The 70,221-nt window shown below is 55.8% G+C and overlaps 1 protein-coding gene across 2 annotated transcripts; it reads right to left on the bottom strand.

The window, feature by feature from the left end:
- Window positions 1-2,594: 2,594 nt before the first annotated feature.
- On the bottom strand, window positions 2,595-59,583 carry SLC6A14 (solute carrier family 6 member 14). 2 transcript variants are annotated; one of them, XM_025190867.2, is made up of 15 exons: window positions 59,448-59,583; window positions 42,331-42,444; window positions 37,390-37,558; window positions 26,888-27,019; window positions 21,845-22,006; window positions 19,299-19,437; window positions 17,450-17,582; window positions 15,758-15,898; window positions 13,252-13,480; window positions 10,780-10,905; window positions 10,128-10,246; window positions 8,690-8,789; window positions 7,649-7,758; window positions 6,045-6,212; window positions 2,595-4,391 (listed from the first exon to the last, which is right to left on the bottom strand). In XM_025190867.2, exons 1-15 carry the CDS (start codon window positions 59,559-59,561, stop codon window positions 4,242-4,244), a joined length of 2,106 nt encoding a protein of 701 aa, XP_025046652.2. In that variant the 5' UTR covers window positions 59,562-59,583; the 3' UTR covers window positions 2,595-4,241. The 2 variants fall into 2 exon arrangements, with proteins under 2 accessions (XP_025046652.2, XP_075797292.1); XM_075941177.1 differs by lacking the exons at window positions 42,331-42,444; window positions 59,448-59,583 and adding an exon at window positions 38,322-38,537.
- Window positions 59,584-70,221: the final 10,638 nt, after the last annotated feature.

Below are 70,221 nucleotides of genomic sequence, written 5' to 3' on the forward strand. Positions count from 1 at the left end.
TCTCTTAGGGCCGACAGGGCTTTAAGCTGAGACTCCTAGAATCCCAGGGCAGGCAAAGACCTCAGGAGCCATCAGTCCAGCCCCCTGCCCAAGGCAGGACCAACCCAGTGAAACCATCCCAGCCAGGGCCTTGTCCAGCCGAGACTTCAGTTGGCATCAAAAGCTAAGTACGGGCACTTCCAGCCGCTCCGTAGTTTCACTGAGCACGGGCACTGCAGTTGACAGGGTTTTACCCCCTCCCCCTTTCCTTTCCTTTTCTGCTTTCCATTTGCGGCCACATCCTGCTCTCCCCCTCCCCACCGCGGCCCCAAATGAATAGCAGAAAAAAAGGGGAAAGGGGAGGGGAAAATCCTGTCTAGTACAGTGCCCATGGCTGTTTTTAGGAGGCTGCCGCCCATAATTCCAGTCCCAACCTTCGGTGGGTGCATGGACAGCTGGCCCGGCCTGGCTACCTGCTATTTTAGCACACTTGCTGGCACGAGCATGCCCCTGGAGCTGGGACCCATGCCCCCCGCTGCTGGGCAGATGGCCCCTCCGTCTAGCACCGGCCTGGATCGCCTCTGAGGTCGGTCTGAGGTGGCTCCGGGAGCGTGAGCAGTGCGCCCACATCGCTACGGCAATAAGTGTAGGGGGGGCAGATTGCACAGGCGGTAAGACGGGCCTGGTTCATTTCCAGGCGTCACCCGCCTCTGAGGATGAGCAATCGGCCACAGGGGTCTGGTGCCAGTCTCCGTGAATGGCAACAAGAGGACGCGGCTGGAACACGGGTGCCAGAGCAGAATCGGCCCAGGAACGTCACCCCAAGCATCACTGCTCTGCGATGCAACCCTCTGGGAACCCTCCCATGAGCCTGTCGCGGAGGCAGGAGCAAGTGGGGGCCCACCCCGAAGATTGATGGTCTGCGTTATGCGGACTTACTGCCAGCAGTCCCACAGGGCGGGTGCCATGCGGCTGCCTCAGGCGTGCGAGTGAGCTAGAGGGGAGAGAGAGGCAGACGCAAGCCCACACTGTCCTCTCCTGGCCAAACACCGCCACGCAGTGCGACCAGAGAATCGGACACACAGCACCCCGGGTCTACCTTCGTCGGGGGGGGGGGGGTGGCTTAGCTAAAAGGGGTGAGGAGTTTGGCCAGAAATGGCTCTCCGTGTTCTTGTACCATTCCCCTCAGTCAGAACCGTCTCTTTCTACTGCTAAAACGAACCTTTCATTTGGCATCACACCACATGGACTCAAAAATGAGGGGGTTGTGTTTTCTGCCCTTTTCCTCCCCCATTCCCGTACCTCTCACCCCCAAAAAGGGGAGGGAATGAGGGGAAGGGAATAAAACCCGTGTGGCCCATTTGGGGTCCATGGCGAGGGGGTGTTATCTGCTGGGGTGGGTAAAAGTTAAATAAGGGGTCTGGGTAACCACTACCATGGTGATGGGGGTCCTTATTGATTTATAGCCACGTTTTAATGCCCCTTTTCCCTTCTTTCCTGCTCGCTTGGGATCGATCCGAACGTAGCTGCACCACGGAAGTAACTTCTAACGAAGGCTCTCTAGAACTGTATGGTCTCTTCCTCCCCTCTGTCCGTCCCAGCCACCCTGCAACAGTCGGCGCATGGCTCCTTCCCCCTTTGTGGTACTGTAAAACCGCCTGTCTCCGCTAGAAAGCTGTAACCCGTGCCCCGGGCGGGTAGGACTCGATTGGCCACGTGGCTGGCATTAGAGCGGTGTTCACCTTACTAACTCAGGGCTGGGGGTGAGGATGGAGAAGTGTAGTTACACCCTGACCCAGATAAAAGGTGTGCTAGTGGGCTGGTTGTTGCTCACCCGGAGCAGGGTTTGGGGGTCTGAGGCAGGACGAGGACTGGCAATAAAAACCCTTCTTCCCCCTCCGCCTGTTCCCCCCACCTGTTCTTTTCTACCGCTATCCACTTCTCCAAAGCCCCAGGCACCCTCGGCTGAGCCCATGGGTCCTGTTTGGGGTCAGTCGCAGTCCCCCAAAGTGGGGTGTAAAGTTCTAGCAATAGCTCCCCCCCCCCTGGATTCTGTCCCTGCTCCCCTTGGCCAGGCGCAGACCAGAGTCCTTCCTCGTGCCCTGCACCAAAGTGAGCCACACTCAGCCTCAACCCACCCCAGCCTGCCCTTGGGGAGCCGCTGCTGGACCATGGGGTTGTTTCCATGACAACCCCGGGCCTGGAGGAACTTAGCACAGCCTGGAGGCTGCTCTAGCATATCCCAGCTCATGGCCGCCCAGGGGTCTGTCTGCCCGCTGGAATGGGGCAGCCCAGGACCCTGATAGGCCCAGTGCCAGCCACCCATTTCTCCATGCTGTAGGAATTCCCAGCTAGGGAAACCAAACTGCTATCCGGGCCCTCTGTGCTGGGCCTGGATTGCAAGTCATGGCCAGGTCTGTGCTGTCGCTACAGACTTCTATTGCAAACGAACACCTCCAGGATGGGGCTGCCCCCTCCCCGCTTCAGCACCCCCCTCGGTCCCCCGGCCTCGCTGCATTACAAAGCTGCCCTGACAACGTGGCGAAAGAGCCAGCGGGTGCTTTCTTCGGCCGATTCCTACCCACAAGGAGACAAAAGGCCCATCCGGTTCCGAGAACTGTAAAAACTCTGCACTTTATTTGCTAAAAACAGCAACACGACAGTTAAGTTATCACAAAAAGGCCAGTATAAAATCTAGGTTGATGTATACAGCACTTGGCTCTCTGTCCCCTTCAGTATCCAGAATCGGTGACAGACCTCTGAGTGGGACTGCAACTTAACGACTTTGGCTCGTTGTTACAAAAAACAAAACACCCCACAATGAACACAAGAGAAAAATAAATCCCCCCCTAAATTTTTAAATAGTAAAACATCAGAAATCCTCTATTCTATGGGCACACGGTTTAATTATTCATTGAATATGCCTGGGAGGGCAGGGGACAGGACTCGATGACCTCTCAAGGCCCCTTCCAGTTCTAGTGTGCTAGGATCCCAGTATGGAGCTGGGCTCTCCTATCAGGAGCCGCACGGTCTGCACCCGTGGCCAGCCCGCCCGTTCCAGATCTGGCAGCAAACGAATGAACAAAGTCAGTGCTCCCAAACCTCACGAGATTCAGTTTTTGTTCTCAATGAGCCAGTTCCCGGAGTCATGTGATGATCCGCAAATCTCGATTTTCATTTAACAGTAAATAAGTTTCTAGTCCCGATGGACGGCTGGGAGCTGTGAACCGTAGCGGCTCAGCCACCAGGAGGCAAATAGAAAGAACTCAGTGCTCATGGCTTGGCAGCTGAGCCTGTGACCTGGGGGATCCCCACTCGTGAGTGTGGAGCGGTTGAGGCGGGTGGTGTGCCACGGCAGGATGGCAGTTATAACTTGGACTCGGGGGGAAATTCACCCCCCCCCCCCGTGCAGATCCCCAGCACAAGGCCCGGGGGCCCCGCCTCAGCTCTAGTCTGACGGCTTGAGGAGCAGGCAGGCCTGGCGCGGTGGCACTTTGCCTGGAGTTCGGGAGCCAGGGGAGGCAGACAGGTGAAGCTGTGCCTGGCGCGGGAAGAACAGCCTGCCCGCAAGCACCAGCTTGCACATTTCAGCTCCGGCGCCAGCGCCAAGGCAGCTGGAGCTGCGAGGAGCGGGTGAGCGAGTGCAGGCGGCCTTTACACCCAAGAGGAACCCCAGCGGGAGCAGGGATAACTCGCCTTGCCACATTCTGCCCACGTTAAACGGCCCGGCAGCCCGGCCTTGCTCAGCGTCGAGAGGCACCCGCAACACAGACGCGCACGTCTCTCCGCACCGAGCTCTGAGGGACTGGAGCCAGGCCCCGACAGCAGCAGGTATTCGCTTTCCCTGGGCCGCCAAGCCGGGGAGCAGCAGCCCCTCTGCCCTGTTGCCGACCATCAGCCCATGCGGTGCCCAGTGTGGGCGGGGAAGCGCGTGGGCTTGTGGCCTGTTGGCGCGTGCCCAGCACGGAGCCCCATGGCTCCAGCCCATACAGGTGCGCACCACAGCACACCCTCATCCCCCACAGCAGCATCTGCAGCCCAGGGCGCTGCGCATTCCTCCCCGGCCCTCCGCGCTGAGGGTGTATTTTCCGGCCCTCCTACCCTGGCGGCCTGGGCTTTCCTCTCCATGACTTGCCCCACCCTGTGCAGACACGCTAACAATAAATACTACAGCTTTCCCTGGGGTTATTGCTATTTTCCAACGTTAAACAAAAAAAAAAATCACATTTGTATTCAGTATAAGGCAGCCCATGGCAGGCGTCTCATTCTAGCTTGTGCACGATGCCGTCCACAGTGGGGATCTCCTGGTCTTGCTCCTTGTGGGGATCTGTCATGTGGCTGTACCTCTCCCCTCGGTGGCACTCCAGGTAGGGACCCCAGTTAGCAGCTGGGCGGCAGCAGCTCATGATACGCTGAGAAGCAAAACAGCACAGTCTCAGGCACCGATAGGCCTTGGGAGGTTTGTGTTCTCTTCACCACCTTTCCTTTGGTATTTTTCACTTGACTAGTGGGGGGCAATCTAAGCACCAACCTCCCCAGCCACCACTTTCCCGTGGATTGTCATCGGAAAAGGCTAAAAGGCAAGACCACGTGTGTGACGTAGTGGGGGTAATTGCTGGGCTGTGGTGACCCCTGCTGTCTGGAGCAAGACCCAGCAGGGAAAACCTCGCTAGGCAGAGGTAAGGCCAAACTTGTTGAACCAGCGGCCAGACACCCCCCAAGGAGAGGAACAAAGGAAGGTGGAATGCTGCCCTGACTGGGGGGGCAGGGCTGCAAGGGAATTTAGTTAGTTACTGTGGGAGAGCATGGAGGAGAGCCTAGGAGAAGGGGCTGGAGTTTAGGGGCCCAGTCTCCCCCATCTCAAGGGGGCCTGAGGCATCCTAGCCCAGCTCTGTGGCCAGACTACATCTGTGCTGTGCTGTATCCTGGAGAGGCAATAAACTTCCTCTATTCCGCCGGCTGGTGGAGTCTGTTTGTGCCATTTCGGGGTGCAGGAGACGGGGAACCCCCAACGCGCCGTCACAACGTGATCACAGGAGCGGAGAGTGGAATAGGCCAGGACAGGCTAAGCTGCCCCGGCACAGCTACTGCACATTGGACCTCCCTGGTCCGGCACCCTCAGGACCTGACTAGTCCTGGAGGAGGGATTTTGCTGGACCAGGGGAGGTCATTTCTGACCTCCATGCTGCTGGCCCCACCCCACCGGGCCTCCTGGCTCCCCTGGCAGCCCAGCTAGGTCACATGTCCCAGACTTCCCTCCCCCCCTTCACAGCTCAGCTGAACTGTGTGCTGACTCCTAGTCCCCCAGGCAGCTCAGCTGGGCCATGTCCTGGGCTCCTGCATCCCCCTGCCTCAGGCCAGGCTCCTGACCCCCATCACCCTGCAGTGCACCGGGACTCTCTGGTCTGAGAACATCCGTGGTCCAGTGTTGTGGGACCAGAAAGTCCCGGTTTATAGAGGTGCAGCCTGTACTGACCCAGCCACTGGGTGCCTGGTCCTGCTGGAAATGGGCTTCTGTGGGCTGGGGCTGTCGTGTTGTGGCCCCAACCCCAGCCCTGCCGGTGGCCACGGAGCCAGGCTGCGCCGCTGCAGCCCCAGCCTTCCCGGGCGGCTGGAGCACGTAGGCAGTTTTGGGAAGGCTGTGCAGTACTGGACACCCATGTCTCTCTCGGTGCCTCTCCCAGCCCAGACAAGCTCCGGGTGTCCTGAAAGCTGGTCTCTCACCCCATCGGGCCGCCCCCTGTGTCTTTCTAATGCAGACTATGGCAACTCTTCCTCAGCCAGCACGACCACGTGATGTCAGATTGGAAATGGCAGAGCTCAGCACTGGGATAACAACTGACGCGGGAAACGAGATCCTGGAGATCAGGGCATCTGGCGTGTGCTTTACCACGGAGAACCGCTGGCCTTTGCCAAATGACTAACTCTCTGGGGATTGCTGATTGACTTCAGAGTGCCCCTTCCAATCCAAACCTCTCCAACAAAAGAAGTCAGGCTCTGATCCGGCCCCCTGAGCATTCAACAGAGGAGTTGGCCCTCCGGCCGCTGTTCGCTTAGGCCCTTACCTGCCACAGGTTCCCTTGAGCTTTGGCTATTTTAATGATTGCAACAATGGGAATCCAGATGATGCAGAAGACAATCAGGCACCAGCCCACGGCAGATCCCCACGTGGGGTATTCGACGGAGCCGTACTTGGGAGTGGAAAATGTCACCAGCGACCAGAACAAAATCACCTGTGCAAAAACAAAGAGAGGGAGACCAGGCAGGTGAGGCTGAGTCTGCTTTGCACCGATTGCAGAGCGCACCGTGAACCACTTCATCGCCATGGGAGCCTCGGCAGCGTCGAAACGGATCTAAGCGGCTCCAGGTCTAAGCCTGCCTGCTGCTCAGGGGGTTGTTACCAAACGCCATCAGGCAATAAGACGGGTCATGCATCGCCCTCTGCTGAGCTGGAAGCATCCACTGACATGCGCGCAAGCACTTCCTGCATTGTTTAAAAATATTTCAACACCCATGTTGCTAGGAAATCAGCCTCGCTCGGCAGGCGTGTTTCTCCCACGTTCGGGTGGCATGCACAGGCATGCTCCGAGGATCTGGAAACATGGTTCACTGTACCTCTGTGCCCCAGCTGCACGGTTACGGGATATGGGGAAAGCAGGCCGAGGTAAGTTCTGGAGAACGTTCCTGCTCAGGTAAGATATTTGCAAGAAGCCTTCCCTCACGGGGATCCGCAAGAGAATAGAGGTACGTCGCGGCGAGAACGGGATGTGCGAGTTATGTAGGAGCAGTGGTTGGCTTGTTTCCCATCGTGCACGTGGTACAGTTATGAGGCACAGGGAAGCACCAGGTGGCGATGATCTGAGAGAACCCGAGGAGCGAGGGGTGTGGTGGTTGAACTGGTGTATCCCGGGTGTAACCCGTGTAGGGGAGTGAGTAGCTCAAATCCAGTTGGTCAGGACCGTGGAGGAAAGAGGGGGGTGGCTGCCGAGAGGAGATGTGTCAGAGGGATGAACGTGGGTTTCCACGTCAGGCCTGGGGCACCTGGAGCTTGGGGTGAGGAAGCGGAGGTGGCTGGTGGATTCGGAAATGGAGGATGCTGGGAAAAGCCGGTGCTGTTCTACTGGGCGCATGGAACCGCCAGCCCATAGGAAATCCCTCTCCCCTAAAATGGGGTAAGCCGGGTGACCAACATGGGGAAGGGGCTGGGCATGAGCCCTGAAACATCTGCCCTATGCACCAGTGGGGGATCTGGGGCCAGAACCTGCCCCATGCCAGTCAGCTTTTGGGGGTAGGGAGCCCAGGTCAGATGGCGCCCAGATCCTCCCCGTATTCAGATCCACACAGATCCTGAAACCCTTCCCCTCCTGCTCAGGCTGCCCACTAGCCCTGGTGTGGCAGCAAACTCCACCCTGCGCTGCAGGCCAGGAACGGCCCTATGGAGGCCCCGGTAGCTCTCACTTTCAACCAGTACTGAGTTGCTGTTGGTCTGATGGTCAGGAATGGCCCTTCGGCGCGCACGTGGAGAACCTCAGCAGAGCTGTTACGCCTGCTTTAAAGTGGGCTCCCAGGGGCCAAAGAGGCAGCCCCAAAGCTTTACTGGGAAACTGTTCAACGTGGAACCAATATGTCCCTGGCCAGACGTGCACAGGGATCTGCCCACGGTACTTACACATAAGAGCACCGGGGTAATGAAGAACCAGCATGCTCGCCACCACAGCCAGAACCACCAGCTCTTCTTCCCAATCATCATCTCGATGTCTTCGATAAATCTGTTCCCTCCTGTGGAGAGATGGCCAAAGAGCGCACTGTCAGACCGGGTCTGGAGCGTGGGCTCAGGGGGTAGAGAGCACACGTCTGGGGAGCTCCAGGCAGCACGGATACAAGGCTCCTTACAACTGCACGTTCCTGGAGGATAGACTCACAGAACACTAGGACTGGAAGGGACCTTGAGACATCAAGTCCACCCCCTGCCCTCACAGCAGGACCCAGCACCATCTAGACCATCCCTGACAGGTGTGTGTGCAACCTGCTCTTAAATATCTCCAGAGATAGGGATTCCACAACCTCCCTGGGCAATTTATTCCAGTGTTTCACCACCTAGACAGGTAGGAAGTTTTTCCTAATGTCCAACCTAAACCTCCCTTGCTGCACTTTAAGCCCATTGCTTCTTGTCCTGTCCTCAGAAGATAAGGAGAATAGTATTTCCCCTTCTCTTTGTGACAGCCTTTTAGGTACTTGAAAACTGCTACCATGTCCCCTCTCAGTCTTCTCCTTTCCAAACTAAACAAGCCCAGTTCTTTCAGTCTTCCCTCATCACTCATGTTCTCTCGACCTTTCAGCATTCTTGCTCTTCTCGGCCGTTATTCCGAAATAACTGTGCTGTGTAGACACACGCTGCGGGTCCCAATCCATGGACAGCCAGAAGCTGGGAATGGGCGACAGAAGAGGGATCACTTATTGATTCCCTGTTCTGTTCCCTCCCTGTGGGGCACCTGGCATTGGCCAATGTGGGAGACAGGACGCCGGGCTGGATGGACCTTTGGTCCGACCTAGTCTGGCCGCTCTGATGTTCTAATGATTTGGGACACGATCTTTTTAGCCATTGAGATATTATGCACGTTCATCTGTAGAATGTTTCGGTTCCAGGTCTGTGGGAGAACTGGGATGATTCACGTTGCCACAGCTGGATTTTCCAGTGACAGTAATTTACCATAAATCCAGCTAATGCCTACGATTTCCAGCACCGCTGCAAACAGGATCCCCCATCCAGCACAGAAATGGTCCAGTAGGTTAACCCAGTAGATTCCTGCCTGCAAAGCAAACAACAGAGAGGTAGCTTTTTACCCAGGCCTCGTCACCTTTTGCACGGCTGCATGGAGAGCTTATGTCCATTGAATTAAACCTCAGCCTGGGTTTTTATTTAAAAGCCCTGCTTGTAGAGGTGCATCTCTCACTTTATTTCATTTCCTATTTGCATTGAAAATGGACAAGTGCATTGCACGGCATACTCCTGCTCACTACTGTAATAGCAAAGCCCATAGAACACCACACGAGGAAGCAGCAGGGTTTGAACCTGGGGTGCTAGAACAGCATCTTTTGTGGCTCGCGCTAGAGAGAGTTAAAGGAGTAGCTAGCAACACGTGTGGAAGTTGTGAGTCTATAAAGTGCTCCCAGACCCGGTTTTGTTTTTTAATTTTTTCCTCTGTTAGGCACTAGCCACTAGAGGGGGGCAAAGACCCAGAAGCTCCTCGTGCCTTACACAAACACACACTCCTATAAAACAGCACAAGGGGAAATAAGTGGAGAACTCCTCGTGTGACTTTCACGCACAAATAAACACGCCTATAAGCCTGTATGACAGGAACGAAATGGAGGGGGAATTACTGAATATTCTATGGGTTTAATTTACTTCCAAGTTCTCTTTTTCTCGTATCATAGGTCAGCTGCAGAGCGACAGACAGGTGGCCACCGGTTCCTGAGGGCATACTGCTTTGGGGGTGGGGTAGTTACAAATGTCAGTCGCTCTTTTTCGATATGGCCCTTAAAATTCAATCTTGACATCTTAAAAAGCAAGGGTCCCAAGAAAGTACATTCAGTGAACTAAAAAATAATCATAATACTAATAATCGCTGTATGTCAGGGGCTAACCTGATTAGCCCTAAAAGCTTTGGACTGACTGATTTTTTGAGAGCTGACTATACCACTTCTATACAGCTGCCGTCTTAGGCAGTCAGTTCTGAATGAGACGACTGTCAATATCCACTCGCAGTCCCCACCTACCCTGCCGCAGACACGGTGGATAAATGTTCTAGATCATACCAACTAATCTCCTGAACCGAAGAAGCAAATTGAACGAAGGGCTCCTGGTCGTTAAAAGAACAGCTCACTAACGATCAGATACCGAAAGGCTCCTGTTTTAAAAAGTCATCGCGGAGGGCCGGATTCCGCAAATGCTGCCATTCGGGCTTGTTGGGCACATAGAGCGAGCCTGTGCTAAGGTGTCTGCAGAACATGGAGGTGACTTCTCTCCAAATGTTTTAACACAGGACTGCGATTCCTTGTCACATGGAGAAATGTTATATTGTCTCGTGCAAATCCTCTCCCCCTCTCCCCGCTGAACCATCCTTAAACCCATAACAATGTTGTACCTGAGTGACGCAGATGAGGCCAAGAAAAAACAGCAGCATGCATAACCCCAGGGTTACGGGAACCCTCAACTTTTTCATCATCGAGGGGAATATATCTTGTATGGTGGTTGTCACTGTTTCTGCAGGGGAAGAAAGAATTGTATTTGTTGGAACACAGGCAGTAAAATGAAGAAATGCAACTAACACTAACCGGAAACATTTTTTTGTTATTTTAAGCGTAACGGTGAGAATAACTGTTTTTTTTTATTATTATTTTGTCACTAGCTGTTCTGAAAATAAATAAATAAATGTCGTCAGCTTGAATTGACGACGTGAAATGAAGATTTTTCAAATGTTTCCACAAACTGAAGAGTTGAAATGAAATCATTCTGCACCGAATAAAACATAGGGTTCCAACTGAAATTTTCAATGCATTTTAAAAATGTCTCCCACGTACATGTGAAGGGAATTTCTACACAAAACGCCACTGGAAATTGAAAAAGTAAAAGGTTTGGTTTGGAAAACGTCAGAATTAAATGGTGGGTTTTCTGGAAGGGCCTGGAAATGGACATGAAGTTTTGAAATGTTTTGGTTAATCCAAATCTGAGTGTTTTGAAGAAAGAAAAAATCAGCTGACAAATGTGACCCTGCTCTAACGTCACGTCCTACTCACCTATGGAAGCGAACTGAGAGTCAAGCCCCAAGAGTAGAAGCATGAAGAAAAATAAAAATGACCAAAGAGGGGCGACGGGTAACTTGGAGAGAGCCGACGGATAGGCGACAAATACCAAATCAAAGCCTGAGAGAGAGGAGGAAGAGATTCGTTAGCATCACAACCCAGTCAATGAAAAATTGATTCATTTCTCTTCAGCTTAAATAACAGGAAATGACATCAGAACTTGGAGCTCAAAGCGAGCGGCTGGTCTGGCAATTGCAAAACTAAAATCCCCACTGACGTCAATGGAAGTTTTGCCATTCGCGATAGCCAGAGCAGGACGGGGCTGGAAATTGCTGAACCGAACTTTACCAAAGCTCAGGTGTGTTAGCTCTGGTTGAACAGCATCGCTGTAAGAGATGCCAGATTGAACCAACAGCCAAACTCCCACTGGGTTCAGCCCCCCAAATCCATCATTTATATCTATGGCACAGATCTAGAGTCTTGCTCTGTAATGTGGCAAGTTACTAGTCATCTCTGCGGAAAAACCCAAACCACATTTCATTACAGGTCGAACCTCTCTAGTCTGGCACCCTTGGACCCTGACTAGGACTGTACCAGAGAATTTGCCGGACCACAGGAGTCAATATTGTCTAGCAGAGTTACCAACACTACTTGCTGGGCTCTGAGAAGGGGTTGATTAGAGTTAACTAGCAGCACAGAACACCGAGAGCCTGTAAGCAAACTTTATGGGCCTGTGAGGAACTTAGCCAGCTGTCCGCTTTTCGCAGGTGTGGCCAACTCCAGTCATTCTGGATGACGAATGTTTCCAGACCAGAGAGTTCTGGACTAGAGAGGTTCAGCCTGCACTTCTGTTCCGATGTGAATCGGCTGATAGCTCAGGCAGATCCCAAATGACAAAGGATTCAAACAGCAATTCATAGTCAGAGGAGAGGTGACATCCCCCTGGTGAGACGGTCCGGCTTCCCAAAGGCCTGTGCGCTACTTTAGAACCACAAAAGCCCTGTTTGGAGCATTTCAATGGGACTTAAGCCATGCACAGGTCTTATGTATGGAGTACGTGTCACCTACAATTTGGGGGATGTACTAACCTGTTTAAGGCAATACAACAAATAGAATTATTATCAAGCCTGTATTTTTATGATTCAAAATGTCCCCTTCTATTATCTTATGTATTAATCTGTCATTGCTCCTGCCTGGCAGCTGAGCAGGCCCGGCCTTTGGGCAAGGCGAGTGAGGCAGTCATCTTGGGCCCCGCAGCTCCATGCATTATGGGCCCCACACTGCCCAGCTCCTGGCCCTGCCCACCAGGCCGGGAGCCATGCGGCTCAGCATGCTGCCTTGAGGCCCACACACTCCTTGGCCAAGCCTGCAGCTGAGACACATTTGATACATAGGGTGGGATTTTCAATAGCACCTTAGTGACTTGGGAGAAGTCCCATTGACTTATGGCCGAGAACAAAGTCAACCGGCGTTGGAAACCTGGATTGATGGTGGCACCTGTTCTAGACGGGGTTCTCTCCCTGTGAAAGAACAGGTACGCAGCTTGGGAGTCCTCCTGGACCCTCCTTTAAAACCAGATTTGAAAAACAGATTTCTTCGGTGGCCAGGAGTGCTTTAGGGCAGCTTCGTCTGATCCGCCAGCTACGACCCTTCCTGAGCAAGCATGACTTGGCCACAGTGATCCAGGCTCTTGTTACATCCCGACTGGATTACTGTCATGCACTTTATGCCTCTAAAGAGCCTTTGGAAACTTCAACTGGTCCAGAATGCGGCTGCTCAAGTCTTAACGAATACCCGTTATACGGAGCACATGATGCCAGGGCTTCAGCAGCTGCACTGGCTCCCGGTATGTTTCCGGGCAAAATTTAAGGTTTTGGTAATGGCCTATAAAGCCCTAAATGGGTTGGGTCCAGGGTATCTGAAGGACCGTCTTCTCCCGTATGAACCTGCCAGGGATTGAGGTCAGCTAGGGAGGCTCTGCTCAGGGTTACCCCACTTATTGAGGTGAGATTAACATCTATGCAGAACAGGGCCTTCTCAGCTTTTACTCCCAACCTCCTCTTCCTCGGCGCCAACGCTAGAATTGTTTCAGCATCAGGCTAAAGCTACCCTTTTAACTAGTGCTTTTATTAGTGTATGAGTATGTTCCTCTTCTTGATATGTTTTAGCAGGTTTTATGTCCCTCTGGGGTCTCGTATTTTAAATTTTTATATAAATTTGTATTGTGTTTAAAAATGTTGTAAGCCACCTCGAATATTTTAAATAGAGAGGCAGTGTAAAATATTTAAATAAATAACTAAATAACTAAATAAAATAAACCCAGGACAAAACGGCCTCTTCATTCCGAGCGTCACTGCGGTGGTAGCGCATGGCCCCAGTGGACTACAGTCAGAGCAGCTGAGCCGAAACCGGGTTAGAAAACGGAGAGGAAAGCTTTGGAATAAACAGCGAGACTCTTGCACTGACCTGAGTCCACCACTTCCGAGACGGGTTTGTCTGCCAGGAAAGCCATGTGTCCCAAAACGGAGAATATCGCAAAGCCGGCAAACACACTGGTGAGACAGTTTACTAAACAAACGGTAATGGCATCGGAATAGCAGTTGTTATGGAACTTATTGTAAGAGGAGAGCGCGACCAGCCCTCCCCAGGCCACCGACAGGGAGAAGAAGATCTGGGTAGCTGCGTCTTTCCAAACCTAAAAGGAAAATAATTGGAGGTAAGTTCTGGTATGCGTCCCAAGCTACGTGTTCCGACCCGGTCGGTGCACTCTGGCAGGGCTGCTGCCTTTCTTTAAGACGATAATTGCATGTGAATTTCAGTGAGAAGTGTCAATATCAATGAACCTGAGGAGTGAAGTTTCCTAACCAAAGGGCAGGAAGGCTGGTCTTGTGCTTATGGCATGGGACCACAATCCTGGAGATCTTTGGCCTTTGGCCACTGATCTCCTGTGAGGCCTTGGGCAAATGTCCACATGCACTCTGTGCCTCAGTTTCCTAAAATGTAAGACTAATGGGGATAGTATTTTCTTGCTGCACTGGGATGAGGAGACGTTATTCACTGATGTGCCTGGAAAGTGCTGGAGCTGCAGCGGCCATGGAGAGGTGCTTCTCACCTGACTCCGAGCTGCTGTGGTCAGAGAGGGCTGGGGCTGTTCTTTCTCCCCAGGACAGCCTGCAGACTGCACACCTCACCCCCAGCCCCATCCCAGAGCAACGACTGAGATGACACATCCACATTTTCATTTTATTTTCTAAAAAATCAAATTAATTGAGTTAATGACCCGAGCTAACTTCCAGGGGAAGGCCTAGGTTCAAGGTGGCCTGTCTCAGACTGGAAGCTGGGTACAGGGAGATTCAAATACCGCTCAGCTGATTAGCAGAGTGCCCACAGCTAGGTTTGAGTTGCTACGGGTGGTGCACATGCAGTGGTGCATGTAAACAATTATTCCACACATGGATGGAAAAAGCCCATGCATGGAGGGATAAGATTAGAGGGAACAGTGTTAAGGACCCAAGCAATGCTGGGTGAGCCTTTTAGTACATAAATAAAACAGACTGCACTGGCAATCTTTGGATGCTCCCACCCATTCTGTGCCATCGATTCACCTCAGACTGGGACTACTTCTGTGTCTGGGAAGGCAGCCCCGGGTTATGCCAATGTTTCAGGTCCTGTGCAGCAGACGCCCACCCACTGAGAGCCCAGGAGCTCAAACGATGCAGCAATAAAATGGCAGCCACCATCACCGGGACAGAGCTGAGGTGGGAACGGACAGCCCGTGTGGAAGGCCCAGGAGCTGTCCCCATCCCCCGGCCAGCCTTGAGAGCAGCGCGCTGGGAAGAACCACCTGAGCGTTGGCCTCAAAAGGGGAACTGAGGCTGGAGGAAACCCCAGAGAAGCGCCATTCCGGGAGCAAGTTTCCGCCCCTCACTCTGCCCTGAGCTAACGTCCAGGGCAAGGCCTAGGCTGGTCTCAAACTGAAGCTCACTCGAGAAGCCGGCTGATAAAACGCCCTGGAATTCATGCCGGCCCAAGCAGGCAGCCCTCAGAGTCACTCTCCCGGGGCGCAGCGCACCCCCGGGCCACCCGGCACGGTCCTGGCTCGCCAGCAGAGTTACACACGCCTGAGGAACGGAGGGTGGTAACACGGAAACCGGGGCTGGCGCTGTGTCGCCAGGCAGCCCTCCCCGGCCCCTTTCGTTCCAGTGCTGCAGGAGAGGGCCCCTTCCGGCTCCCTGGGCTCAGGAGGGGGACAGACGGTTGCCCTGTAAATGTGGGTTTCTGGCAGGCGTCACCGCGGGCAGCAGGTATCATAGGCCAGGGAAGGCATTGCCTCCCCAAACTGCCACGGCCGGGCCCGCCCATGCTCCACCGCAGCCCCTCTCCCCCTTTGCAGGGCCAGAGGCTGGGGCGTCCCGTGCAGCCTGTCCTGGCTCGGGGGCCGGTGGCTCAGCTGCGGAGGGGGATCCCTGGTCCGGCCGGCAGACATAGGCCAGGGAAGCTGGGTCTGCACCTCCCGGCTCTGCTCTCCGATGCTCCAGGACTGGTGCAGGCCACAGCTGGGCCACCCCCGGCTTGCTGCACTGCCCACCAACTCTCCAGAGCTCTAGGGCCAGGGCAGGCTGGGGGTGCCCTATCCCAGGCTGGGGGCACTACCCTGGGGCAAGGGGGGCTCTGGGCAGGGTCCAGCAGTGGCCCCAGTGTCTGTGGGGGGCAAGAAGGGAAGGGGCCTTGCTGGGAAGGAGCAGGGCTGGGGAAGCTCGCCTCCCCAAGCCACCAGGTCATCCAGCAAGATCCCACTGTAGATACTCACGGGGCGGGGGGGATACGAGTCTGGCTTGGGGGAGGCGACTGTATCCCAGAACCTGAGCCCCGTGCCGGCCGTTACGAAGGCTGAGGCTGCGTCACTACCCGCTGCGCCCGGGACGCTCGTGTCTTCTGCTTTCACACCTCCCTCCCCGCCCCTGTGCCTCACCTCGGCCTCCATCAGCTTGGTGAAGTTGGACTGCGTCCCGATGTAGTACTCGATGCCGTTCCGGGCGCCCTCCAGCGTGGCGCCTCGCACCAGCAGGATGACGAGGACGACGTAGGGGAAGAGCGCGGTGAAGTACACAACCTGCCGAGAGACACCGAGGGAGGGGCGTTGCGGTGGGGGGGAAAGAACCCGACACGGGCCTGAGCCAAACACGCCTGGCAGGGCGGGAAGAGCCTGGGTGTGAACGTTCCCTGGGGCCACGGGCCTTGCGCACCACAGAGCAACCGACCCACCCACCCACCCTGGACATGGCTCGTGCTGCCGGTTTCCTTGTCGTTACCTCGGTTATGGAGCTGGCCAGGCCGGTGGCGCCTCGCAGCGCAGTGCGTCATGCTGCAGAATTGCACACGGCCCCGCTGACTCTATGAACCCCTCTCTGATTGCCCCGGGACACCCCGTGCGCGTGCTGGAGAGAAGGGCCTACAGGCCTCATGCAGAGCCAGTGCCCAGCACCCCGAAGGGCGAGAAGGAACTAGAGGCTGAGGGCTGAAGAGCCCGTGGCCGGCCAAGCGCCTGCGCTCTACTCAGAGCGGCCGGGATGGAAGCCAGCATGGCCCAAAGCAGCAGTGCTGGACACTTGGAATGGGGGCCACTGAACCAAACTGCAAACCCCATACATAATGGGGGTGCTGCAGTCCCCCATCCTGCACCCTTCTTCTAGCACCTACGGCCCCAAGCGGCAGAAGGAGACAGAAATTGTGCTGCAGAGAAGAGCTGGAGGCAGAGAAAAGGGATGGGGAGCAAGGCAAGGAGACAGATATCATGGAGGAAAGGAAAGAAAACCAAGGTCACTGGGTGCAGGGAGTTGGAGATCTAGAGGGGAAAGACAGAAACAGACACAGAATCCTAGAATCCTAGCGCACTAGACCTGGGAGAGACCTCGAGAGTCATCGAGTCCAGTCCTCTGCCCTCACAACAGGACTAAGCACCATCTGGACCATCCCTGATTGATGTCTGACCAACCTGCTCTTAAATATCTCCAGTGATGGGGATTCCACAACCTCCCTGGGCAATTTATTCCAGTGTTTCACCACCCTGACAGGTAGGAAGTTTTTCCTAATGTCCGACCTAAACCTCCCTTGCACAGAAGGAAGAATGAGAGAAGGATGGGGAGTGGAGAAACCGGGCCTGCGGGCCAGGCCCCACACAGGAAAATGAGGAGCGCTCCTGCCCCACCTGAAAGGGGGAGAGGAGCCCTTGTTAGGCCCGGCAGGGCCCATGGCTGTCGCAGCTGGCAGAGGGGGGTTTTCACGTTGCCGTGGAGGCTGACTGGGGTTCTGAATGAACGGTCTGTGCGGCCCGGCAGAGGTGTGACTGCGGCCCATCCCCACACTAGCTGGCTCCCAAAATGCCGGCAGGCCAGGCTGGCCGCTTGAGCACAGCCCTGGGTGGTGGGAGGACTTGCAGAGCCAGGGGTTATCGTCACAGGGGCTAGGAGCTCAGAGCCGGCGTGGGAGCCTGCAGGGGCAGCCGTCACACCTCTGAGGGCCGCGCAGACGTCGCCTGAGGACAGAGAGGCTGGCCCAGCGGGCCGGAGTGTGCGGTGCAGGGGTGTCTCTCTGTCCAGGGAAGCTGGGATCGTCCCCGGGCAGGGCGAGGCCCGGAGAGCTAGCGTGGGCTCCCCCGGCTCACCTTTCCTGAAGACTTTATTCCTTTAAATAAGGCGGCTCCGACGATCAGCCAGGACAGGAGCAGGCAGAGGGCCAAGTACCAGACAATTTCACCCGTCTCGTCCAGCCCGCTGGAGCGCCGCAGGGCGACTTTGCTGAAAGCAGAGGAGAGCATGATGAGCGTCGCCCGGCTCACGGCACAGCCTGCCAGCGGCTGCGCGAGGAGTCCCGCGGAGCATCCGAAGCCAGCGCGGGAGAGGGGCGGGGCACGTCTCGCGGGTGCTGTCGCATGCATGCATCACCATCCCTTGGTGCACGCAGCCTGCCAGACCCTCCCCTCCGCCACCTAGCCGGGCTCGGCAGTGTGTCCTGTTAGGAGCCAGGTCAGAACGCTGAAGCCTCTGCTGATTTCAAGCCCTTAGCGTACATCCTCCGTCATAGGGCGAATACTGTCTGGTTAAAAGTGGCGCAGCAAAGAGCGGGGGTCGGCTTGTCAACGGGTCATTGCGCTTTTTAGATTTGTTTTAAACTGGGGCGGAGGTCGGCTAACTTCAGTTCCCAGCTCAGCAGGGCAAAACGCTGGCGCACCGGGACGTCTTATGTACCCGGAGTGTCTGCAGGCACGGATTCCCTTTCCTCCCATTGGTTGCTGTTCACTGTTGCCAGCCACTGGGAGCTGCAGGAAGTGACACGGGCAGAGGACGTCCTGGCTGCCTCTTCCTACTGCTCCCGTTGGCCAGAAACGGCGACTCGCAGACACTGGGAGCTCAGAGGCTCTGTGCCTGCAGACGCCCCAGGTAAACAAAACGCTGACGAGCTGTGACGGGAAGTTTGCAAACAGCTGATAGAGAGTTGGCTTACGTACAGGTCACTGCATAGTCACATTTTTTTAACTTGGGGGGGGTCAGCTTATGAACGAACGGGCTTATGATCGAGTATACACGGCACATTCCATTGACTTCCCCAGTAGCAGGGCAGGCTTGCGGGACGGGGGGACATCTGGTTTCTCCCTCTGCCTCGAGTCAATGCTCCATAGTGTATAGACCCGGCTGGGGACAGAGCCAGCTGGGGGCAGGAGCAGATGGACGAGCCCAGCAACAAGCCACTCTATGGGGAGCACGACTTCACTTCCTGTCCTCTTCCGGCGTGTCAGGAACCAGGGGCCTCCGGCCTCACCCCCCTGCAAGGTGTGAACCGATGGCTCTGTCCATCATCACACCCCAGAGGCTCACCCACCTGCACATGCCCATTCTAAACACATCCCTGTCCTGGGTGGTGGTCTACGATCACAGGGGTAGAAACGGCAAGAGGCTGGCTGAATATTTTTAACATCCCAGTTAGGGAGAAAGCCTGTACCTTCTGGCTGGGGGCGTAAGGGGGAAACTTCCCTAGTTGGATTATTTATTTCTTAGTAATTCATTCATTCTTGCGCTTCTCTGGGCTGGGCAGTACATTTGTCACCCCGATTAGTATTGAATGTTTTCCTGGACAGACCTCTCCGATTTAGTTTACAGACCCATGAGCTTGGCCCAAAACTGTCTCTGGGAAAGCAGGATGGGCTGCGCAGAGGGTCCCTGCCAGTGCCGGATTTATGCACAAGCTAAATTTAGGGTCTCAGAAGGTCCTCTAAATACAAAAAAGTGGCTAGTGTTTAGTTGCATCCTCATCTACATGCTGGTATCGATGCAAATTTAAAACGTTATTCTATTATTTCTATTATAGGATTGCATTGTCCTTTCTGTTAGAATAACGCACATTTTTGTAATGCTCTGGGGCCTTTTAAACTTAGGTCCTCAGCGTGTCTTAATCTGGCTCTGATTCCTCCAGCCCCCCATCCAGCACACGCCGATCTTAGAAGAGGGGTTACTTACTTCCAGTACTGCTCACTGGGGGGCTGCACCTGTTTATACGTCATGCTGCCGTTGAGACAGGTCAGATTGTTGCTGGTGACAAAGGAGTAGTTTGTGTGAATGACGGTCCCGTTCAGTAGGGTTGTATTGCAATCACTCACTGAAAGAGAAAGGATTGTTGGTGTCCGAGGGGGGATTAACATAAGAACACAAGAACGGTGATACTGGATCAGACCAAAGGTCCATCTAGCCCAGTAGCCTGTTTGCCGACAGTGGCCAACACCAGGTGCCCCAGAGAGGGTGGACCGAAGACAATGATCAACAGCTTTGTCTCGTGCCATCCATCTCCAGGGACACCATTTCTATCCCCTGGCTAATAGCCTTTTATGGACCTAACCTCCATGAAATTATCTAGCTTCTCTTTAAACTCTGTTATAGTCCTAGCCCTCACAGCCTCCTCTGGCAAGGAGTTCCACAGGGTGACTGTGCACTGTGTGAAGAAGAACTTTCGTTTATTAGTTTTAAACCTGGCTTGGATTATAGTAAGTGCCTCTTGCGGGCTGTTAGGGCAGCGTTTCCCAACCTATGGGTCAGGACCCAAATACGGGTCGCCATTACATTTCAAAAGGGTCGCCAAGTGTCTCCCTAGGTAGCTCTGCCTCCCTCCTCCTGCTGTTTTTGAGTTGCCTTAGGTCACCAGGTCTTCCTGAATTGTCAAAATGGGTCCCCACCTGGAAACGGTTGGGAACCGCTGCGTTAGGGCATCCATTTGTATCCTTGCCGCAACTGGAATAACTCCAAAGAGACCCCGCCCACCACATTCACATGAGAATTGGGCTCCACTTCCAAACACCACCGGGGGACGGGGGGTTCAGCTCTGGGAACCTGGTTGGCCTAACGTAAGGCTCAGAAGTTTCTGCAAAAATCAGAGCTAGGTGCAGGTAGGGTTTCAAATGTTTTGAGAGTCGAAGGACCAGATGCAGGATTTCAGCTCATACCTGTCCTATTTCACACTGACAGGGACAGCCGGGCATTATTTCTAGTTCTCTTTAAAATGGACCCCAAATCTCTTGGCTACCATTTCAGCCAACCAAGAGTTGGTCAATGCACTCCGTGCTATCAGCACGAGGATTTCTTTGACATGAAACCCTGGGGAAATTCTAGGCAGTATTTGGGGGCAATTAGTCTGACTTTAATCCAGCACATTTCATAGGCAGCAACCATTTTGGGATCAGTCCTTTCCAGGAGTAGCTCCTTGAAATGCATAAATGTAAAACTGAAAAAACACGTCAGACTGGAAGTCTACGATAAAATATTCAACTGAAGTGCAGGATGGGAAATTACATTTTCAAAATAAACTTTTCAATAATGCATGCATACGGCCAGTCGGTGGTGTAGCGAGGGAGTGGGGGGCAGTTGTCCCCCGGCGCCAAGGTAGGGGGGCACCACGCTAGGGGGGCCCTCTGCTCCCCCTGTCATCCCTGAGCTCCTCTGCTCCTCCTCTGCCTGCCGGCACTGGCTGGAGCCTCCTCCCCACCTCTCTGCCCCCAGCCCAACCCTCCTCCATCTCTGCCAGCAGGTTAGTGCATGCGGGGGCCTGACCCCAAACTGGAGGGGGGCAGGGGAAGATGCAGTACAAGCTCCGCCCCGTCCTCCCAGGGTCAGGCTCATCCGTGTTCCAGGTTCAGGGCCCCACCACATGGAGGCAGCTGGAGGGCCTTTTAGTACATAAATAAAACAGACTGCACTGGCAATCTTTGGATGCTCCCACCCATTCTGTGCCATCGATTCACCTCAGACTGGGACTACTTCTGTGTCTGGGAAGGCAGCCCCGGGTTATGCCAATGTTTCAGGTCCTGTGCAGCAGACGCCCACCCAGTGAGAGCCCAGGAGCTCAAACGATGCAGCAATAAAATGGCAGCCACCATCACCGGGACAGAGCTGAGGTGGGAACGGACAGCCCGTGTGGAAGGCCCAGGAGCTGTCCCCATGGTAAGGGCGCAGGGCCCGGGAGGGAGGGAGGGAGGGAAGAGTGTGGGAGGGGGCAGGGGACTGGGACGCTTCCCTGGCACAGCTGCCATTGGGCGGGGAAGAACAAGCGGTTCCGGGCCACCCTGTGCTTGCGGGCGCTGCCCCCTGCCACTCCCGTTGGCCGGGATTCCTGGCTAACATGAGCGGTGGGGGAAGCCTGCGGACGAGCACACGGGGAGCGAGCTGCCCTGTGCTCCCGGCGACGGGGAGGAGGAGAAATGGCAGCGCGTGCAGCACACGGAGCCCTACCCCCTACTCCCCCCCAGGCAGAGCCAGCCAGGAGCGCAGCACGTGGGGGCTTTAGGGGCTACGTCCTTGGGTCTCAGGCTAAGGAGCCCCCTTTAGCCCTGATCACATGGCCAGGGCTAGAGGCAGGTAGAAAGATCAGGCCGAGGGGCCTCTGATTGTCAAGGTCAGGTGTCCAGGCAGCACCCTGGCCGGTGCCCTAGCCCACTACCGCACTGTGCCGTGGGTCTGTCTGGGCCACAGAAGCCACGGAGCTCCCCGGAGCGCGCCGGCCCGGAGACGTACCGTACCTAGAGGGGTCTTGCTGCAGCTGGCGTCCGCCCAGGAGAAGCAGTCTGACCACGGCAGGACGCTCTGGAAGGAGGCAAATAAATAGTAGAGGGCGTAGGCGATGATGACGTTGTAGTAGATGGCAACCAAGGTGGTGATGATGACCGCCGTGAATCCCACGCCTGGAAAAGAGAGAAGAAGCTCCGGCATCCAACCCACACACCGTTGAAAGAAAACGTGCGCCCCCACATTCCTGAATGGTGCACTGCTCTGAGCCTCCGCCACACTGCCTTGAAATGACCGTATGGCCCGCCGGATTGCCTAGTGCCTGCCCCAATGGGTCTGTACCCCAAGCAGAGCAGACCCTGGGCATATATCAACTCTCTGCACGTGAACATGGAGCCTGGCTCATTTCAGCTCACTCTGCGTTCCCCGCCAGATGTGAGAGGCGCTCCGCACGTGTCCAGGGAGGAAGCGGAGAAGGCCGGTGTGACATCAGAAATCCACCCAACAAACATATGGCAGAACCAGAAGACTGAAGAGCAAAGCTCAGGGTGGATCAGACACTCTTGGTGCGAGCAAAGCTCTCGTGAGGAGAACCCAGGAGGGAGGGCGGAACGGGAGCATCAAAGGCAAAGTGGTACAACTCGGTAATGTTTAAAAATGATTTGTGGCAGCCTGGTCAATTGGCATCAGGCTAGAGAAGAGACAGAAATCGAGGACACCAATATATTCACGTTCCAGAATAGTATGTCCACACTGCAGGGAAGTCTCAAAATGAGTCTGAGGCCGGCTTCCCTAGTACAGACATGCTATCTCGATTTAAAGCCCCAGCAAGCACCGGGAGGAATAACTTAGAATGGCCCTTATTTCAAAATAGCTATTTCGGAAGAGGCGTTATTCCTCATAGGATGAGGTTTACAGATTTCGGAATAAGCCGGCTGTTATTTCAAAATAACGCTAGTTATCTCAAAGGAATGGTACAGTGTAGCTCAGTGGTCACCATCCAGTCGATCGGGATCGACTGGTCGATCTTGGAGCCTCTGACAGGGGATCCTGACTGGTTTGGCCAAGAGGCTACCAAGTGCCGGCACTTCAGCTGCCCCTTCCCCCACTGCTGTGCAGGTCCTGTCCTTTGCCTTAGAGCTGCCCCTGCCTTCCCCCACTTGCTGGGCAGGGCAGGGAAGAAAGAGGAGGGTGCTGATGTCAGGGTGCCCCCTCTCCCACCCTGTATGTTATCTCCACAGGATGGAGGGGGGCACAACAGGACTTGGGATGGAGTTTGCTGGCTGCTTTTGAGAGCGGTGCAGGGCCAGGCCAGGGGGGAGCCTGCCTTAGCCCCGCTGCACCACCTGTGGTAAATAGTATCCAGCTAGAGCCTATATCCTGAACCCCTACCCCAGTCATAAACCCCCTCCTGCACCCCACACCCCTGCCTACCCTGAGCCCCCCCAGACCCAAACTTCCCTACAGAACCTGTCCCCTGAACCCCTCCTACACCCCAACTCCCTGCCCCAGGCTCAGATCAGAACAACTCCAAATCCCTTAACTCAAGACCAGAGTCTGCACCCCAACCCTCTGCCCCTGCTTGATGAAAGGGAAGAAGGATGGGGGAGGACAGAGTGAGCAGGGGCGGAGCCTTGGAGAAGGAGCACAAAGGAGGCGGGGCCAGGGTATTTGGGTGTGAGGTAGATCCTGGATTGCACTTCACTTCAGAAAAGTGATCTTGTGCCTAAAAGGGTTGGAGATCCCTGGTGTAGCTGCACCCTCAGTGAGGGCATGAAATCGGATCCCAGCTAGCAGGATCCAGAGGTACCTCCTTGCTCCCAGTAGCCAGCAGAAGGAGCGATGAATTGCTAAGGGAAACCATGCCAGGAAGGACTGGTGAAAACCAGACAGGAGGAGGAAAGGGGGTCGCATCTCTAAAAGAGAAGTGTAGGCAAACCCAGGTGGGAAATAGCTGTGATAGGTAAGTGGAAAGGCATGCCCATGGGAAGAGAGATCTTCAGTCCTTTTACCCTGGACAGCAACAAACATAGAGATGGGCTGAAGTCACAACTTTAGGGACTGGATCCAGTTTTGGATCCAGGATTGGAGTAAGAAAACCAGAGCCATTTGTGAAGGGGGGAGGAGTTTCAGATTTTCTGCATCCCTGAAGGACAGAGGAATTTATCCATGTGTCTCTCGAAATAAAGGCAAGAAAAATTATACCAAACTGGGACTGAGCACCCGGGTGGCAGAGATCTCACTGGGATTGCGAGCCATGGCAGTGACGGACAGGCAGCCTTAAACCAGTGGCTTGCAAAGACGTTGCTGCTTTCCTTGGTCAAAAGGAACCTGGCGAGTTTGAGGTCAAGCTACCAAATCTTTTCCAGGGAGCTTGGGGAATATATGTGACGTACGTGCTTCCACACACTCAGTCCTGGCTTTCTCCATAGACCCAACTGTCTTCGGGGTGGATTTATCCTACTTTTCATCTTGTGCAGAATGTGGAAGCTTGTGCGCTGGGCCTTGTTATTCTGGGTAAGTTTTGAGGCAGAAACGAGTCAGGAAACCTAAATGCCTGGACACAATCCCCTTTTGTGGTTTACTGACACACCGGATCAGTAAAAGTCTCAGAGGGGTAGCCATGTTAGGGTACGTCTAGACTACCGCGTTTTGTCGACGGAAGTTTTGTCGACAGATACTGTCGACAAAACTTCCGTCGACAATTTGCATCCAGACACATTGAGTTCTGTCGACAAAGCAAGCCGCTTTGTCGACAGAACTCCGTAGTCTGGACGCAACGTTACAGGCAATAACACCTTCTGTCGACAGAACTCTGTCGACAGAAGGTGTTTTGCCTCATAAAATGAGGTTTACCAGCGTCGACAAAACCGCGGAGTTCTGTCGACGTTATGTCGACAGAACTCCGCGGTAGTGTAGACGCTGTTATTGTTTTGTCGACAAAAGTCCACTTTTGTCGACAAAACTAGGTACTCTAGACACACCCTTACTCTGTACCTGGAAAAACAATGAGCAATCCTGTGTCACTAACAAACATATCTCTAGTATCGTGAGCTTTTGTGGGCAAAATCCGCTTCTTCAGATGAGCTTGAGTGGAGAAAAAAGGGGGGAACCTCAGAATTTAAAACAGAATAAGAAGCGAGATGGGGGGGGGACTACCTGTCAATTATAGTGCCAGTGCTAATGAGGCCAATGGAGCGGGCTGAAAGCGTCCCATACTTCGCTTTTGATGTCCAAGGGGTATGGAATGTACAGGAAGTGGTTTTATAATGGGCCCTCCAGTTCAAGTGTTTGGGCCAACAGCATCAAATTTGCATATGAAAGATCAGTAAAGGCAAAGAAAGCATCACACACAATTAAACATGTTATTTCCTTATTCCTATCTGCATTCTGGAAGATAATAAGGTGATAGGGAACAGCCAGCATGGATTTGGAAAGAATAAATCATGTCAAACCAATCTGATCACTTTCTTTGATAGGATAACGAGTCTTGTGGATGAGGGAGATGCAGTGGACGTGGTACACCTAGACTTTAGTAAGGCATTTGATACGGTCTCGCATTATATTCTTATCAATAAACTAGGCAAATACAACTTAGATGGGACTACTATAAGGTGGGTGCATAACTGGCTGGATAACCGTACTCAGAGAGTAGCTATTAACAGTTCACAATCATGCTAGAAGGGCATAACAAGTGAGTCTGTTCTGGGACCGGTTCTATTCAATATCTTCATTAACGATTTAGATATCGGCATAGAGAGGACGCTTATTAAGTTTGCAGAGGATACCAAGCTGGGAGGTGTTGCAACTGCTTTGGAGGAAGGGTCAGAATTCAAAATGATCTGGACAAACTGGGGAAATGGTCTGAGGTAAACAGGATGAAGTTTAATAAGGACAAATGCAAATATCTTCCACTTAGGAAGGAACAATCAGTTTCACACAGACTGGGAAGCGACTGTCTAGGAAGGAGCATGGCAGAAAGGGATCTAGGGTTATAGTGGACCACAAGTTAAATATGAGTCAACAGTGTGACACTGGGCACCACATTTCAGGAAAAATGTGGAGACATTGGAGCGGGTCCAGAGAAGAGCAACAAGAATGATGAAAGGTCTAGAGAACGTGAGCTATGAAGGAAGAATGAAAGAATTGGGCTTGTTTATCTTAGAAAAGGGAAGACTGAGAGGGGAGATGATAGCAGTTTTCATGTATCTGAAAGGGTGTCATAAGGAGGAGGGAGAAAAATTGTTCTCCTGGGCCTCTGAGGATGGGACAAGAAGCAATGGGCTTAAACTGCAGCAAGGGAGGTTGTGGTTGGACATTAGGAAAAACTTCCTACCTGCCAGGGTGATGGAACACTGGAATAAATTGCTCAGGGGGGTTGTGGATTTTCCATCACTGGAGATATTTACGAGCAGGTTAGACAGGCACCTATCAGGGATAGTCTAGATGGTGCTGGGTCCTGCTGTGAGGGCAGGGGATTGGACTCGATGACCTCTCAAGGTCCCTTCCCTTTCTAGTGCTCTAGGATTCTATTATTCAGCTGGGTGGACGGGGAGCAGGCAGGCCGAAAGACGCCCTTCCATCCTTGTGGAAGCAGAATGGATGCGAATTAGGGCAGAATTTGCCCCCTAATCCTGATTCCCATGGGTGCCTTAGCATTACCTCCCAACCCTGCATCTAGATGCTCCGGCTGACCTGCCAAAGGGGAACAACATCTTTGATGCATGCGCCAATGTGAGCAACTAAAGGCAGGATCTGCACCTCCCAAGCAGACCCCGGTTTAGCAGATCACGTGAGGAGAGGAGCCAGTTACACTGATGTGCTGGAAACAGCTGCTCCTGATGGATTACATATAATGCCACGAATTCAGTGTCCTCCCCACGGTACATACTAGCCCCCTTAGTTTGGCCAGCCACGAAACGGCATGCCACTCTGTGGCCAGTGCCGTCTAATGTATGACATTAGCCAGAAGCATTATGGGGAAATCACTGATTTGCGTTTGACTATGAGCAGCAGCAAAGGAAGATCTAAACAAGGAAAACCCTGATGATACTGACCTTGTAAAATTGGCAACATTCTCCACACCGAAATTGGCCCCAGACTGGCAAACTGCCCCAGGGAACATTCCAAAAAAAATAAAGGCAACCCAGCCAAAGCCAACATCACCGTGTAAGGGATTAGAAAGGCACCTGTGGAAAACAGAAAAACCTATTATACCTGCACAATCCCACTCCTTTTTGTACAGCCGTCTAGGCAACTATCCCAGAATGTACAAATCGGTGTCTAAAGGGCTACGTTCTAGAAAACACAACAGTGTTTGCAGATAATAGGGGCTGTTACTTGTCTGAGGTCTGATCCAGGTCCCATTAAAGGTAACGTTAGTAACATATGCATGGGTCTTTCGTAAAATAAAGATCTCATGTTTTTACTCCTTTCACAGTGATAGCGTCTTCCAAATGCCTGGTTACCTTGTCCCTCCACAAATATTTGCTTGTGTCACATAGATTCCGGATATGTCTTCAGGCATGACTATGGATTGTGCCTATGGCTACAACTGGGAATAAGTTTAGTAGAAAAAGACCAGAAGGACGGACAGATGCCCTCTGTCAGTAACTTATGGAAAAGGCCAAGATTCACGGCCCAGTACTAAAGCCCCACCGCAGGGTTGAAAGTCTGGGACCGGAATATCTTGAAGAAAAGGGAATAGATCTATATGCATAATATTGATGAAAGTTGTTCAATCATCTCATTCCCCACCTGCTTTTTACTTTCAGACATTGCATACAGGAGCACCGCAATGTCGGTTAGCCCAAGATTTCGATTTTGTAATTTTAAAATTAAAATAACGCACAAAACCAAGTACGAATAAACGTTAATTTTCATTTAAAACATGGAAGCAAAGTAAAACGTGCACCCTACTGCACTCGCAAGTCAGGTACGTAGATTTCCACATTGCACGAGCTGCACCTGCTCATCAGCATAGTCACAAAAGTGCATCCGGGGATTTTCACGCCTCCCAAGATAAGGGCTGAATTATCAAAAATCGGCCTCATATTTCCTATGCAGGGAGGCCTCCCAATGCAGAGTTCTGTATCACCACAGGCACCAAGCACTCTGAGTCTGCCTGCTCGGCTCCAGAACCTCAAACCGGCCAATTTCTAGGGCACACCTTTCCTTTTGGGAAAAGAAGGGTAAAACCCCTCCCACCACATGAGGCTTCCAGGAAGTCGGAGACCAGGTTTGGCTGTGCACACGCTTGGCTTTGTTTGCATTCTATGGTAGCGTGTGCCCTTTAATATACTGCCGAAATGAACTCTTTCTTCTTTGTCCTTAATGGTGATTTGCAACTCCCTGTTAGAGTAGCCAGACCATGGAAACGTTGCTAATTTGTTTCGTATGGTTGGCTGACTCCTTTCTGATTCCCAGCTTCAGCTGTGCACCTGGGTGAATGTTTTCCTAATTTCTTCCTTCAACCAGCAACACAGAGGCTGAAATTCAGGGTACGGGGATGGGGGGAGGCTGCCGCATTCCCTGGCTTGAAGCATTTTTTATCATATTCAGGATTTAGACTTAGGGTCAGCACCCCAGGTAGTGAGTGCCTGGTAAGTGATCTGATATTTGTGCACATGCAATGGTTCATCCAGTTTTTCTTTTCATTCACAAAGAGGTTCCAAATAAACTAGTCCCCCTCCCCCCCCAGTTCAGCAAGATATTCAAGCACTGGCTTAACTGTAAGCCTGTAAGCAGCTCCACTGAATGTAAGCAAACTGCTCACATGTTGGAAGTCAAGCAGATACATCATGTGCCTTGCAGAAGGCACCTGGCCTTGCAGACAGAAAGATGCAAAAAATACTCCCAAGGAAAGATGTTTTACATATTCCTCTGGTGGCTCTTCTGTCGCATTTACTGAAATACACGGGAAGTGTGGTGCACAGATGTTATTAGCCTTCATTTTGGATTAGCAGTCATCTTTGGCACTTGTGAGTAAATCAACCAGGCCCAACACACGTCAATAAAATATGTATGCCCAGAAAGCCAGACATCTGTATCTTAAATGTGCATACAGGTTGAACCTCTGTAGTCTGGCACTCTCTGGTCTGGCAACATCTTTGCTCCGGCATGATTTTTAGTTCACGGGTGGTCAAGTTTCCCATGATCCCATAAGGTTTGTTTACAGCCACCAGGCCTGGCTCTCAATGTTCTGTGCTGTGATTTAGCTCTAATTCATCCCTCAGTGTCTTCTCAGAGCCCAGCAGGCAGTGAAAGCGTTGGTGATGCTGCTTGACAACATTGACCTCCCGTGGTCCGGCAAATTCAAGGGTGCCGGACTAGAGAGGTTCAGCCTACATGTAAAATTACATACTCTGGTTGTGTTGCATTTGCAACACTCATTGACTTTAAATGGGAGTTGGGCTGGAGCCTAAGGCGTTTAGCTTAAATACCCGCTTTCCCCCTGAAATGGAATTGATGACTGCCATCACTCACGGACCAGGACAGAATAGGAATAGAGAGGTAGCCGTGTTAGTTTTTCCTTTTGTTTTAGCAAGATCAGCCTATGTAGCACTTTAAAGACTAACAAGATGGTTTAATAAGTGATGAGCTTTCGTGGGCCAGACCTTCCTGAAGAAGTGATTCTGGCCCACGAAAGCTCATCACGTATTAAACCATCTTGTTAGTCTTTAAAGTGCTACATAGTTAGACCAGGACAGAGTTTGTCTACCCTGCCTCTGCATTCAGCTAAGCGAGTCATGAGATGAAACCAACCACGTGATTCTGTGAAGGGGCTGCCATGGTACCCACAGGAATGTGGTAAATAGATTAGGGACTTTTATTCCTAGTCTTATGCTTAGGCTACACCCCCTTCCCCCCGTCAATCAACCTATACAACGTCACTGAAGTCAACAAACTTATCGTGGTGTATTCCAGCAGTAAGTTTGGCGGGATTGGTTGGGATTGTCTTCCAGCAGTAAGGTTGGTCTCCCGTCGATTCCAGTTACCCTTCTCCTCCTGGGGGAGTACTGGAGTCAATGGGAGAGCGCTCGGAGGTTGATTTATCATGTCTAAGTAGATGTGATGAATTGACTGCTGGAGGATCGATCACTACACTGTGTAGAGAAGACAAGCCCTCAGTTTTTCTTTAGGGGGGCAAAGAAGAGATGCTGCTTTAAAATAGGCCCCTGAAAATAAACGAGCATTGAGCTTCATTTAGCGTGGGGCGGTTTCTAAAGTGGAGTGCCACATTATGACGTGTAAACGCATCTTTCCACATTTACACCAGAAACCGCCGTCCACAGCAACCGGCACAGGCTCTCAGTGGTTGTTGTTTCAACAACAGCAGAAATGGGGTGATTGATTTCAGGTCACATCACTGTTCCCTTTCTCGGCGTTCCTTAGTCTGAGGAGTTCAGCGTTAAAGCCCGTCTTGCCACGCCTCCTTGCCCAAGGCGCCTTTCTCGATGACTGGCCCCGTCGCGCTGACACTAGCAAAACAGGGGCACCTGCACGCCCCAGGCCAGCCAAGCACCGAGGCAGGTGCGGAAACACATAAGCAGCCATGGGGTTTGCTTAAGGAGTTACAGGGACTTGTTGTCTGGTTGGTTACCCACCCCGGGCAGGAGATGAGGTGGGCAGAGCATTGGCCCTGGCTCAGAGCAGACGTCTGAACAAGTTATAACCTCTCGGGTCCCATCACTTTGGAACTGACACTTCTCATTTTCCCTCCATGCCTAGTACCCCGATTTACTTCTAACTAGAGAGGTGCCCTGTTACGGGGTCCGTGAGCCCACCCCGTCCTGGGCAGTCACACTCCCACGGTTGCCGTCCCGGAAGGTCCCAGTCTCGGTGCCGCGGCGCCGGGTCGGCCCTCCCGGTGGTTGCCCCGAGGATCCCGCGAGCGAGGAGGTGAGGGGGGTCCGGGCCCTCCCTCTCTCCAGACCCCAGCCCAGGGCCCTAAGGCGGGGGAGATGCTCTTCTCTCCCCCGACCTGGCTGATGGGGCACAGAGCCGCAACGCATCAACCCTCGGGCTCCAGTACACCCGCCCTGGGCTGCTTCCTCACGCCCTCGCTCGTCCGCTCACCAGCTGGCTGGTCTCGCCGCCTCCTCGGTGTCTCTCAGTCTCTGCCTCCAGCGTCCTCCTTCTCCTCCCCCTCCTGCTTCTGCCTCTCCTGACTTTATACCTGGGGAAGGTGCCGCCCCGCCCCTCCAGAGCACTCACACCTGTGCTCCTCCACGGCCCCAGCTTCTCCTCCCCAGCTGTTTCCCCTCACCCCCAGCGTTCTCTCCCTCTCCTGCAGCTGTGGGGCATAGGGCCGGCTGGGGCGCCCGCGGGGCTGCCCGCCCCGAGGCTGGTGGGGTGCCGTCCCTGCCCGGTTGTCCCCACTAACCTTGCCGGGGGGGGGTTCTTCCCCCGCGCTGTCCCGGGCTGCGTCCCTGGAGCCGCCAGCCTGGCGGCATGTCCCGGCTGCCCTGCTGCCTGCGTCCCCGGCGGCAGCAGGTCCAGCCGTGGCGTCTCTTCCTGCCCCGCTGGGGGGGCCCTCCTCGGTGCGGGGTTGCCTCACCCCGTCACCGCCCTCCCCTGTGTTGCTCGGGGTCCCGCCCGCTCGCCCGCCTGCCGAGCGGCGCGTCCCGGTTACCCCACCGGACGCGTCCTCGGCGGCGGCGAGACAAGCCGCGCCGCTTTCCCCTGCCTCGCTGGGGGGGGCCCTTCTAGTGCGGGGTTGCCTCACCCCGTCACACACCTCCCCCCTTAAGTCGAGCTCTGGGGGTCCTTTCGTCCCCTCAGCCTCCTTTATACTTCGCGATAGGAAGTCCGCGTTCTGGTGCGCCGCCCCCGGGCGGTGTACCACTTGGAAACAGTATGGTTGGAGAGCTAAATACCACCGCATTATTCGTGCATTAGTCTCTTTCATCGACTGGATCCACTTCAACGGTGCGTGGTCTGTGATCAACAGGAACCGGTCCCCTAGAAGGTAATAACGTAAAGCCTCAATGGCCCATTTAACTGCCAGGGCCTCTTTCTCAATAGTCGCATAGTTCTTTTCCCGATCGAACAGTTTGCGACTCAGGTATAGTATGGGATGCTCCCCCCCTTCGACTTCCTGCGCTAACACTGCCCCGAGCCCCACCTCTGAGGCGTCCGTCTGCAGGATGAATGGTCTTGAAAAGTCGGGTTGTCGTAATATAGGGGCGGACACCAGGCGTCGTTTGATCGTGTCAAATGCCTGCCTGCCCCTTTCGGTCCATCTTACTTTTTGGGGTTGGTTGTTCCGCGTCATGTCTGTCAACGGGGCCGCTAGGGTGGCGAAGTCGGCTATAAATCGTCTGTAGTACCCCGCTAACCCCAGGAACTGACGTATCTGTCTCTTGGTTGTGGGTAAAGGCCAATCCCGTACTGCACTCACCTTGTCGACTAAGGGCTTTAGGCGCCCTCCCCCCACGGTGTAGCCTAGATATGACACTTCCCGGCGTCCGAATTTGCATTTCTTTGGGTTTGCTGTTAAACCCGCCTCCGCTAAGGTTTTGAGGATGGCCTGCACATGTTTCAGGTGTTGCTCCCAGGTTGGGCTAAATATGACGATGTCGTCAATATACGCGACGGCGAAGGCCTGGTGCTGCCGCAGTATTCGGTCCATGAGCCGTTGGAATGTTGCCGCGGCGCCATGGAGCCCGAATGGCATCGTCACAAATTGGTACAGCCCAAAGGGAGTGGCAAAGGCGGTCTTTTCCCTGGCTCCGGGGGTCAGAGGAATTTGCCAGTAGCCTTTCGTGAGGTCAATCGTGGAGAGGTACTGGGCTTCTCCAATACGCTCGAGCAACTCCTCCACCCGGGGCATGGGGTAGGCGTCGAAGCGTGAGATCGCATTCACCCCCCGGAAGTCTATACAGAACCGTAATGTCTTGTCTGCCTTTGGAACCAGCACTATCGGGCTCCGCCAGTCACTATGCGATTCTTCTACCACCCCCCACTGTAACATCAGCTGTAACTCCTGTTTCACGGGCTCCCATAACTTCCGTGGTAATGGCCTGAGCGGGTTGCGGACTCTCTTCCCGGGCTCCGTGTCTATCTCATGGGCGGCGAGGGTCGTCTTACCTGGATGGCTTGTGAGTACGTGTGGAAACGTCTGTAGCAGCTGTTCCATCTCTTTCCTCTGCGCGGGTGCCAGTTCTCCCTCTATCCAGGGTTTTTCCTCTGGCTCACACCAAGGGCCGAGGTCTAACTCGAGGGGCCGCGGATCCACCAATAGTGCTTCTCGGGGCTTCCACCTCTTTAAGAGGTTTACATGGTATATTTGGGTGTCCTTCCTTTTCCCTTGTAACCTCAGTTCATAGTCCACCTTCCCAACCCTCCGGAGAACCTCGAATGGGCCCTGCCACCTCGCCATCAGCTTGGAATCTCGGTCTGGCAATAGCAACAGGACCCGATCTCCTGGTGCGAATTCCCTCAAACGGGCCCCCTGGTTGTAGCGTCTTTCCTGGTGCTCCTGGGCCCTTTCTAGATTGCTTTTCGCTAACTCCCCCAGTGCTCTCAACCTTTCCCGGAGTTGCAGCACATAGTGGACTGTCCCCCGGGCCCTCGACTCTTGCTCCTCCCAGTTCTCTTTCACCAGGTCTAATATTCCCCGTGGTTGCCGCCCGTACAACAATTCAAATGGGGAGTACCCCGAGGAGGCCTGGGGCACTTCCCTGACAGCAAACAGCAGGGCCGGCAACATCTTATCCCATTCCCGGGGGTCGTCATGTATAAACCGTCTTATCATTGCTTTCAGCGTCTTGTTAAATCGTTCTACTAGGCCATCCGTTTGGGGGTGGTACACGGAGGTGCGTAAGGTTTTAATCCGCAGCATCCGACAGAGTTCGCTCATTACCCGGGATGTGACATTTGGGCCCTGATCCGTTAACACCTCCCGAGGGAGCCCTACCCTCGCGAAGATTTTTACCAGCTCTCCCGCGATCACGGACGCCGTGGTGGACCGCAATGGGACGGCCTCGGGATACCGAGTTGCGTAGTCTATTAAAACCAATATAAATTGGTGCCCCCGTCCTGACTTCTCGACCGGCCCTACCAGGTCGAAAGCCACCCGCTCGAAAGGGACACCCACCACCGGGAGCGGGATGAGCGGGGCCCTCGGGATCCCTGCTGGGGCCGTCAGCTGGCACTGTGGGCAGGAGTCACAAAAGTCCCGGACAGCCCGATATACCCCTGGCCAGAAGAACCTTTGCAGCACGCGCTGTTGGGTCTTCTCCCGCCCCAGGTGCCCGGCCCAGGGGTGGGCGTGCGCCAATTCCAAGACCCGCCACCTATACCTGGTGGGGACTAATAGCTGGCGGACCGTCTCACGCCCCTCTCTCTCCTGGGTCACCCGGTATAATCGATCCCCGCGTACCTCAAATCGGGGATTCTGGCCATAGGTCTCCTGAGGCCCGTCTCCTTCACCCGGGGCCGTAGCTTGGTCCCAGGCTCGCTGAAGCGAGGGGTCTTCCCGCTGAAGCTGGATGAAGTCCCCTTCGTCTACCTCCAGATTAGACAGCTGGGTATCCTCTCCGGTACCGGCCGGCGTAGCCCCTCCCGTAGGGTGCCCGCTAGTCGGGGCCTGGGCTTCTTCCCCCTGCGCCACCTCCGGCACCCTTTCCCCGGGGTCGTCCTCGGGTGATGTCACGGCCTGCCCCCATTGTCGGAGCAAGGGGCCCAGGCCCGGCCAGTCGTATCCCAGCAGGGCGGGGTACGCCAGGTTTGGGGCTAACGCCACTCGCCACGTCTCTGTATGCCGTCCGTCCTCTATCTGGACCCAAGCCGTCGGATAAGGGCGGACGTCCCCGTGGACACACTGCATCCAGATGGGCCCTCCCGTAGCTGCTCCCCCTTCGACCAGGTCTGCCCGTACCATCGTCTGTCCGCAGCCGGAGTCCACCAGTGCCTCCACAATACGGCCCCCCACTTTTACCCTGGCCATCACCTTACTCGGCAGGGGTTTCGCCTTCTGGGCCTCCGAGGTCATCACCCTTCCGAAAGTACAGTCCATTACAGGGCACTCCCGGCGGAAGTGGCCCTCCTGCCCGCACTGGAAGCAGACCAGCTTATTAGGTGGCCCCACCTTCCGTCCGTTGTCTCCCTCGGGGGCGAGCCCCCTCTTCTCCGCCCTGGGTTCTTCTGCTGGGTTCCGCCATACGGGTGCTAACTTCCGTCCCCAGGCTGGCCCCGGTTCCGCCGACTGCCTTCGCTCTCCCCTCCCGGCGGGGCCCTTACTTGCAATTGACGCTCTCCCGGGCGGACCACTCACCGGATTCTTCCCGCGCTCCTCCGTTCCTTCTGCGGCCACAAAATCCTCCATCAACGTCACTGCTTCAGCTAACGTGGAGGGCCGGTGACGCCGAACCCACCTCTGTCCTTCCCCCGGGAGCACCTGTATAAACTGTTCCAAAATGACGAGCTCCGCCACCTGCATCCCCGTCTTGGGCTCGGGTTCCAGCCACCGCATCCCGGACTCTTTCAGGCGATGGGCCACTGCGCGGGGCCGGTCTCCTGGCCGGTATCGTTCTTGCCGGAACCGCTGGCGGTACGTTTCGGGGGTTATCCCTACCTGGTCTAATATGGCCTCCTTCACTTTATAGTAGTGGAGCGCCTCCCTCGCGGGCAACCCCCGATATGCCATCTGGGCCGGTCCGGACAAGTAGGGAGCTACTATAGTCGCCCAGTGTTCTTCCGGCCATCTTGCCGCCGTGGCCACTCGCTCAAAGGTTACGAGGAAGGCCTCCACGTCATCCGCTGGGCCTAACTTAGCTAAACGAACGGGCGGCTGGACCCCTCCCGCTGTGTCCTCTTCCCCTGGCCAGGGGGCTTCCCCTCTCCCTCGGCGGGCCCCTACCGCCTGTTGGTGTTCCGTGAGCTCTCTAACCAGTTGCCGTTGTTGCTCTTGAAACTGCGCCGCCAGCTGTTGCACGATCTGCGTCTGTTGGTGCTGCTGCTGCCGCTGGTTTTCCATCACCCACTCCAACACCTTTGCCGGCTCCATCTGGGCGGCCCCCTTAGAGAGAAGACCACAAACCTCCACCCTTATCCGTGCCCAAGAGCCACCCCTGCTCCGCTAGCGCCCCCCTTCCGTTCGGGGGCCCGCTGCCCACATTCTCCACCACGTGTTACGGGGTCCGTGAGCCCACCCCGTCCTGGGCAGTCACACTCCCACGGTTGCCGTCCCGGAAGGTCCCAGTCTCGGTGCCGCGGCGCCGGGTCGGCCCTCCCGGTGGTTGCCCCGAGGATCCCGCGAGCGAGGAGGTGAGGGGGGTCCGGGCCCTCCCTCTCTCCAGACCCCAGCCCAGGGCCCTAAGGCGGGGGAGATGCTCTTCTCTCCCCCGACCTGGCTGATGGGGCACAGAGCCGCAACGCATCAACCCTCGGGCTCCAGTACACCCGCCCTGGGCTGCTTCCTCACGCCCTCGCTCGTCCGCGCACCAGCTGGCTGGTCTCGCCGCCTCCTTGGTGTCTCTCAGCCTCTGCCTCCAGCGTCCTCCTTCTCCTCCCCCTCCTGCTTCTGCCTCTCCTGACTTTATACCTGGGGAAGGTGCCGCCCCGCCCCTCCAGAGCACTCACACCTGTGCTCCTCCACGGCCCCAGCTTCTCCTCCCCAGCTGTTTCCCCTCACCCCCAGCGTTCTCTCCCTCTCCTGCAGCTGTGGGGCATAGGGCCGGCTGGGGCGCCCGCGGGGCTGCCCGCCCCGAGGCTGGTGGGGTGCCGTCCCTGCCCGGTTGTCCCCACTAACCTTGCCGGGGGGGGGTTCTTCCCCCGCGCTGTCCCGGGCTGCGTCCCTGGAGCCGCCAGCCTGGCGGCATGTCCCGGCTGCCCTGCTGCCTGCGTCCCCGGCGGCAGCAGGTCCAGCCGTGGCGTCTCTTCCTGCCCCGCTGGGGGGGCCCTCCTCGGTGCGGGGTTGCCTCACCCCGTCACCGCCCTCCCCTGTGTTGCTCGGGGTCCCGCCCGCTCGCCCGCCTGCCGAGCGGCGCGTCCCGGTTACCCCACCGGACGCGTCCTCGGCGGCGGCGAGACAAGCCGCGCCGCTTTCCCCTGCCTCGCTGGGGGGGGCCCTTCTAGTGCGGGGTTGCCTCACCCCGTCACATGCCCACCCCCCTTTTCCGGGGGTTTTGCTTATTCTAACGGCAGCTGCCAGCTGCGATTTGTTCCAACCGGACTGGCGACTGCTCCGAGGCTCACGGGTGCTTGGGATGCGATTCTGGCTTGAGACAACTGTCTAGCAAGTAGCACGTGAAGCCTGCTAAGGCTCTCCATCCATACAGCGCTGGTGGGTGCTAAGGCTCTCCATCCATACAGCGCTGGTGGGTGCTAAGGCTCTCCATCCATACAGCGCTGGTGGGTGCTAAGGCTCTCCATCCGTACAGTGCTGGTGGGTGCTAAGGCTCTCCATCCGTACAGCACTTGTGGGCAGCCCAGGTGGCACGTCAGAAGCACGAGTGTAATTCCAGGCGCCACTTCTCGTTCTGGCAGCGCACAAAGCGCTCGCGCCCTCCACTGTGTTACAAGGCGCTGCGGGCGCAGAAAGAGCAACACCTACCTCCTCCATTCTGGTAGGTCAGGTAAGGGAATCTCCAGATGTTGCCCAGCCCCACCGCGTAGCCAATCATGGACAGGAGATAGTCCGTTTTGCTTGACCAGTTCCCGCGGTCGGTGTTCTCGTCATTCTGCCCAGCATGGGCATCTTGCCCCTTCGATAACGTGAAGTCCTTTGGGGGAGAGAGGGACAAATCATAATGGACCACGAGATCTTCTGGGCTAGTTTGAGCGACTGCGAAAAGCATCCTCTGTCCTTGTGCGCCCGTGACATCGCTTTTCCTGCCTGCTCACTGCATTGGCACTGCATCCTCACTGCTTCCACACTGCAGCCCCACTGCACTGGCACTGCATCCTCACTGCTTCCACACTGCACTGGCACTGCATCCACACTGCACTGAAACTGCACTGGCACTGCATCCTCACTGCTTCCACACTGCTTCCACACTGCACTGGCACTGCATCCTCACTGCTTCCACACTGCACTGAAACTGCACTGGCACTGCATCCTCACTGCTTCCACACTGCACTGAAACTGCACTGGCACTGTTACCACCCTGGGCAGGGGAGCTCTCCCCAGCACCACCTGGCCCCACCGGAGCACCCACTACACGCAGCTTGTCCGCCCCAGACTGTCTGACCCACTGGAGACCCGGCAGAGCCACTGCACGAGGCGAACTCGGGCAGCGACTCCGCCCGGCCGGCTGCCCCCCCGCCCCGGGTCCTGCCGGCTGCGCTCCCTCGGTACCAGCTCCGCGCAAAACACCTGCCGTCAGCCTCCAGCAAGGGACAGGCACAGAGCCCGGCCCGTGTGCGGGGGGGCGGTTCTGGGGGGGGCACATGCCCGGGTGCCCCAGCGCCCCCCCCCCCCCGCGCCTGCCGGGCGCTCCCAGCCCGCTGCCCCTGCCCCGCTGTCCCAGGCTCCCCAGCACCCACCTTGTGCTTCCCGCAGCAGCGCGCGGCCGGCAGCCCCCTCAGCCCCATCGAGCCGGCTCCGCGAGTCCCGCCTGAGTGAGCCGCGGCCGCGGGGCCGGGCCCTTTATCGGCCCCTGCCCCGCCGGGGCTGCCCGGTAGTGACGGGACCGGGGCTGCCCCGGGTGGGGCCCCTCCCCGCAGCTCCCGGCGGCTGGGCGGGGCGGGCTGCAGGTAACTCACCGGCCAAGCACTCCCGGTCCCCGCCTGCCAGCCCCGCCCCGTCCCATCTACCTGCCAGCCCCCCCCCGCCCCGTCCCATCTACCTACCACCAGCCCCCCCCCCCGCCTGCCAGCCCCGCCCCGTCCCATCTACCTGCCAGCCCCCCCCCCCGCCTGCCAGCCCCGCCCCGTCCCATCTACCTGCCACCAGCCCCCCCCCCGCCTGCCAGCCCCGCCCCGTCCCATCTACCTACCACCAGCCCCCCCCCCGCCTGTCAGCCCCGCCCCGTCCCATATACCTGCCAGCCCCCCCCCGCCTGCCAGCCCCGCCCCGTCCCATCTACCTACCGCCAGCCCCCCCCCCGCCTGTCAGCCCCGCCCCGTCCCATATACCTGCCAGCCCCCCCCCGCCTGCCAGCCCCCCCCCGTCCCATCTACCTACCACCAGCCCCCCCCCGCCTGCCAGCCCCGCCCCGTCCCATCTACCTACCACCAGCCCCCCCCCCCCGCCTGCCAGCCCCGCCCCGTCCCATCTACCGACCACCAGCCCCCCCCCCCGCCTGCCAGCCCCGCCCCGTCCCATCTACCTACCACCAGCCCCCCCCCCGCCTGTCAGCCCCGCCCCGTCCCATATACCTGCCAGCCCCCCCCGCCTGCCAGCCCCGCCCCGTCCCATCTACCTACCGCCAGCCCCCCCCCGTCCCATCTACCTACCACCAGCCCCCCCCCGCCTGCCAGCCCCGCCCCGTCCCATCTACCTACCACCAGCCCCCCCCCCCCCGCCTGCCAGCCCCGCCCCGTCCCATCTACCGACCACCAGCCCCCCCCCCCGCCTGCCAGCCCCGCCCCGTCCCATCTACCTACCACCAGCCCCCCCCCCCCCGCCTGCCAGCCCCGCCCCGTCCCATCTACCGACCACCAGCCCCCCCCCCGCCTGCCAGCCCCGCCCCGTCCCATCTACCGACCACCAGCCCCCCCCCCGCCTGCCAGCCCCGCCCCGTCCCATCTACCTACCACCAGCCCCCCCCGCCTGTCAGCCCCGCCCCGTCCCATCTACCTGCCAGCCCCCCCCCCCGCCTGCCAGCCCCGCCCCGTCCCATCTACCTACCACCAGCCCCCCCTCCCGCCTGCCAGCCCCGCCCCGTCCCATCTACCTACCACCAGCCCCCCCCCCCGCCTGCCAGCCCCGCCCCGTCCCATCTACCTACCACCAGCCCCCCCCCCCCCGCCTGCCAGCCCCGCCCCGTCCCATCTACCTACAACCAGCCCCCCCCCGCCTGCCAGCCCCGCCCCGTCCCATCTACCTGCCAGCCCCCCCCCGCCTGCCAGCCCCGCCCCGTCCCATCTACCTACCACCAGCCCCCCCCCGCCTGCCAGCCCCGCCCCGTCCCATCTACCTACCACCAGCCCCCCCCCCCGCCTGCCAGCCCCGCCCCGTCCCATCTACCTACCACCAGCCCCCCCCCCGCCTGCCAGCCCCGCCCCGTCCCATCTACCTACCACCAGCCCCCCCCCCGCCTGCCAGCCCCGCCCCGTCCCATCTACCTACCACCAGCCCCCCCCCGCCTGCCAGCCCCGCCCCGTCCCATCTACCTGCCACCAGCCCCCCCCCCCCGCCTGCCAGCCCCGCCCCGTCCCATCTACCTACCACCAGCCCCCCCTCCCGCCTGCCAGCCCCGCCCCGTCCCATCTACCTACCACCAGCCCCCCCCCGCCTGCCAGCCCCGCCCCGTCCCATCTACCTACCACCAGCCCCCCCCCGCCTGCCAGCCCCGCCCCGTCCCATCTACCTACCACCAGCCCCCCCTCCCGCCTGCCAGCCCCGCCCCGTCCCATCTACCTACCACCAGCCCCCCCCCGCCTGCCAGCCCCGCCCCGTCCCATCTACCTACCACCAGCCCCCCCCGCCTGCCAGCCCCGCCCCGTCCCATCTACCTACCACCAGCCCCCCCCCGCCTGCCAGCCCCGCCCCGTCCCATCTACCTACCACCAGCCCCCCCCACCTGCCAGCCCTGCCCCATCCCATCTACCTACCACTAGCCCCCCCTCCCACCTGCCAGCCCCGCCCCGTCCTATCTACCTACCACCAGCCCCCCCCCGCCTGCCAGCCCCGCCCCATCCCATCTACCTACCAGCCAGCCCCCCCCCGCATGCCAGTCCCGCCCCGTCCCATCTACCTACCAGCCAGCCCCCCCCCGCCTGCCAGCCCCGCCCCGTCCCGTCCCATCTACCTACCAGCCAGCCCCCCCCCCGCATGCCAGTCCCGCCCCGTCCCATCTACCTACCAGCCAGCCCCCCCCCCGCATGCCAGTCCCGCCCCGTCCCATCTACCTACCAGCCACCCCCCCCCCCGCATGCCAGTCCCGCCCCGTCCCATCTACCTACCACCAGCCCCCCCCCCACATGCCAGACCCCCATCTGCCTAGCGGCCAGCCCCCCCTCCCGCCTGCCAGCTCCCCCCCACCCATCTACCTACAACCCAGCCCCCCCCACCTGCCAGTCCTGCCCCGTCCCATCTACCTACCGGCCACCCCCCCCCGCCTACCAGCCCCCTCCCCCCCACCATCCTACCTACCAGCCAGACACTCCCCCTGCATGCCAGCCCCTCCCCATCTACCTATTGGCTAGACATTCCCACCACAGCCTGCCACCACTCCAATCCCCCACACTGCCCCCAGCTACTTACCTGCCTACACTCCCCCCACTTAGCTACCTGCCAGTCCCCTGCCCCCCACCTGGCCCATACATCCACCCCCTGAATATCCACCCCCCCACATCAATCCTCCTAATACCCCCCAACACTCCACCTCCCTGCTGCCCCTGCTTGTCACATGCCCACACAGTGATACCTCCTGAAATTGCAGCTCCTCCAGGAAACTTCCTGGGAGCCCTCTGTCACTGGGGGGGAGGGGGAGTTCCCTTATGCAATCACAGGCTAGGGGCCCGGGTGCTACGGGCTCCGTCAGAGGAGGTCTCCCACTTCACATGCTGGGCCTGCCTGTCCCGTAGCACAGGGGCCAAGGCCCTAACACTCTTACTGCCGGGGACGACTCCGCCAGCGAGGGGACGGGAGCAGGGCGAGATTGACAGACGGCTCCGTTGCGCGTCGCCGTGTCCAGCCGCTGCTCGATTCCATGGTCCAGCCGCTTGCGGTGCTGGTTTGCGCCACCTGTGCGGACGCTGAGCTGCTTGGGACAAGCGGGCACGGGCCGGGCCAGCCGTGCGCACCAGGCATGCTTGGGACCCGGGGGGGGGGGGGGGGGACAGGTGTGGGAAAGGTAACTGGGTCATGGGGTTCTGTGGAGTCACCCTGCATAGTGGCATGCATGGGATGAGGCCTAGAACTTAGGGCTGAAAGGGACCTCGAGAGGTCACTAAATCCAGGTCCCTGTCCTCACACCAGGACCAAGTGCCGTCTAGATCCGTGGTTCCACCACGCTAGCCACTGCCTGTGGCTCTTTGGCCCGTAGAGTGTGGCTAGCTGGCTCGCAGAATCATGTTGCTACTTCGCTATTGCAGTAGCCACGAAAGTGGCCACTGCTTCAAAACTGGGGGGACACCACGGACCTAGACCATCCCTGACAGGGGTCTGTCCAACCTGCTCTTCGATATCTCCAGCGATGGGGATTCCACAACCTCCCTGGGCAATTTATTCCAGTGTTTCACCCCCCTGACTGTTAGGATGTTCTTCCTAATGTCCAACCTAAACCTCCCTTGCTGCAATTCGGCCCATTGTCCTGTCCCCAGAGGCCAAGGAGAACCACTTTTCTCGTGTGTCTTTGCCCAGGGGTTGAATGCCAGGGGACAGTACCTGCTGAAGGAGATGCCACCACAGCTGACAGGCTGCATGCCACAGGGGCTTGGGTGATGGCAGTTCCTTGGGTTTCCATCCACCCTCTGATTTCTGAGTTTGGACCAACGCCACCTGAAAGAAAATACAAATCTCCTCTAAGTTCTAGAGAACCCTGGACCTCCGCCCACGCTCTCGCTGCGAGTTTGGAAGGATTTACGAAACAAGGTGAGCCGGCCTGGCTTACGGCGGGGGAAAGGGGGAGTCTGGACCATTTGCCCAAGTAATCAGCTCATCCCAGCGGGAGCGAAAACCGCTACTTTGAACGACGTTCCGTCCGGTAACGGTGCCAGGTTTTCTGCTGCACCACGGGGCAGTGAATCAGAAGACAGCTCCTTGCCTGCGCTTCCTTTGAAACGAAAGGAGCAGGGAGAGCCAACCTGTCCATTGCCCCCTCTCCCTCTCCCTCTCCCTCGGAGCGGGTGTGTGTTGTAATGTGGTGAAGCAACTTGCCGGTTATTTTCTTTCCCTGTAACTAGAGAGGATGGAAGGGCTGCCACGCTCCATGGGCCGCGGGAATGTTCACTTGCACTTCCCGTATTAAAAAACCCAATCGATACCTAGTAAAAACAAACCGCAGGGCCTCCCCGAGGACAGTGCTGCCTTCGCTGCAGCTTTGGGCTGTCCCGGGGTAAGATACATTGCTGAACGGCACAGCTTTGATTTGCATTTCCCACAGTGCAACTCTTCCAGCATTCGGGGCCGTGGGGGGTAACCGCTGATTGCCCCTCTTATTGGTAAGCCGGTTACCATGGAATTCCTGGCCCGGCAACACAACAGTCATTGCACAAAGCGGGGTTTTCAAAAGCACCTCGTGGAGTCGGGGCACAAGTCAATAGGACTCGTGTGTAAGTCACCCTAAATTATTCTACAGTCCCTTAGCAGCCAGCCAGCACTAGAACATAGAACACAAAGCCAGCGTAGCTTTCCGGCTGTGCTGACAATACACCTGTCAACGACAGGAGCAGCTTGTGGGGGTGTCTGTACTCATAGGCTATTTGAAAAGGAAAGGTTGCCAAGTACATAAAACAGTCCAGATCCTCCTTTCAGCCCCTCCAGGGATTTCCCTGGCTGTTCAGTGTGGCTGTTGCCTAATGCCTGCGCAAGACACACACACATTCGGTGTGAGTTAAAGAAACAAGGGTGACAAAGTGCTTCCCATCCTGGCTAGGATGTGTGTCCTGGAACAGAAAAGCGCACACCATGCTGTGCCCCGAAAGGGGCCATGACCAAACGGGGTGCAGCAGGGCCCTGCATACTCTGCTGATGCCAGGGGGAACCTCTCCGGAGCAGGTGGCATCGAGGGGCTGTCTGCACTGTCATGAGACCCCACATTTCGGGAAAGGGGTGGAGAAATCGGAGAGGGTCCCAAGAAGAGCAATAAGAAAGATGAAAGGTCTAGAGAACATGAGCTATGGGGGAAGGCTGAAAGAACTGGGCTTGTTTAGTTTCGAAAAGAAAAGACTGGGGAGGGGGTGTCTACACAGCACCCTAAACGCAAAATAAGATACGCAGTTTGCACTATGCAAAATACTTCTCTGATTTAGAATCAGATTTGGCCTGTCTACACAGCACCGGGTTTCGAAATAATGCACTATTTCGAGCCATCCCTTAACTCTCATGCAATGAGGTTTACCAGGATGGCAAAATAGCAAGCACGTTATTTCAAAAAATATTTCAAAGTAACAGGTGGCTTGTGTAGACGGGGGTAGCTATTGTGAGATACCTCCGGTATCCCAAAATAGCCATGCAGTGTAGACATACCCTGAGAGGGGACATGACGGTGGCTTTCAAGTACCTCCTGGTGTTACAAGGAAGAGAGAGAAAAATTGTGGTGCTGGGTCCTGCAATGAGGGCAGGGGACTGGACTTGATGCCTCTTGAGGTCCCTTCCAGTCCTCGTGTTCTAGGATTGTAGAATTCTATGACTCCCAGCTGGCCAGCTGACTTGGGCTCGTGGTGCTCTGGCTAAGGGGCAGTGTGGACGTTTGGCCTCAGGCTGCAGCCCCTGGCTTTAGGAAGCTGCAAGGTGGGAGGGTCCCAGCACCCAGACAACAGCCTGACGCCTACAGTGCAATGAAACCAGGGAGCCCGGGTCGGCTGGCATAGGCTGTGGGTGTCTAATTGCAGTGCTGGCACTCCCTAATTGGCCCTCGTGTGCAGAGGACCTGTGCTGGTGGGGAGAGGTCATCGCAGGCTAAACCAGGGCACAGCCTATGTAAATTGCACAAGGAAAACCACACTAAGCCTCCCAACCAAAGCGCTCCCACTTCAGTGGAAACCGAGAGAAGGAAGCAATTGCTAAGGAGATGGCAAACAACTATTTGGAGGGGGAGAAGTCGTCCTGCTCTCTACATCTTGCAGCCTCGCTGGGCTGTGCCCAGGAGTAAACAAGCGAGATCGGGGTCGGATCAGGCTCCCAGATTGGCCATGAACCCAGAGGAAAGGTTCCTGCTTGCAATCTGCCAGTGCAGAAATTGGGAGACCAGATGGAGTTTGTAACTGACTGACGGCCCCTACCCTGTGATCTTCCCTTCTCCTGGGATTTCTGCAGCTTTCCCCCTCATGGCCACATTTCTTCTTTGTGCACTGGAGTTAGTCGGAAAATGGAATTTCCAACTCCGGGAAAGCCCAGCTTCTGGAAAGCCAGTTTTGCCCTAACTCAGAAGTTGGGCATTGTTGTGGACTCGAAATCCTCAGGCCTTGGCATTCTGGAAGTCCAGAAGCGCTTGGTCCAAGAGTTTCAGTTCCGTCTCAGAGCCTTGTGTTTCTAGAACACGGGGCGTCAACGCAGGAAGGTTGGAACGAAGTGAAAGGAGAAAGTCCAAATGAAACGCGCCTTGTCGATAGCGAAGCGTTATGACGCTTCCCAGCACAACATGTAGCTTGGGATGAAATGGCAATTTCCAATGGAAAACTGGTCCATCAGCTTTTTAGTAACCAGCTCTATTGTGTATTGTTGGAATAATATTTTTCTAGGCAGCTGTCTTGACTTAACCCCAGGTACTAATTCTTCAGGGAGATCTTTCCGCATTGTATCACGGTCTGGGGTCAGGTCTGTTCTGGGAAGAAGGCTGTAATTTGTCTGTTCGTGTGCACATGCTTGCACTAGATCTCACCAATCTAGTGTGTGAATAAGCCGGAGAATGGCCACAGGAGTCCAATATCTTCCTTATGGATCAGATGCTGGGCCCTGGAGTTTTCTTGGGTATTTCATAGTCGGCCCTGTGTAACTAAAGTAGAACTGGCTCCAGGATTTTCCGACACTGGAGGAAATTCTCTGGTCTAAATGCCAAACATACAAAAGTCTCTACCCAGAGGGTCTCTCTCAGGGTTTTCTATTCATAAAAATGTTTCCCCGCCTTCTGAAACTTGTAAAATGTTACCGTAAACTTTTAAAGATTTGAAAAAAAAAAAACTTTTTTGGGGGGAAAAAAGCCTCCGGCCTCCTCTTCTTAATCTGTTACCTATAGAAGTCACCAGTGTGTGCACCCTGGATTGTTTGACCTTTGAGCAACTGATACGTTGTGTATTTGGCGCAAAGGCACAACATAGGTGTGCCTTGTGAACCCCACACAACAGGTTGAGCTAACACAAGGGAGGAGTTAAACTCGCATGAAAAACACAAACTGTAGGTATCCAAGGCTAGCGCCGGACACAGTGCATGCTCGTCATAGTGTAATGACCGACCTGTAAATAATGGGAACAGGGGAGCCAGTTCTCCTACCACTAGAAGAAATGAGGGATGAATATTCAGCACTAGAATGATTGGGTGTCTATTACTGGGTGACCCAGCCCTTGCCAACAGTGACATATCAAAATCATTAGCAGATTCTTCCCCACTGAATCAGAGTCTGATGTCGTTCTCCTCGGTAAAATGTGGGTGCTACTGGAAACCGCCCGGGCCCCATTAGTTCCATGAATGCGACTTTGAAAAGGTGGCAGAGGTGACACCAGCCTTGTGGATGGGGGCAGGGCGGGGTGAGCAAGAGACGTGAAATGCCTCTGTTTTAGGAAAGCTTTTGACACTGTTGCGCGTGACCTCATGAACAAATTAGAGAACCACAGTCTAGACCGGGGTGGCCAACCCATTCCACGAAGAGAGCCAAAACAGCGGCGGAAACAATGCGCAGAGCTGCGCCAGAATTGTTCAGGGGGAAAAAAAAAAAAAGACGCTGCCCCTTTAAAATCCATGGTTAGGCTTTTTGGCCGCATCAGGCTCCCACCAGCTGACACCATCTTGCCGATGCCATTTTGCTGCACCAGGGAGCTGGGGGCCATTTGTAGGGGTGCATGGGGCAGCTTGGCGAGCCGGGGGGGAGGCTTCGTGAGCTGCACTTTCAGGGGTGAAGAGCCACATGTGGCTCACGAGCCGTAGGTTGGATACCCCTGGTCTGGAGACACCACTGGAAACCCAGAGTCAGAGAGCAGTTACCAATGGTTCATAGTCCAGCTGGAAGGGTACTGAATGGGATTGTGCACGGGTCTGTCTCAGGGCCGGTGTTCGCCGGTGTCTGGCTAATGGCACTCCGAAATCCCACTTACAAAGCATGAGGACACGACCACGCTGGGAGGGGTTGTGAGTGCTCTGGAGGACAGGCTGAGACTTCAAAACAATCCGGACAAGCTGGAGAACTGGTCCGAGTCGAGCAGGCTGAAGCTCAAGGAGGAGGAGGGCCAAGCACCCCACGCGGGAGGGAACACCCGGGGGCACGCCCCCAGACCGGGAAATGACAGCCTACGGAAGTGTCCTGCCCACAAGGATCTGGGGGAGAAAAGAGGCCGGCAAATTAAACATGAGCCAAGAGTGTTAACACTGTTGCCAAAAGAAAGCAAACAGCTTTGTGGGATGCATTAGTAGGTGTGTTGTAAGCAAGACATGAGTAATGATTCTTCTGTTCTCCTCGGCGCTGATAAGGCCCCAGCGGGAGCACCGTGTCCTATTCCGTTGCGAAAGGTGTGGGCAAATTGTAGAAAGTCCAGAGGAGAGCAACAGAAGCGGGGAACGGCTTAGAAACCAGGGCCTGTGAGGAGAGCGTTAGCCCCAGGCTGGCTTAGTCTGGGGAAGAGGACAGGGCGGGGACAGGAGAACTCTCTTCAGGTCCCCACATGGCTGCTAGAAAGAGCGGCGGGATAAATCGGTCTCCTTGCCCAGGCGGAAGGGCGAGAATGAGTGGGATTCATTGGGAGCAAGGGCGGTTTCGGTGGGCCATTAGGAACATCTTCCTGTTGGGGGTTAAGCGCTGGAGCACGTTCCGGGGAGCGTGTGGGGTCTCTGCCTTTTGAGGCGTTGCAGAGCAGGTTAGTCAAACCCTTGTCAGGGTGATCTCGACAGGCCTGCCACAGGGGGGCCATTGCACCGGGGCCCGGACAGTCAGCGGGGCCCATAACTACAGGCCGCTACTGTTGCCATAGTAACAGCAGCGGCAACTGCAGCCCCAGGCCCCTTTGAATTGGGAGCGCCACCGCACCGCTCTGCACGGCTCCAAGGGCTGGGGGCAGATTGTGCCATGGTCTGGGTAGCACTGAAAGCTGATTGCCCTTGGCCCCGCCCCTTCCACTCTTGGCCCTGCCCCTTCCACTCTTGGCCCCGCCCCTTCCATCCTCAGCCCCGCCCCTTCAGAGAGCACAGTCCCCCTGCCAACACCTTGCTAGACAATACTTAGCCCTACCCTGGTGCAGGGGACTGAACTAGGTCACGTGTTGAGGTCTCTTCTAGTCCTGCATTTCTATTACAAGAGAGGGGCTGTCTACTGCATAGCAAGAGTCCCAGAAGAACCGACAGCCTAAAACACCCTCCTTCCATGAGCTCTGTGCACTTGTTCTCCACCAGCAGCCTAAACACCAGGCTGTAACCAATAGGCTGCACTGTCTTGGCGAGGCGACAGGCTTTTAGCTTTTGTATCGGACACCATCAGTTCTGCCCGTTATTCTCTTTGTCGGACACCCTCTTCTGCAGTGATTTACCCCCGGCGCTTCCGGCCGGAACACGAGTCGGCCACGGCGAGCGTGGGCTGCCCCCTCTAGCTCGTCGGGGAAATGAAATTCAGAGCAAACCCGCCCGCGGCAGGAATCAGAAATGAGCAGCCATGCCAATGTTCAATATTTAGCGCTTTCCCGCCCCGCAGACAAACGCCGTCCCCGGGCCTACGGACGAGTCTGTGAAACCAGACAGGCCTCCAGAGGTGCCAAGGCCTCGCAGCAGCCCTCTCGAACAGGCGCTAAGATCCCCGTGCACCCACCCTGTGGGAGGTCCAAGGGGCCAGGGGGGGGGGCTCTTTATACTCCCTCCTGTGCCTGAATTCCACTGCGAACAATCTGAACCGAGTCTAGGAACTTTCCCCAGACTCCGACACCAGCACGCCGAAGACAAGCCCCTGTATTCTGAGTCCCCGAGGAGTGCCAGGGCACGCCCCCGGACAGAGTACGGCTGCCTGCGGCAGCAATCACAGGGAAGGAAGAAAGGAAGCACACGGCGATTCTGGAGAATGGAGATGAGGTCGATGTGCCACCGTACGGAAGGGCTTGTCTTTCCCAGCACGGGCCTCCCTGTTATCTCATCTAGCCGGCGGCGGGATTTAACCCTGCGGTGCAGCAGAAGCAGCACGCCAGCCACTTCAGCTCGTTAGCAAGAGCAAAGTGCCCGGCAGACGTCATGGCATTGGAGCATGGCAGAGGTGAGGGGGCAGGAAATGCCTTTCTCTCCTGGGATGGTTTTCTAGAGGCTGCTTTGGGATTCAACGGCACAACGTAACCGTGAATGGGGCCCATGCCTCTATCCCATGATCCTTTTCTTCTCTGCACTGGCCGTGGGAGAAATGGGAGAGCAGACCGTTCGGTCACGCTCTGCCGGCGAGGGATTGCACACGTCTTGGTGCCCAGGAAAAGGGCAGCGTTTGCTTTCCACTGCTGATAAGAAAAGTTTAGTATCTCCAGTTCCCTCCCACCAGCAGAAAAAATATCCAAGTATCTTAGGATACTTAGGAAGGAACAATCAGTTCCATACATACAAGATGGGAAGCAACTGTCTAGGAAGGAGCATGGCGGAAAGGGATCTAGGGGTCATAGTGGACCACAAATTGAATATGAGTCAACAGTGTGATGCTGTTGCAAAAAAAGCAAATATGATTCTAGGTTGTATCAACAGGTGTGTTGTAAGCAAAACTCGTGAAGTCATTCTGCCGCTCTACTCTGCACTAGTTAGGCCTCAGCTGGAGTACTGTGTCCAGTTCTGGGCGCCACATTTCAAGAAAGATGTGGAGAAATTGGAAAGGGTACAGAGAAGAGCGACAAGAATGATTAAAGGTTTAGAGAACATGACCTATGAAGCCAGGCTTCATGAACTGGGCTTGTTTAGTTTGGAAAAAAGAAGATTAAGGGGGGACATGATAGCGGTTTTCAAATATCTAAAAGGGTGTCACAAGGAGGAAGGAGAAAATTTGTTCCTCTTGGTTTCTGAGGACAGGACAAGGAGTAATGGGCTTAAAGTGCAGCAGGGGAGGTTTAGATTGGACATTAGGAAAAAATTCCTAACTGTCAGGGTGGTCAAATATTGGAATAAATTGCCAAGGGAGGTGGTGGAATCTCCCTCTCTGGAGATATTTAAGAACAGGTTAGATAGACATCTGTCAGGGATGGTGTAGGTGGAGCTTGGTCCTGCCTTGAGGGCGGGGGACTGGACTCGATGACCTCTCGAGGTCCCTTCCAGTCCTATGATTCTATGATCTTTGCACTGTTCTAACCACACCGGCCGGCAATCAGGTGTGACTGGCGGGTGCGCTGGGGGCAGCGGCTCTGCACGGCAAGCCCTCAGTACAGCAACGGGATATGTAATCGGCCCCATTCTTGTTACTGCTCGGAGGCGACGCCAGATGCCCGGTGCCCCGGTTGGAGAGATTCCACGTGCTGGCTGAAGCTGGGTTTGCTTTGCGCGGTGACATTTCCTCCCGTCAGTTATCGTTGCACGTTTGGGTTGGTCCAGGGATTTCTGCTGTCCAGGGACAGGTCTTGAGCCAGGCAGGTCCTTTCGCATTCCTGGGCAGGATTATCCGAATGTTCTGACACCCATCCAGAGCAGGCAATTTTGGATCTACCGGCCTTGGTGCAATAATTAATGTGCCCATAGTTGCTCAACCCAGTCATCATGCTGTTCGCTACTTCTCCACATTGGGGCTGACCTCTGGCCCTTCCTGGACATGCCCAGAAGAAACACTTGCAAGGTCGTTGTAATGCAGCTGGAAGGAGCGGGGACATCATCCGGGCAGGACATAGCCAAGAACACATGAAGCTGCTCCCACCTTCCTCATGGAGGGATCACCCAGACCCCAGTAGCATGGGTCAGGGAAAAGGGGGTTTTGACAGCACCCTGCCCAAACAGCACAAGAACAGATGCATCGGCCAACAGATGGCCACTCACAAAGGATACTCCAACTCACCATGGGCATCCAATGACAGTGAATGGGGGAATTCCCTCCCCTTGGTAGCAGGTTTAAAACAAGCCAAAGGAAGTTTTCCTTCACTCAGTGCACAGTTAACCTGTGGAACTCCTTGCCAGAGGATATGGTAAAGACCAGGACTTCAACAGGGGTCCAAAAAGCACTAGATACATTTGTGGAGGTCAGGTCCATCAATGGTTATTAGCCAAGTTCCCTGGCCTCTATTTGTCTGGAAATGGATGACAGGGGAGGGATTACATGAGGATTCCCTGTTGTGTTCCCTCCCTCTGGAGGATCTGGAACTGGCCACTGTTGAGGCAAGAAGGGTTACAGACCCTCGACAGTGAGATTGGTCTTGCTCCTGCCCTGCTGACTCCTCTCAGGGTGCCCTCACACTTTCCAAAGCAGCGAATTAGGCACATTTGCGATACTGTCACACTCCCGGAGCTGAGCCTTTCACAGATGTATTCAATCAAGAGAAACTCAGGGGCTCTCGCTGATTTACGTCTCTGACCCTCTACAACACTCAGCTTCCACTAGTGAGGTGAGAAATCAGCGGTCGCAAGACACCTGCGCTGTCGCCCCCGTCGCTTGCCAGGCCCTGGGGACTGGTTTCTGCAGCACTGCTATGAGCTGAGTTCCGTGCATCAGGATGATGAAGGTTTAATGGTGCACAGACAGCACCGTGCTTAACTGAACCTTGTATACACAGAGCGTTCCAGTGCGGAGGACGCTGAAGACGTGTGGGATTGCTTGCAAACAGAGACCTCGATTGTTCCTGAGATTGGAGCCTTGGAAACACGTCGTCTCAAGGTGGAAGGATAATGTCAGATAGCTTGACTTAGAATTATAATACATGCTAAGTGATATTGCTGGAAATCCTTCACAAAGAGCTGCTGTGTGTTACAAGACAATGGACAAGATGCTGAAGATCAATTTCAGTTTAGAAAAGGGGAGACTAAGGGGGGCTAGGATAGAGGTCTATACAATCGTGACAGCTGGGGAGAAAGTGAATAAGAAAAGTTATTGACTTGTTCCCACAATATAAGAACGAGGGGGGTCGCCAAATAAAATGAATACATAGCAGGTTTAAAACAAAAAAAAGGAAGTTTTTCTTCACACAGTGCACAGTCAACCTGTGGAACTCCTTGCCAGGGGGGGGTTGAGAAGACCAGGAGTTTAACAGGGTTCAAAAAAGAACTAAATACATTCATGGAGATTAGGTCCATCAATACGTATTAGCCAGAATGGGGAGGAATGGTGTCCCTCGCCTCTGTTTGTCAGGGTCTGGAGATGTATGACAGGGGAGGGATCACTTGATTATTCCCTGTTGTGTTCACTCCCGCTAGGGCATCTGGCATTGGCCACTGTTGGCAGACAGGATACTCGGCTAGATGGATCTTTATTATGGCCTTTCTTATGTAATTTGATGCAAAATTAATTTTAACTTTAACCCTATAAATGGTTCAGGCCGAAGCGTTGGGTTTATTAATTGCACCATTGCAGATTTAGATTAATTAACCTCATACCATTTGGCTCTGTTAAGGTCTATTGCATTAGCCTCTTATTGAACCATACCATTATGTATGTTTGTATTACTGTTGTACTGACCAGCACCGCATGAAGTTGGGTGCCATACGTGGCGACACACCGTCTCTCGAGTTATTTTTCTTATGGTACAAGCCAACGTTCAGTCTTGAGCAGACGTTACATTGTTGGTCCCTTTTGTCTGCACAGAGGCAGTGGAGGGGAAGCTGTTGGAGGAGCAGGAGAGATTTTGCTCAGTCACCTTGTCCTCTGATTTGAGTCCGCCGTGCTCAGGATGGAGTTGCCCACTGGAAACTGACTCAAGGCTAAAATTCGGAAGAGACGAGGTTAGCCTGCATGCTGTTTGCCCATCTCTGGGCTGGGGCATGGGGGGGAAAGGTTCTGCTTAGAATGTACCTAGATTTCACATCACTGATAGCTCTTCTGCTGGCCAGCCAACCTGCAAAGGGTCACATGAGTGCCAGAAATGGACATGGGCATCAGAAGACACGTAGTTTTCCTGCCAGTGTTACTAACGTGACTCCCACCTGAAGCCAGATGAAGGGAGGTGGGTGCTGATTGCACATGCATTGACCGTGAGAACTGGGTGCTCCCTCTGCAGCCAATCACAGTGCTGCTATGGGACCCTCTGCAAATTCTGGGCATGCACGTGCAGTGAGCAACATTGCCCTCTCCTGGGAGACCCCCTTGGTTCGGACTATCTGAGTAACCACATGGCCCCCTCACTAGCCTCGCTTGCCCATCGCCGATGGAGTAGGAATAGTCCCAGCAAAGAGTTAATTGTGATTGGCCAACATTTCTCTTTTATAAACCTAAGTGCTTATAATGACCTGGCTGCATCCACGCACCGCATTGCTTTGCTGGCTACGTTTCAAGTTCTGTGTCCGACCAAACCTGTTAAACCAGTATCAGGATGCGCCAAGTAAATGGAGGGGGAAAAAAATCTGATCTTGGTATAAAGACGATGTGTCTAGTAACTGAGCGCTGGCTTTGCCTGTGCATTACACTGGCCTTTCGGACCGGGGGCCTTGTTCCTGATGCACACCACGAAGTGACTGAAACGTGGCGACATTCCCAATCTTCCTACGTGTGGCGATTTCAGTCCCGGGCCGATATCCACCCAGTGAAGGCTAAAGGAACAGCTATTTCACCAGGACCTCGGCTACCTGTCTCTGGCTGGTTTTAATGAGCAAGGCATTTCAGGGCACAGGGCCCATGGCTCTACGATAACGGATGAGCTGCCATGCGTGGAGAGAAGACTCAGAGTCCTGCCAGGAAATCGGCAGTGACCTCCAGTCTAACTCTCGAGATGTTGGCTCTCAGGGTTCCGTTCTAGCCCACATCTATCCAGCACCTCGGTACCCCATTGCCAGTCCCAGACTAGGCAACCCACCTGGGAACGTGTATGTATCTGTGGACATTATTCAATCTGAGTGGTGTTACCTCGTCTCTCCACTGTGCTTTAACGATACTGATCACGTCAGAGTTCCCACCGACACTCGGAGGGGTTCTGTTGGACAATCAGGCCCAGAATGATCAGAACTACTGGTCAGCTGGGGACCCCGCCGTGTCTGGTGGCAACATCCACCCTTAGGAAAAGCTTCCGAACCTGCCGTGGTTCCGTTCACGGTTAGCAAGAGCCCAACGAGGGTCGGTAGAGACAACACAAGCCTCTGAGCCGCCCTAGACTCACCCCGTCCTTTGCAAAAGGACCCAAAGTGTCAATCACCCGCAACATCCTCCCCATCATCACCCTCCCCAGTGGCCATCACCCTGGCCTCTCCCACAGCCGGCGGGCCAGGAGGCAGCTGCTATGGTATGCGAGAATGATGCTCACTATGTCTATGCCTCGCCAGCGAATAACTATGGCTGCCGGCTACACGGCTGACCTCTGGCTTAGTCTTTTTCACTTAACGAGACAGCAGCCTGGTACACAAATGCCATATCACACACCAGACGAGACAGGGCAGCCCTCTGGAATAGAAAGAGCATGTGAGGGACACCGGCAGGAGAGGGCAAAAGTCACTAACTCCCCATGGGTGTGCCACCACAGCATGGCCCATACCCAGCCTCAGTTTTGGATTCCACCCATGATGACTGCTAATAACCGGCTCCGCTGGGCAGAATATTAGGAGTTCTGGGCTGCCAATTCATCAAGGTTTTAAACCGACCCGGGAAGCCCGGGCGGGATGGAGGACTGCAGAAGAGTTGGTTCTGGCCGGTGGGACCGCAGAGGCGGTAGGAAGAAGTAAAGCAGGACAGACGAGCGAGACGAGGAGGACGCGGAGACCATCTGTGGAGTATGTTTACAGGGAGGCTGCAAAAGGAGTAAGGTCGATGTGTGTTGTGCAAACTCTTCATACACATCACCTTGTCCTCCATGCCGTGAAAAACCAGAGTTCCTTGCAGGCCAGAAGTCTAAAGTTTTGACTCTGATGGTGGATTACGATCAATGCTTTTGAGTGATTGCTACGAGTGATTTGCAATTAGATAGAAAAAGAGGCACACTGTGTTTGGAAAGACGGCGTTACACGCAGGCGGCCTTCCTTACCCTCGCCGATGACTGGCTCACATCAAGAAGGGATTGAAACTGAAACTCTGATGACTTGGCTTTTAAGAGCTCAAACGTATAAAATCCACATCTCTCCGCTTTCCCTGGGCTGAGATGGTAAGAGGGTTTCTGGAGGTGTGCGCGCTCCTATTGCGTTCCTGGAATCCAGTCTCTCTTGCTATAAACCTGGGCAACCAGGTAGGTGTCCCATCCATTCTGGTGTCCTGCAGAGGCTGAGTGTGTGGCTGGTTTGTCTCACTAAGAACCAGAACTTTTAATTTGCCTGGATGCTATTTGCCCTCTTAGTTGTTCTATTTCACTTTTTGCAGACTGCGAAACTAAACATTAACCCAAATTTCAGAGCTTGAGAGACATCAGCGGGAGCAGGACAATGGCATTCTAGAAGGACCAGACAGGTTCCAGAGGGCGCAGAATGTTCTAGAACATTCTAGAAGCACAGGCCTGGGTGAGTCACCTCAGCTTGCCCCATAGCGAGGCAGGGAAATCCCCCATAGTCCGGGATCAGCCTTCTAGCCTGTTTGTGGGCTAGGAACAGTGGGGCACAACGCTCAGGGACAGCGCGCTTTGAACTCTACACTATGGCCGGGCTCCTGCAACGAGCGATCATGGCGTGTCGCTTGCCATGCACAAGCAGCTCCTGAAAGTCCAAGAGGGCGAACGCTCTTCCCTGTTGGCAGCCCGGGAGCCAGTGTGTAAACCAGGCCCCCCATTTCCTATCCCAGCTCTGCTCTTGCTCACAGGCATCGGGACGCCACACATCGGGTTCCCGCCTCAGAGACGGCCCCGTTCATGTGGCCAAATGACCTTACAGCACTGAGGGAACCTCAACCCATCACATGTGCTTTGGATGCACCGTGGAAGACCAGGGACGCCGTGCTCACCGCGCAGCAGCACTTCCTGCGAGGAGGCAGTCTTCGCCCACCCTCAAGTCTGGTGTCTTTAGCACTACAGACGGCATCGCTCAGCGCCGTTCGCTGAACACAGCCGTGAAGAACCAGCTCTCCACTTTCTCCTGCGTCGGGGAGCCTTCCTGTTTGCGCTGCACACCAGGCCGCAGTGCTAATCGCACTTGGTGTGGTGCCTTGAGCACCGGGATCCAACACGTTTAATACAGCCGGCCTTGAGAGAGAGTTGGTGCACTCCGGGGACCTGGCCGGGTGGAAGGTAAGGGCCCTGAGCTTCTTCACACCTTTCTTCTTGGACAGTCCCAGCGTGGGATGAGGGGCACCCACAGACCCCTCGAGACTGGGAATCCTGTGAGAGCTCTGTCCTCTGTCCCCTGAACTCTAACGCACCCCGTGCCTATAACTCAAGCATTCGCGTGCCGCTTCTTTGGCAGGGCGCCAAACGGTGCTATTTTGGGGCAGCCCATCTATAGGAAATTTGTGGGCTCACCCAAGTACCGGGCAGCGCCTCTCCCAGGCGGTGGAGGAGCAAGCAAAGCCATAGAGGCTACTTCTCCAAGGGGGCGTTTACACAGCAGGGCTTAACTCGAAATAAGCTACACAAGTCGAGCCACCTCCATTGCATAGCGTGTTTTGAAATCGGGAGTGTCTACGCAGCACTTATTTGGAAGGAGAGCTCTCTTCCTCCGACTGCCCTGACTCCTCGTTCGAGGAGGGTCCCAGGAGTCGAGTCAGACGTCCTCCAGCTGGACAGGATTGTGACGCTGTTTCGAAATAGCTGCCTGCTGTGTGGACGTGGACTATGTTATTTCGGAATAGCGCTGGTTGTTTTGAAACAGTGTTGAGTGTAGACATACTCTCAGTGGCTGCAATAGCCCCTCAGTCCCAACCAGGACCTGGCACGAGGGAGAACGAGGTGACCCATGCCACGCCGAGGCTTCCCGCCTTGCTCCACCTGCAGCGGCAAAACTTGCAATTTCTCAGGTCTTGGGAGCCAGCGCAGAACGTGGCTCTGGCCACATAGGAAGCTGTACTCCCTGTGCGGTCCCTAAATCCATCCCCCTCGCTGCTGCTTTGGTTCCACTGAGAGCAAGCTGTGGGAAGGGGAGGCTTGCAGGGAGACGGGGAGCAAGACTTGGCCATAATCACTAGTCCGATGTGCTTTGGTTGGGAAGCTGTCCGGAGCCAGGCCGCTCGAGGCAGGGACGACGGCAACAGCGACTTGTACGTTAAGCCTTTAATGCCCACTTATACTAGTTCAGCTGAAGGGGCGGAGCTTTGCAGGAGAAATCGCTGTGCTCCAGAGCGCCAGTCAAGTGAAAGAGGCCAAAACCAGGCCAACTGAAGAGCAAAATAAAATACGTTTGGTAGCAAAACCCTAAGTTCTTTCAATCAGCCCGTCCGTGGGAGGCATCGAGGCCTCGTGGATGGAGCAGTGGGCGGAGGCGCCGGAGAGCTGGATTCCAGTCCTGGTTCCGCCCTACCTGCCGGGTGACCTTTGACAAGACATGTCACCTCCCAGCCGCACGACAGTGACACTGCCCTCCCTTGTAAAGAGCTTGGAGAGCGGCTAATGACTGGCGGATGGGGTTAGTACGTGCCGAGAGCCGAGTGTCCGCGGTCTGCCGGCCCCACCCATGCCCGCTGGGCTGGTGACGCAGACAAAGCTGGAGCGGTTTGTGATTAGACAGTATTTCTTGGGTGTGTTCAGTACCCTCGAAGGCAGGCCCACGGACGGGGGCAAAGGAGGCATTTTGCCTCCGGGCCGGCAATTCAACAGGGCCTGGGGCTCCCAGCTGCTGCACTGTAACAGCAGTGGCTAGAGCCCTGGGCCGTTTAAATCTTCCCCAGAGCTCCTTGCCATGTGCTCCGGGTGGCTCCGATGGCTGCCTGGAGGGTGGGCGGGCCAGCATGGCACACTCCGGGGGCACTGAGGGCTGGCTGCCCCCAGCCCTGCTTCTTCTGAAAGCACAGAGCCACCCACCTTCCTCGGGGTCCCGGCAAGCCTGTTGCCCTCCCGCCTGAAGGTTCTTCCAAAAGACTCTTGTATAAAGCACCCACGCTCCTTGGGGGTATTTGTGGCCAGTGTTGGTGCCTGGGAAAATGCATCGGGCAGTGAAAGGAAATCGCTTGCCACTCCGTTCGCCGGGCAACTTCTGCAGCTTCAGAAGGAGACAGCCGGGCTTTCAAAGGGCCCGGGTTCAACCAGCACATCCCTGCCGCCACAGAGGGTGGAGACCCGGATGGGGAGCGAGCGAGCGAGCCACGCCCTGCCCTGGCTGGAGGAAGGGAGCTCGTTTGACTCGCCGCAATGGAGAACGCTTAGCTTGCGCCCACCCTCCTAATGATAGGCCACGCATAGCTGGTGCACACGCCCCGTCAGAGCCGTGCCGGCATGGGGATTGGCTGCCGAGGTGTCCATCGTGGAGATGAAAGAGGCCCAGATGTTAATAGCCAGCATGACAACAGTACAGCTCTCAGCTCCATCGGGCTCTCCACAATCCGGCACTCTTATTAATGACCCAGAAAACACCCAGGAATCCTCACAGATAAACAGATGGCAGAACGAGGCGCAAGGGGCTCACACTGCAGTGGGGGAGGCCTAGGTTGGAGATTAGGAAAAACTCTTTCCCTAGGCGGGTGGGTAAGCACTGGGCTGGGTTCCCTAGGGAGGGGGTGGAATCCCCATCCCTAGAGGTTTTGAATTTCCAATTTGACACAGCCCTGGCTGGGTTGATTGATTTGGGGCTGGTCCTGCCTTGGGCTGGGGGCTGGACTCGGTGACTCCTGAGGGCTCTGCCCACCTGGGTTTCTAGGATAAATCTTGCTGGTGGCTCAGAGATTGAGAGTGGCAAACAAAGGAGAGGGCAGGTGAACGAGGAGAGAAACCATGGAGGCATGAGTGAACCGGGCGCGAGCAAAGATGGTGCATGGGCACATGGCTCCATGGAAACGTGTCCATCTAGGAGCAGAGGAACCAGGCCACGCTTCTGCACGGGGGACTCTCGCCTGGGCAGCAGGGCGCTGAAAGAGACGCCGCATCCTGGGGGATGAACAGCTCAACAACAGGGCGGCAGCCAGAAAGGCGAATACGATTGTGGTGGGCGGGTGTGTAAACAGGGAAACTCGAGTAGCAGCCGAGCGGTTACTTGACCTCCGTGTTTGGCCCGGGCGTTCAGTCCAGTTCAGTGTGGGCGCCCACCACTCAAGCAGGATGCTGGTAAGTTGGAGCGGGAGCAGAGAAGAAACTCGCAAACAATGAACGGATTAGAAAAAGCCTGCCTTCTAATGACAGACTCGCGGAGCTCAGCTTCTCTGGCTTCCGAGCCTGGGTATCTCCATGGGGAACAAATTCCTAATACCGGGTTCTGCCGAGTGGCGGAGAAAGATGTAACAAGATCCACAATTCGGGCTGGGAAGAAGGCTTGTGCTTTTACCAGCGAGGGCAATTAAACCTGAGGGCCGGGGCGGCTGCTCCGTCACAGCCACGGGTTAAATCGACAGGGGGCGGTTTTGTCAGAGCTCTGGGAACTGTCTGTGCTCTCCAGGGGGACAGACCAGATGAGCACAAGGGGCCCTTCTGGCCTTGGACTCTGGCTCTATCTAACCAGGCACCTACTTGCTTCCGTTCCCGAGTCTTGGCTCCCACCGGTCTCGTGCGGAACCAGCCTCTGAGTCCGCCTTCTCCCCACCCATGAGAGCACGGGCCCCACTGCAAGCTGCCGAGACCCATCCCCCTGGCCGCGCAGCCTGTGCGGGTGAGCCCCACGCTGGCATAAGGGGAGAGGCGCCTCATGCAAATGACTCATTGTAACCCACATGAATGCCCCATGAGGTAGGTCCTGGGGAGCAGTGTCCTCATCACTCCCGTCGCCCGGGGATCCCGAGGTGCTAAGGTGGCTGGCTGGTGCAGTGCTGCCCTGTCGCTGCCTCCGGGCATTCCTCAACACGCTCGAAAACGTGCGGTCTGCTCCCTGGGCTCTGGGCGAACCCTACGGAGAGTTCTCCAGAAAGAGCCCTTCTTTTTCCTCCCCAGCGAGCTGTAAGGGCCCTGGAGTGGGACCCCAGCCCCACACACAGCTGAATGGCTCCCTGCTTGCTGCGACTCACGGCTGCCTCCTCCGTGGGCGCATGGCCCCTGGCTTTGTGACTCTGCAGAGCTCATTCATTACCTCAAACCAACCCAACAATGGAAGCAGCTGCTGCCTGTGTGTGACAAGCTCCTCAGCAGGGGCGAAGAGGCAGGGTGGGGGACCCAGGTGGGGGACCCTCCCATATCCACATGCCGACATACACCTGCTGTTAACGCCGGGGGCGGGCAGTCATTTTTGCAGGGTGGCCACTTTGCAAATTTTGATCTGCACTTGCGGGCTGGCTCCGCCCCCTGGAAGAGGCAGGACTTCAGACGGAAGGGGCGGGGCCTCAGGTGGAAAGGGGCGGTTCCCTCTAGGCACCACGCACCGCTGGCGGGGGGAGGGAGCCATTTTGAACAGCGAATGATTTGGGGCACTCCCTGCCCCCAGGTCTCCATTGGCCTGGGGGCAGGGGAGCAGCACGGTGGGCTGTGGCCTGGATCAGATGGCTTGGTGGCCCATGGGCTGTATCTTGACCACCTGTCGTTTGCTCGCTCCGGGTCATATCTGCACATGCCGTTACTCAGCAAAGAAATCTGTCCGGGATCCACTCCTGGGAGCGGGGGAGGCTAAGCTGCCTGGTGACCTGCAGCCAGACCTGAGCTTGACTAAGATTCTCAAACACGCCTAGGGATGTGGGGTCCCTCAGCTCCGGGCAACACACGTGAAGGAGAATGTGCTGAGTTCCCACGCTCCACAACTCAAGCTCCCGCAAGCCTCACAGGATCATGGGCCACGCTCCGAAAACGACGCCTCTCGGCTTTCAGTCAGGCTTCCCAGCGGGACCGGGAGTGGGAACGGGGCTGCGTGCCAGTCCATGTGGTTATTTCATCCTTGAAACACTGCGGCGAGATGAATGTCTTGTTCCTTAGTCCCTAGACTTAGCAACCTGTTTAACTGTGAAGTGTTGAAACAACAAACCACCTCTATACCCAGAACAGGCCACTACCAGGATGTACAGTTAATCATTACGAACCCCCACAGCTGTTTGGAACAATTAGTAACAAGCCCATTTGCCCTTTAAGGAATATTTTGTCCAATTTCTCCTTCTGATTTTTTCCTCAGATCCCCTCAAGGCTTTTTAAGGTAAACGGTTCAGAGGATCACACGGGAGTCTAACTCAACAAGTATACATCCGGTGCCGAGAAAATAAATCCCTTCTATCCCTTTAAATAAACACCGCCGCTTTTTCCTTTTGCCCTGAGGAAAAGGTATGTACAGCCCTTATAGAACACACAAGAGCTTCCAAGAGAGCCGTGGGAAGGGGGCTGGACTTGATGGTCTTTAAGGTCTCTTCCAGCTCTATGGTTCTATCATAATCACTACTCAGGGACCATCTGCAGAAGCTGGACTCTGCTACAGACAGTGTCCATGGAGATGTAACTGTCAACAGGGTGACACTGTTGCAAAAGAAGCAAACACAATTCTGGGCTGCGTTAACTGGTGTGTTGTGAGCAAGACGCGAGACGTCATTCTTCCGCTCTGCTCTGCGCTGGTTAGGCCTCGGAGTCTTGTGTCCTGTTCTGGGCGCCACATTTCAAGAAAGATGTGGAGAAATTGGAGAGGGTCCAGAGAAGAGCGACAAGAATGATGAAAGGTCGAGAGAACATGAGCTAGGAGGGAAGGCTGAAAGAACTGGGCTTGTTTAGTTTAGAAAAGAGAAGACTGAGAGGGGACATGATAGCAGCTTTCAAGTACCTAAGGAGGGAGGAAAATTGTTCATCTTGGCCTCTGAGGACAGGACAAGCAGCAATGGGCTTAAACTGCAGCAAGGGAGGTTGAGGTTGGACTTTAGAAAAAACTTCCTGCCAGTCAGGGTGGTTAAACACTGAAATAAATTGCCCAGGGGGGTTGCGGAGTCTCCATCCCTGGAGATATTTAAGAGCAGGTTAGACAGACACCTGGCAGGGATGATCCCGACCAGGCATGTCAAACTGGCGTGTGGCAGGCTGCATTCAACTCCATCCAATTTTTTTGCGGCCTGCCAGTACATTTTTATAAAGGAATAAAGTGCGGCCCACTGGCCGCTCGGAGCACATGCCTGAGTGCAGATCCCAGCCGACCAGGCCGCTCTGCACTGGCCAGGCCGCTCTGCACATGGCGCCCAGCACGTGCTCATGGCTCGCCAGGCCGCTCTGAGCATGGCGCCCCAGTGTGCCTGAGCAACGGCGACTCTGGGACCCAGGTATTAGGTTGGGGGGTTGGGAGTGCCTGGTTGTGGGGGAGGGGAGAGGCATTGGATGTGGGGGGAGCGAGCTCTGGGGTAGGGGAAGGCATTGGGTTGGGGGGGCCTAGTTCTGGGGGAGGGAGAGGGGGAGGGGTTAGGTTGGGGGACTGGAGTGCCTGGCTCTGGGGTAGGGGAAGGCATTGGGCTGGGGGGGGCTAGCTCTGGGGGAGGGGGAGGGGTTAGGTTGGGGGACTGGAGTGCCTGGCTCTGGGGTAGGGGAAGGCATTGGGCTGGGGGGGGGGGGGGGCTAGCTCTGGGGGAGGAGAAGGGGGAGGGGTTAGGTTGGGGGACTGGAATGCCTGGCTCTGGGGGAGGGAGGAGGCATTGGGTTAGAACGGGGTATGGGAGTACCTGGCTCTGGGGGTTATTTTGTTAATATTTTGTTTTTTATATATTTATTCCCAAATAAAATCACAAAATGTATATTAATTTTATATCAATAAATATATGTTAATTTTTTGCAATTGCACGAATAATTATATGCTTATACAAAATCTCAACTTGCAAAGTATCTGAAATTTTCACAGAAGCTTGTTCTATTTGATTAGCCATGGTCTATACTTGTTTTTATTTCAACAAAACAAGTTACGTATCATAAAAAATTAAAAAGTACCTTACATTTATATTTAAATTAAAAATGATTTTATATGAGCAAATAATTTTACACATCAAATGATTGTATTATATTAAAACAAGACCTGAAAAACTATTATAAAATCTACCTAAAACATAATCAATAATAAGAAATAATTACAACTTTCCGATAATGTATTTTTTCTTTGGTGGCCTTAAAAGCGATCAGTTTTCATTTGTGTGGCCCTCAGTAGGTTTCGAGTTTGACATGCCTGATCTAGACGGTGCTTGGTCCTGTCGCGAGGGCAGGGGACTGGACTTGATGACTCTTGAGGTCCCTTCCGGTTCTAGTGTGCTAGGATTCTAGGATTTGACAGGGGCGTGCTTGTCTACAATCAGCAGATAAAATAAAGTTTACAGATACTAGCTTCACATTAACACAATTTCCCCTGCCAATTGCTCTTTTGTCTCTTCCATCGATTTCCCCTTTCAAAGGCTCAGATAACATGTTTTTATGACCTCTGCATGTTTGCTGTGACTTACCACTGGTTGGCTTTGAGAACACGTCCTGATCCCTTGATAAGCTAAACTCCCGCTTGCTGCACGCCCTTTCCTCTTGGGTCAGAGATGCACCAGAGCAAAGGATGGTGATGTTAGCAGAGCGGGCCCAGGCACATGGGTGGCTGGAGCTCCAGATGGCCACCCCAAACTCTGAAGGCATCTCCGAGGATATGCTCCTGCCTTGGTGCGGTCTCTGGGCCTTGCTCCATGCCACGTTTAGCTACTAGTTGCGGGTGGCGTTACAGATGCGAAGTGGACATGTCTCATTAGAAGCTGCATCTCTTCCTGCCACGCTACAGACCCATCTTTTCAGCCTCAGACTGAACATAAGAACGTGAAAATGGCCAGACTGGGTCAGACCAAAGGTCCACCTAGCCCAGTGGCCAATTGCAGATGCCGCCAAAGGGAGTGAACAGAGCAGGAACCATCAAGTGACCTACTTCCCGTCACCCCTTCCCAGCCTGTGACAAACAGAAGCCACGGACACCATCCCTGCCCAGCCTGGCTAACAGCCAGTCATGCAACGTGCCACGGCACAACGAGAACGAGACGAGAACCGCAGGCGCCGATGGGTTTTCCGTAGCACCCATGGACACGGCTGCAGCTGAAGAGGAAGGGACTGCCAGCCTGAAAGCACCAGGACATTTCTTTTTACATTGGACACAGACGCATTAGCCAACGAGATGCCGGCCCTGGTGTCATTAGCCGGAAAAGGGAAAAGCCCAGGTAGGAGAAGGTGAATCCGTAAAACTCAGGACTCCGTGGTGAGCGTATCTCCCGCAAGGGAGTGTGGGAACTAAGTGAGCAAGCAAGTAACTCGGGGAAAGGTGAACTGTGTGTTACGGGGGAGAGTGCGGCCTTTACTGGGCGTGCAAGTCTTGGTCTCAGCAGGAGGGGGCGCTCTCTCTGGAGGGGTAAGAAAATGGAAGGAGAGCCTTCGGCTGTCTACCAGGGGGCAGGGGAATTCTCCACCCCCACCGTGTTCCCCTAGGACAGTGCCCAGTGCTCCCAGGCAGGGGCTGACAGAGGAGCTGGCTCGGCTCCTTGCTTCGAGCACCCCTGAGAGGGCAGAAGAGCCGACCAATGGGTGCACTCAATGGCCATTGTGGGAAAAAGCCAGAACGCGTTGCTTTTGTGAATGAACGTGCCAGGGGAAGGGAACATTTCCCACGAGCACCTAGAAGAGGAGACGCTCCGGGAGCTGGTGGCAGAGGAGCCCTTGCCGGAGCTGCACACGGCCCGCTGGAACCAGACGTAGCATCCACCAGCACCAGTGATCTCATCAGCCCCTCTCCCCGGCTCTGATCCCAGTGGCCTCCCTCTCCACTCCTCTGCAGACACCCTGCTCCTTCCGTGATCCGGGGGCTGGAGCACGTGACCTATGAGGAGAGGCTGAGGGATTGGGGCTTGTTCAGTCTGCAGAAGAGAAGAGTGAGGGGGGATTTGAGAGCAGCCTTCAACGCCCTGAAGGGAGGGTCCAAAGAGGCTGGAGAGAGGCTGTTCTCAGTGGGGGCAGAACAAGGAGCAATGGTCTCAAGTTGCAGTGGGGGGGGGGGGGTTCTAGGTTGGATATTAGGAAAAACTATTTCCCTAGGAGGCTGGGAAAGCGCTGGGCTGGGTTCCCTAGGGAGGGGGTGGAATCTCCATCCCTAGAGGTGTTTAAGTCCCGGCTTGACAAAGCCCTGGCTGGGTTGATCGAGTTGGGATTGGTCCTGCCTTGGGCAGGGGGCTGGACTGGATGCCTCCTGGGCTCTCTGCCAGCTCTAGGATTCTAAGGCTTCCTGACCCATCCCAGAACCTGCTCTCACCGAGTTTCCCTCCCTTCCCTGCGTGCCCTTCCCACCCACGATCTGCTCTGGGGAATCCCAGGGTGCATTCCCTGCATAACTCCTGCATAAATAACTCTTGCACAAAGCAGGCAACCCCCAGTCCCTGTGGAGCGGAGCACGGGTGGCCTACTTCGCCGTGTGGAATGCAGGGTGCACCTTTTCTGCGGCCCGGCCGGTGACCGAGCAAGATGATCTGTTTGCTCCCCTAGGCCCAGGCGGAGTCATGGAGACGAATAACCGGGTTTGCCCGTTCCCCCTACTGTGTCCAACCAAGGCTGCAGAACACCCTTGCCAACACACAGGCTTGGCCCCAGTTCAGGGCACAGAATCCCGGCACGCAGGACCATGTCTGTCAGCCTGTAAACGTCAGGTCACTGCAGCAGGTCAAGCCGTGGAACCGGACAGGCAGCTCGCGGGATCCTTTGCCATTCTTGTCAACAGCTGGAAAAGGACACGTGATCCAATCGGGAGGGGGGAGAGGGCAACGTGGAGTGTAAATCCGAGAAATTGAGGCAAGTTTTCACCTGCTGTCGTGGAAAGAGGAGAACCCCAGCACCGGGACTGGAGAGCACGCCAGGCTGTACGACATAGCTCAGTTCTTAAGGGGCAGCGTGGGCTAATGATTAGAGCCCAGAAATGGCGCCTAGCCGCATTCCTAGCCCTACTTGCTGGGAGACCCATCACCTCTCTCTGGCTTCCTTACCAATCCCTGGGGAAGTGCTCTGGGATTGTGACCCGGGGCTCTCTCCGTGCCAGCTGGCAGAGGGCACAAGGAAGAGGGGGTGTCACAGGGACCCCAGGGGTAAGACAGCTGCACAGTCGTTCGCCAACGGGCGGCTCCGAGCGCTCTCCAGGGAGCCCACTGGCCGTCGGGATCACAGGGTTCCATGCGTGCGGACGAGTTACGTAGGTCTGCACTCAGACTTGTGCTCTTGGATCCAGGAGAGAAGGCGGGTGGTTCCTTGCAGGCAGGAGGTAACTGACACCTATTTCCCTGTCGGCCATCTGTGCATTGTGTGCTGACAATGGGAGCTATGTGCACACCCAGCCGGGCGGCCCGAAAGATTGCGAAATGCACGGGACTCGGCCAACACTGCAGGGGGCCTGGGGATGGATCAAGACAAAGGGTTGGCCTGGCGTGGCCTGGAGGCGAGGGGGAGGAGGGGCCCGGCCAGCCCGCGAGGAGCTGGGTGATTTCCACCCGCCGTGACGGCACCGGACGAGGCCAGGCTGGCTCCAGAGGGGGCGTCAGCCATTTGCCACCAACACGTCTCCTTGCTGCTGGGAGCCCTGCGGGCTGGTAACCAAGCGGCTCCCGGCTTCCACGAGGCAGGTCACTGCGTGGGGGTGGCCAGCAGGGCGCCGAGCTGGGACGGGGGGCGGCGGCGCGTCCCGCCTCTCCGGAAGCGGCGGCGGCTCAGTGAGCCCGGTGGGGAACAGAGGCAGGGCCCGCCCGGGGAGGCGCCGAGGGCCTGGGAGCAGCCTTGTCCTTGTCACAACGCCATAGAAGAGCGGTTCTCAAACTGTGGGGCACCGGGGCTGTTGGATCTGCTGGGATTGCAGCCCAAGTCTGGTCCCCAGGGTCTGAAGCTGAAACCCCTGGCAGCGGGCTCAGGTTTGCCCCCACACACACCCCGGAGCAGCAGGGCCGTCCCCCACCTGCGATTTCTGTTGTCGGGGGGGTCACGGTGAGGGATATTTGCGAGCCCCTGCAGTAGCATGTGTACACCTGGCAGGCCACGTGTGTTCTGCCCGTGGCCGGGGTGGCTGGGAGCGGGCAGCCAGAGCTTCTTGGGGCTAAGGGCAGGAGGAAGCGGGGGGCTGCACAGCCTGAGCTCTTGTGGGAAGCATCCCCGGGACCTGGTGGGAGAGACGCTCTATCAGAGCAAACTAACACGGTCCCGGGCAGCGGGTGGCAGGGGATTTCTGGGGGCCTGTACCAATGGCCCGTCCGCCAAGATGGGGAGGCCTTGGCAACCCAGCTCAGAAAAAAGCACCGTGGGGGGGGGGGGTTAGAATCGGGGTGAAAGTTGCCCTGGATCTGCCGAGACAGGGCTTGTTGTAATCCAGGACTTTGCAGGGTTCTCCTGTCATCTGTGTCCCACACCAGGCTGGGGCTAGCAGCCGCGCACAAACCCAGCGACGCGGCGTCCCCAGCTGATCGGACGCCGGCCGAGCCAGAATGAAACACGCAACGAGACACGAGTCCCCAGGGCAGCACGCGGGGGAGCAGGCCCTGCCATGCAGCATCCGGCACCACGACCCGTCCGTCCGAACGGCCAGGCGGCCCCCGCGCCCTCGTGAGGACAGAAGTCCCACTGACCTCGCCCGAAGCCAGATTTGGCCACATGGCCCTAAATGCAACACTCCTGCTGTTTCCGATTGGCCTGTCAGAGCAGCGCGAGCATGGCCTCTCACACACATTAGAATATATTTGCCTATCAACGCCTCAGATCTCCTTGGGTTCAAAGATGTGGGAAATCAGGAGCGAGCCAAGGGCAGAATTTAAATGTGTTGCTTTGTTCCTGGTTATAATTAATGTTTCCATGTTAGGAAAGTATGTGAACCATCGGGGAGGTTAAGATTGTTTGGGAGCACCTTAGTTTCTCTCTCTTTAATTGGACACTTCAATTATAGCTTAAAAACAAATGAGTCACCGTGAATGGCTAAACCAGAAATCTCTCCCTACCTGCCATTAACGATTCAAACTGGAAAACAAGCACGCGAGAGAACACGTCTACATTGCCGGGAAATTGGCGCTACGGCGGTTGATCTTCCCACATTCAATTTAGCGGCTCACGAAATTGGATTGTCTTCCCATGAAAAGTGTCAATATTTGGATCTTCGTTTCCCTTCCAAATCAGAATGGAAAAATGCAACATATTGGGAAATGTTGCGGAAGGAAAAATGCCAAAAAACGTTGATTCAGAGAGGCTGACACTACAATGCTGACTTGGGAAGGGAGAGGGGGTCAGAACTGAAGGATTTGACGTGTTGAAACAAAAAATGTAATTTTGTATCAACTCAACGTGAAACATTTTGTTTCAGTTGTGACTATCAAGAAGCACGAAAATGCCAACAAAACCAGCATTTTTCCAGACACGGGCTCTCTCCGCTCCGCCCGCGTCCTACAGAACTAGAAATGCGACAGAGAGAGAAGAGACCTAGGAGGTTCTCTAGCTCAGATTCGCTAGCACAGTGGTCACCAGCCAGTAGCTCGGGATCTACCGGTAGATCTTGGAGCCTCTGACGGGCTCTTGACTGGTTTGGCCAAGAGGCTGTCAAGCGCCAGCACTTCAGCTGCCCTCCACAGACTGCTGTGCACCTCCTGCCCTTTGCTTTGTCCCATCAGGAGCCTCCTGTTTACCATGCAGGGCAGGGCAGGGCAGGGCAGGGAGAGGAGGACGCTGATGTCAAGATGCCCCCTCCCACCCGGTATCCTCTCCCCAGAGCAGAGAGAGGGCACAGCAGGACTTGGGAGGGAGTTTGCTGGCTGCTTTGGGGAGTGGTGCAGGGCCAGGGCAGGGGGGATCCTGCCTTAGCCCCACTGCACCCCCACCTAGGAACCACCGGAGGTAAACAGGGCCCATATCCCGAAACCCTACCCTAGTCATGAACCCCTCCGGCACCCAAGCCCCTGCTCCAGCCCCGAGCACCCCTGTGTCCAAACGCCCTCCCAGAGCCTGGACCTAGAACCCCTCCAGCACCCCAACGGCCTGCCCCAAGCTCAGCTCAGAGCCCCTCTCGCACTCCAAATCCCTTACCCCAAGACCAGAGCCTGCCCCCCAACCCTCTGCCCCAGCCTGGCGAAAGTGAGGGAGGATGGGCAGGAGAGGGAGGACGGCGTGAGCAGGGGCGGGGCCTCGGAGAGGGGGCACGAAGGGGGCGGGGTCAGGGCGTTTGGGTGGGAGGTAGATCCTGGATTGCACTTAAGCTCCAAAAGCGACCTCGTGCTTACAAAGGCTGGCGACCCTGCACTAGCACCTGGGCCGGCTCAGTTTTCAAGGCCACAAGCCACGGGCCTGCCACGCCCCTTCTGTGGGGAGCGAAAGCCCCTTTCTAAGGAGCTGAGTGAAGACAGCCGTGCGGCCCTGGCAAAGGGAGCAGGTGTTCGCTGGCTCTGCTTTGCGGTTATTTCTCCTGCTGTCCAGGATTCGCTTCCCCATGGTCATTTCCACGCCGTTACTTTGGGGCCGGCCTTGGAGCCCCCGAAGCAGCAGCCATCTCCAGCTGTCATGGGGGGATGGGCTATTTTTTTCTACCTTTAAAGCTGCCTCTAGCTAAAGGGTAGTGGGTTTATAGTACCAATGAATACAGCAAGCCCCCATCTTGTCTTACGACGCGACATGACCTCATCAGGCTTAGACCGCAGCTCAGTTTCACGGAGTTGAGAGAAGTCTTCTCTCCCAACTCCCGCTGTGAATAGCGCACGCCTTGCGTCTCGGCAGTCAGGGGCTGCCAGCAGATCATGCAGCTTGCCGACCGCCGCTGGGAGCTGCATTTTTCTTGAGAAAGAAGGACAGGAGCGCCTTGGGAGCCGGGGCCGTTCGTCACTCCGACGTGCTCGGCCCAACACGCAATGGCTGTTCTTGCAACGGTTTGCCCTCACACTGACTTACTACAGCTTTGAACTCTATCATGCAGACAAAACAATGGTGCTTTGAAGTGTCTTAATTTCAGTGCAACAAGCACAGACACGGTTTCCTTCCCTGCCGTCCAATCTTTTTAAAGCCTTCCTTTTCATTTTTGTAGTCGTTTACGATTCAGACAGTCGAGCGCAGTACGTGTTTGTTTAAGGTGTTTCTCTGTGTCTCTGCCGGCTGATCACATACTTCTGGCTCCAAGGAGGCGTGTGACTGTTGGGTCGGGTCTTTGCTCCGGTGCTTGTAACTCTGGGGTTCTACCGAGCGACTGAGTGCAATGCAGAGGACTAGCTACGGTTGAACTTGTTTTGCCTAACTAGAGCAGTGGTTCTCAACCTGTTTTTATAAAGTACCCCTTTTAAAAAAAATCAGAAGGACCCCCAGCACCTACAGTTTTCAGACACACATTTTTTCTACCATTGCAACA

This window comes from Pelodiscus sinensis, chromosome 13, assembly GCF_049634645.1.
Source record: "Pelodiscus sinensis isolate JC-2024 chromosome 13, ASM4963464v1, whole genome shotgun sequence".
In the NCBI taxonomy this organism is placed as follows: domain Eukaryota; kingdom Metazoa; phylum Chordata; order Testudines; family Trionychidae; genus Pelodiscus; species Pelodiscus sinensis.

Coding starts and splice junctions, on each gene's coding strand:
- SLC6A14 (XM_025190867.2), bottom strand. CDS start 59,561: ATGGGTCTCGGCAGCTTGCAGTGGGGCCCGTGCTCTCATGGGTGGGGA. Junction 27,020..37,389: donor GACCTACCAGAATGGAGGAG/GTAGGTGTTGCT, acceptor TGTTTTCCACAG/GTGCCTTTCTAATCCCTTAC. Junction 15,899..17,449: donor GAATAAAGTCTTCAGGAAAG/GTGAGCCGGGGG, acceptor GTCTCTCGGCAG/GTTGTGTACTTCACCGCGCT.